The sequence below is a fragment of the Phragmites australis genome, chromosome 1 (genome assembly GCF_958298935.1).
Source record: "Phragmites australis chromosome 1, lpPhrAust1.1, whole genome shotgun sequence".
NCBI classification, from domain to species: Eukaryota; Viridiplantae; Streptophyta; class Magnoliopsida; order Poales; family Poaceae; genus Phragmites; species Phragmites australis.
This window is the reverse complement of record NC_084921.1, coordinates 33,528,278-33,600,366: the sequence shown is the minus strand read 5'-3', so window position 1 is coordinate 33,600,366 and position 72,089 is coordinate 33,528,278. Positions and strand designations below refer to the sequence as shown.

General features: G+C 42.3%; 1 protein-coding gene across 1 annotated transcript; it reads right to left on the bottom strand.

Annotated features, from left to right (window-relative positions):
* Nucleotides 1-38,310: 38,310 nt before the first annotated feature.
* Nucleotides 38,311-40,231, bottom strand: LOC133916022 (hydroquinone glucosyltransferase-like). The gene has a single exon (XM_062359488.1). It carries the CDS (start codon nt 40,136-40,138, stop codon nt 38,672-38,674), a length of 1,467 nt encoding a protein of 488 aa, XP_062215472.1. The 5' UTR covers nt 40,139-40,231; the 3' UTR covers nt 38,311-38,671.
* Nucleotides 40,232-72,089: the final 31,858 nt, after the last annotated feature.

The following is a 72,089-nucleotide window of genomic DNA, read 5'->3' as shown; positions in this document are numbered from 1 at the left end:
TTTCAGCTAGCGCTTTATCACATTGCACAATTTCAGCAGGTGTCAAAGGAAGCAAAGAGATTTTCTTTCCCTTGTGCATGAGAAAGTATTTAGTACTTCTACCATGGTGTGTAGCATCGGTATCAAATTCCCAAGGATGGCCTAACAAAAGTGAACATGCTTGCATAGGCACTACATCAAAATCAGCATAGTCATGGTAGGAACCAATAGAAAAATGTACTCTCGCAGATTGTGTTACCTTAACCTTACTGCTGTTATTGAACCACTGAATGTAGTATGGATGAGGATGTGCACATGTTGGCAAGGAAAGATTCTTCACAAGATCGGAGCTCAAGAGGTTGTTGCAACTCCCGCCATCAATTATGGTACGAACACGTGCATCTTTGACAATGAGGAATGTCTGGAATAGATTATGACGTTGTAGCTGCTCTGCTTGCCCCATTTGAGAACTCAAAACTCGCTTCACAATGAAGGTGCGTGTTGCATAACTCTCCGTGGCAGCGGTACCACTAATCTCCTCCCCCTCACTATCCATGTCATGATCGGCTGCAAGATTAGCTTCAAATGCATATTCTTCCTCGACATCACTATGACTAACATATCCACCATCTGCTGTTGTGGAGTATGCTCGCTGGCTTGGGCAATCCTTCATGATGTGACCAATACCTTGGTAGCGACGGCACACAATGCCCATTGTACGACTCGTGGTAGCTGCACTTGAAAAAGAGCTTGGCATTTGATCTTGCGAAACAGTAGATTTGCTCACCTCACGTGATGGTTGTGGTGCTCCTGCTGAACGCGCCCGAGTGTTGGAGGAGGGGGCAGCAGATCGTGTAGATGTAGAAGGGAATGTTGTTGCTTGTCCCGGTGGTACTCGTGAAGTAGATGTACTCCCAAAATTGTTCCGTAATTTCTGCACCTGTTGTTGACCCTGCAGTTCTTTTTCTGTCAAGATAGCAAAATGGAACAACTTATTGGTAGTATTGTAATCTTTATAATCAACAAGGTCCTGAATTTCACGTCTCAAACCGGAGTAAAAACGAATCATGGTATCCGCATCATCCTCTTGTATACTACAACGAAGCATAGCAATTTGAAGCTCTTGATAGTAATCATGCACAGATTTAGAACCTTGATTTATGCGCTGCAATTTCTTTTTCAATTCACATGTATAATCAGGAGGAATAAATCTATTGCGTATGGCACGCTTTAGTCTAGGCCATGATTCAGGTTCTAAGCCACTAGAAACTAAACCATTCCACCAAATAATAGCATAATTCGTGAACTCACAAGTGGCTAGTCTAACTCTATGCATTTCAGGAACCATATGAGAACTATACTTTTGATCAACCGTCATTTCCCAATTCAAATAAGCATCAGCATCATATGCACCATCAAAAGGAGGCATTGAAAACTTAATCTTAGAATAAGGATCATCGCGACCGTTGCGATTAACATTATTACCTCCGTTACCTTGACGACGTTGTTGTTGGTCACGACGTAATTGTTTAGCACGAGGACGTTGCTCAGCACGCGCATCTTGCCCAACAAAAACCTCACCATCTTCTTGGTCACCATTATTAGTATCATCATCATGTGAATGTTCATCATCCTGTGGTGGCTATCGCAACTCAAGGTCGTTGACTCGCGTGACGAGGTTAGCAATGCTTGTTCTAATGTCTGTCAATAGTCTAGTATGATCCTGCAAGGCTTTGTTGAGTTCTTCATTGGACACACAATCCTTAAAATCCGACGGAGAGCCATCACCTGACATGGTTAGTAGAAAACAAAGGACAACACAATATTACCCCTATCAACTACTAGGTGGTGGAAGGTGAAATCACACACACTCAAGCGTCTTACCACGCTCTTACAAATGTTCTTACCAACGCAGCAAGGAGGAACAACTGGTGACAAGTCTGGAAGCGTGGGATGATTGCAAGAGTGAACCTGTTCGGATCAAAGGAGGTGGAGCTTGGAAAGGCACAATATGATAGCAAGGATTAGCAATAACTGTAATCAGATGAGCAAAGCTAAATAAGTGTCCAAAGTATGAATCACAGTTGTTGGTTTATCACATGTCCCTAGTCCTAGTACAACAGCTGAAACAAAGCTAAACAGGATGATTAGAGAAAGACACAGCAAACAGCACAATTATCTGGGTGTTCTCTATGTGCTCCTCTTTTTTGTCTTTTAGCACTAGTAGGAATCACAAATTTTTTTTTTCATATTTTTCTGATATTTTTTTCTGAACTAGGAGCACACAAGAAACAACCACATAAATTTTCAGCTCAAACGGATGCAAGATGTGACCTATAGAAAATCAAGCACGTTCTCTGAAAAGAGTGCGGAAACTTCGCGGCTCGATTCCGAGTCCGTATGAGAAAGTTATGACCGTTTTACTGAACCCCTGTCGAGTTAGGGTTTTTTTCAAAGCACCTCTTGCAGAAATTGGCCTCTTTAAGGTATTGCAAGCAATAGGATCGCGAGATGAACAAGGAGGGCAGCGGTGGCAGGGCAATTGATACAAGGCGGCTTGCGACCTATCTAGGGTTGGCGTGGTGGAAAGTAACACAAGGCGGCTCACGGTGGCAAATCGAGTAATGTGGTGGCTCGACTTGTTGGTGGGGATGGTGGCGATGGGATAGCGGCGTGATCAAAACAGCACGGAGCGTTGACTAAAGACCAAGAACACGACTCTAAACCAGCAACAAGACTCGACCACGGACACAAACTCAACAACGCGCAACTGAAAACAAAAATTGCAAAGGTACAAAGGGTTCTAGGGCAGCGGAAATTGACGAAATTGTTTTTTTTGGCTTTTTCTGGACTCTAGGTAATGAAAAACAGACTAATCTAAAGGGGAAAATGAAATTACCTAACAGGCAACTTGAAAATCTGATACCAGTTGATGAGATTGTTGGCCTGATCTTCCGATAGGTAGCGATAAGTCGGTAGGTGAAGAACTCGACGTTGATGATTCAAAGGCTTCGACCCGAACAGATCATCTCCCTTGCAATCACTACACCACAGCTCCGTTGGTTATCAACCGTGTCACGCGGTTGACCTCGCCAAGAAGGTTCAATCCCTGCAAGCGTACCGAGAACACAAGCAAGAACATAGAAGATGCAATCTGAAATATTTCAAATAGAATTCAAGCACTCAAAGTCGGGGTTCCACAAACACTTGCGGCGGCCTAGTCGGTCCGGAACAAGAGCGAAAATCTCACAATCTGTGTGTAGATCAATATCTAAGCAAAATTCAATCCTAATTGGGGCGGTGGCTACTGTATATAAGAGACTAGGGTCGGCCAAGGACCCCTGGACGCGTCCCTAATGGACTCCAACACGTTACACGGCCCAACGGCCCAAAAGATGGTGGCGCAGCACCCTGACAGATTCTGGATGTCCACTTGTTTCAAAGATTCCTGTTTACTTATAAAGAATTTGGATATGGGACCAGTCCCGTTGGAAAGCCTATCTCCTTAGCTTTCCAACCATGTGTAGAACGTCGAAAACGGAGTCCGTATGCGTCTTGGGAGACAATTTTAGTGCAATATGGTCCTGGACTCCGAAACGGACTCGAACTTGATTGGACCTCCACCTTGACTTGGGCGCCCTTGCTGTTCTTCTCCCATGTTCGTAAGTAACAAAAAATCACAATTATTCAGTAGCATCCCATCCTTATCAAAATATAAAGGAACACTAAGGAACGAGCTCACCTCATGATTTAGTTGACGTGCACGAGCTCGTGTCAATGGACCTATTATTGGAGGAATACTCGGTGTGTGTGTATCCGAAAGAGTGATGTCCTCATCAGTTTAGTAACAAGCACATGATATTTCTCATTGCGCACATCCTTTGTGCCTTCATGTATTTCAATGAGACTATTCCAAATATAATGTGCATTGGTAAGAGAATAAACACGATTAAATGCATCTAATTATCTCTCCTTGTTGGATGATGTGTTGCCTCATCCCTTCCTCGATGACTCTTCAAACATCTGAGCCTCTAGCTTTCAAATAATAAGTTATTAGAATTTTTCAACATAGGAAATTTGTGTCATCGAACAGTGGAGCACTATGGGAATCCATCCCAACCCCGGAGGTCACAACTCACTAGGTGGTGAAGCCTAACTGATCACAATAAGACTAAGGTCCAAATGCCACTTGAATTGCCGAAACCTTGTGAAAAGTGTGAAGCTCTAACAAAAATTGAAGAGCTAGATGTGAGCCTTACCTCTGATACTAATTGAAGGGATCTGTGATATCCTAAGAGGGGGTGAATTATGACACTTGGAACTATTTTAGCTCCAAAAATAACACAAGATAAACTTATATCAATTTTATTTAAATGTGCTCTAGGTTTATCCAGTGTGTCTACTCTACCAATCAAAGCACTTGCAACCTATCTAAGAAGGTAAATTTTCAAGTAAGTAAATATGAAAACGTAAATAAGGTAGAGGGAGCAAACTCGGCATAAGGATTTTTCCCGTGGTATCGATGGCATGAAAGCCACCCCTAGTCCACGTTGGAGCTCCACAAAGGATATGCTCCTGGATGACACCCGATCACGGCTCTTGAGCCACCGAATCACAAAGACAAGGCCTCCACCCGGATGAGCCACCAAACCACCAAAGCAAGGTCTCACTGCTAGTCTCTCTTCTATTTCCTTGCCACCGTGATCACTTCAGAGCTTGAGTCACCAAGGCAAGGGTATCCGTGTCCTCGTACACGCTTCTCGTCGCCGCTCCACACCAAGTCAGAGGGTCAACAAGCTTGAGCAACTTCGGCTCAAGTTACCGACGAGTCACCAAGACTCTAAGGCATCGGCGTAACAAGAGGTACAAGGTTGGAACACTCCTTGATCCACTCTCTAGGCAGCAATCATCTAGCAACACACTCTCTAGGCCTCTAAGCACTAATCACTCTCTAATCTTATGCTTAATTTACCTTAGATGATCACTTTAAGCACTTTGGTTGCTTGGATGTCTTCTCATGTGTATATGAATTTCTCTAAACTCCAACACCCTCAAATGACTGAGTGGAGGGGTATTTATAGCCTCAAACTCATGCACTAGCCGTTAACCCAACAGCTCTAAAAAACTGTTAACATTGGATGATCCAGTGAGAATAATTGTACTAACAGGATCATCCGGTGAGTACACTCTCACAAACTAGCTGTTGGAACCCACTCAAGCCTCTGTGAACACCGGACACTTCGGTGTAAACTCCATCTTCATCACCAGACTTTCCAGTGAGTATACCTTAACCATCCAAGCCAACATCTTCTCTCTGTAAATTCCTCTGGTGTATTCTTCGATGCACATCACTTCATCCCTGGACCATCCGGTGCATTATCCTTAGCCAACCGAGCTAATGCAACCCTCTCTGGAAAATATGCTCTGGTGTACACATCTTCAGAGCACCGGACCTTCCGGTGAGGTCACCGCATTCTCCCCTTTCTCAACAATGCTTCGGTGCTTTCCTCCGGTGTGTTCAAATCAATGACTATACTATCCAGTGGGGTCATCTGCTTCTTCTTCATCTTTTCATTGTTCATTATCCGGTGCACTTCTCTTCATCACCGGACCTTCCGGCGTGTTGACTTTTGATCTTCACCGGCTGCAACCTTCTCTGGTGGAAATGCTCCGGTGTGTATCCTCCTCTTAGCACCAGACCATCCGGTGAGGTCAAATACCTCTGGACACAATGCTCTAGTGTGTACAACCATGTGAACACCAGATCATCCGATGAAGTCATTTTTCCTGGGGACTTCTCCAATTCAACCAAACTTTTTCCAGGCTTCGGTGGCTTCTTCATATATTGCATCCATGAGACCTACGAACATATATTATTGACAAACATGTTATTCCCTTTTACCATGTTGTCATTAATCACCAAAATCACAATCATGGCCTAATAGGGCTATTTTCATTAATGGAGTCAGAATGAGTTTGACAAGGTTCAGCACCTCCGTACTGCCCGTGAGATTTTGACTACCCTTAGTGTCTTTCATGAGGGTACCAACCAAATCAAGGCTAGGCGTCAAAGCACATACAACCAAGAATATCAATTGTTTGTGCAAGGGCCCGGTGAATCTTTATATGCTATGTTTGCTAAATTTGATGAAATTATTAGCAACCTTAGATCCACTGGTCTTTTTCCTATTCTGACCACGAGAGAGTGACCAAACTTATCTATGCTCTTGACCGTAGCATATGGGAAGTTAAGATCTCAAGCATTGAAGAGTCAACCAGTTATGACACATTGACTTGTGATGATCTTTTCAGCAAGTTTCAGTCCATCGAGATAGCCAAGGCGGCTCAGATAGGTCTCGGAAACCCCCTGTCTCAGAACATGGCGTTAATTTCTAGACCTAGTGGTGGTAATCAGGTTGGAGCTAGTTTTTCTTGTGCTAACACTTCACCGAATGGATTTGCTTTGTCTTCCTTGGTCTCTATCACAGAGGAGCAGGTGGATGTGCTTAATGATGAGGATCTTGCACTAATTGTGAAGAAGTTCATCCACTTCTACAACAACCCCCAAGACTGGAGAAGGGGTGGTTCTCGGGCCTGCTTTGAGTGTGGTGACACCACCCACTTCAACGCAGACTGCTGTAGCAAAAATGGCCCCATTAGGCCATGATTATGATTTTGGTGATTAATGATAAAATAGTTTGGTTGTGTTGTCATCAATCACTAAAAAGGGAGAGATTGTAGCAAAAATGACCCTATTAGGCCATGATTGTGATTTTGGTGATTAATGACAACATAGTCAATAGGACTAATATGTTTGTCAAGAATATATGTTAGTAGGTCTCATGGATGCAATACATGAAGAAGCCACCACAACCGGGACAAAGTTGGATTGAATTGGAGAAGTCTCAGGAAGATTTGCCTCACCGGATAGTCTGGTGCTCTGGGTGTTGAACTCACCAAAGTATATTTGTCAAATGAGAGAGAGGCCTGAAGACCTCACCAGAAGGTCCGGTGTTTGAGCAGAGTGTTCACCGGAGCAATTCTTCCAGAGAAGGTGTTGTGCTAAATAATATACCACACCGTATAGTCTGGTGGTCAGTAGGAGTTGCACCGGAGCATTTTCAGAGAAAAGAAGATAAGGCTCAACCCACCGGATAGTCTGGTGTGAATGGAATGAACACCAAACAATGAACAATGCAAAGAAGCAGAATGAAGTTCAACCCAACGGATGGTCCGGTGGTGAAGGTCGTGCACACTGGAGCATTATTTCCAGAGAGGGTTGGAAAGTCTCGGATGGCTAAAGTCAACTCACCAGATAGTCTGGTGATGAAGTGATGTGCACCGGATGCTTACACTAGAGCAATTTACACAGAGAAGAAGGAAAGGCTCGGATGGCTCAGGATAACTCACCGGATAGTCCGGTGATGGAGATGAAGTATACACCGGAGTGTCCAATGTTATAGAGGCTTGAGTGGGGTTCCAACGACTAGTTTGTGAGAGTGTACTCACCGGATCATCCGGTGTTAGTACTTTTGTTCTCACCGAATCATCTGGTGTTAACAACTTTTTAGAGTTGTTGGGTTAACGGCTAGTGCACAGGTTTGAAGTTATAAATACCCCTCCACTCAGCCATTTGAAGGTGTGGCATGCTGCTGGAGTTCAGAGAAGTTCATGTACACCTGAAAAGACATTCAAGCCACCAAAGTGCTTAAAGTGATTATCCAAGACGATTAAGCACAAGATTAGAGAGTGTTTAGTGCTTATAAGCATAGATAGAGTATTGCTAGGTGATTGCTTCCTATAGAGTGGATTAAGGAGTGATCCAACGTTGTACCAAGTGGTACGTCGGCACCTTGGAATCTTGGTGACTCGCCGGCAAGCTTGTTGACCCTCCGACTTGGTGTGGAGCGGTGGCAACGCGATTATGCGAGGATGCAGAGACCCTTGCCTTGGTGGGTCAAGCTCCGAAGTGATGACAGTGGCAATTAACTGGAAGAGAGGCTAGTGGTGAAACCTTGCCTTGGTGGCTCATTTGGGTGGAGGCCTTATCTTTGTGACATGGTGGCTCAAGAGCCATGACCGGGTACCGACTGGGATCATATCCTTTGTGGATCTCCAATGTGGACTAGGGGTGGCAATCATGCCATCGATACCACGAGAAAAAATCTCTTGTGCCGAGTTTGCTCTCTATACCTTATTTACGTTTTCGCAATTACATTCTTACAATTTACCTTCTTAGATAGATTGCAAGTGCTTTGATCGGTATAGTAGACATACTAGATAAACCTAGAGCACATTTAGATAGAATTGATATAAATTTATCTTGTATTGGTTTTGGAGCTGAAATAGTTCTAACTGTCCTAATTCATCTACTCTTGGGACGTCACCGATCCCTTTAATTGCCCAAGCTCAAGAAGAGGGAAGACCGCAACCACAACCACCACAAGCACAAGAAGTCCAAGAAACCTTTCTTCAAGAACCATGACAAGATGGCCAAGAAGGTGGCCACGACAGCTTCAAGGGCATTTTGGTAGCGCTCAGCGACATCAACACTTCCTCAAGCTCAGAGGAGAGCTTGAAGGAAGAGGAGTAGCCTATGAAGAACAAGAAAAAGGCTAAGGACTTCATCGACCTTTGCTTCATGGCAGACGACAACGACATGGACCATGAGCTTGATTCTTCTGAGGTATCACCCTCCTATGACTAGCTTTCTATTCAGGTTGTATGCTGAATGATGCACTTGTTAGCCATGATAGATTACTTAAGAAAATGGTTCATGAGGTTAAGGAACTCAAGTCTAGGCTAGAGTGTTCATCTTATGAGCTTGAGTTGCTTAAATATAGGGCCAATGATGAGGAGTATGATAGTTTCCTTGTGATCATGAGTGAGTTTGCCGAGCTTCAGATTTTACATGCTCAAGTCGCCGATCATCTTGAGACTGCCAAGAAAAGGCTTCTTGAGGAGAAGTCTAGACCTACTCTCTTAGGCATTTTCAAGAATTCCCCTTTGCTCTCAAAGGATGTTGATGTAAAATCCAAGCGCATAAAAGAGCTAGAGTCTAGATTGGAGAGTGCTGAGAGTTCTAAGGATATGCAGCCAAACTGTTCCACTTGCATCGTCCTGAATGACAAGCTCAGCTGGGTAAGAGGGCAAGTTGAGAAGCTCATGGTTGAGAATGAGTACATCCTTCCTATTGTGAAGAAGTGCTCAGAAGGCAAGGGCATAATGTATTTGATCTTGGCCAAGACCAAGATGTGTGCGGATAAGGCAGGTTTAGCCTTGGAATGGGTTTCGAGAGGGTGGCTTTCAATGGGGTTGGTAAGACTATTTTCATCTCACCTACTACTCTAAAAGCCAAGAAGTACAAAATCAATGTCACACCACAACCCATCAAGAAACTCACTCCACAACCCACAAAGAAGAAAGCCACATCACAACCCAAGAGAGCTCTACAACCCAAGATGAGAGCCCCTGTGAGAGAGTCTAGAGTGATCGATAGTCAAATTCCTAAAAGACACTACCAATGCAGATACTGCTAGAGAGAATGTCACTTTGTTAGGTTTTACTTTTGCCATAGGATGGATAAGCGGTGTGAGTGGGAGCGGAGTACTCAAGACATGTACCGCCCCTCTTTTACTCATGAGTCTCGAGCGTTCCTCAGCTTCCTTTTAGAGGTGATACCCGGCGTGGATCTTAACATGATTCATATGGTTTTGGTTCACGTTTAAGAGGCTTTGAGTTGTAGTATTTTGGCAGATCACGTTTTCCTTATCACCCTCAACGCGCTAGTATTGATTTGCATCCACCTGCTTCTACTTCTTTAGGGCAGATGACCTAATACTGGATTCCCAAGAGGTTTTTTTCTAACCCTAGTACTGAGCCATCCACCTATTATTCTTCTCATATGTAGGTGCAGACAAAGGCCTGGAGAACAAGTGGCTCATCGACTCCATATGACTAGAGATTCATCATAGTTCTCCAGCCTCACCTCGATGAAGTGGCATGAGTACATCACTTTCGAGGATGATCAGAAAGGAAGGGTGAAAGCTAAAGGTATGGTAAAGGTGAATAGAGTTTCAGTCTCAAAGATTTGGTTTTGGTGGAGCATCTGAGATACAATATGCTTTCTATATCTCAGTTGTTGAATGAGGACTTGGAAGTGCATTTCAAACGCGATACTTCTCGAGTTCTTGATTCTTCGGGCGCTTCAGTTTGTCAAATTTCTAGAGTTGGGAGAGTTTTTGGAGCCAATTTTTCTGAGTTTGTTGGTTCTTCTTGATTTTTAATTGCTCGACCCTCTTCTAAGCTTTAGATGTGGCATATGAGACTAGGGCACTTGAGTTTTAAATTGTTTTCTCGTTTGAGTGCCCTAGGCTTGATCCAAGAATTGCCATGCTCAAGTTTGAGAAGAACCTTGTTTGTGCTCCTTGCCGGCATGACAAGATAGTTGTCACATCTCAGCCACCAGTTAATCTGGTGATGATTGAATGATTGAGAGAACCTCTCTATATGGACATTCTTGGTCCTTCCTGTGTTTGTTCGGCGTGTGGGAAGTGGTATGTACTTGTCATTGTTGATGATTTCTATTGCTACTCTTGGGTCTTCTTTCTTGTGGGCAAGGATGAAGTATTGTCACACTTTCAGAGCTTGGCTTTGAGATTGTACAATGAACTCCCTGGTGTATCGAAAGCAATTTGTAGTGATAATGATATCGAGTTCAAGACTATCTCTTTGATGCTTTCTATCTTGAACATGACAGTTAACATCAATTTTCAGCCCAACGCGTTCCTCTGCAGAATGGCATGGTTGAGAGGAAGAATTGCATTTTGGTGGAGATGGCTAGGATGATGCTCGATGAGCATAGGACTCGTAGAAAGTTTTGGGCAGAGGCTATTAGCACAGCTTGATATATCTCTATCGGATTTTTTTATGCTCTATTTTGCATTTGACTTCTTATGAGTTACGCTTTGGGAGGAAGCCGAAGGTTTCACATTTGAGAGTTTTTGGCTGTCGATGCTTCATCCTAAAGCATGGCAATCTTGACAAGTTTGAGTCACATTCTTCCGATGGAATTTTTTTAGGGTATTCTCCTCATGGTCATTCTTATAGGGTTTTAAATCTTGATATTAATATCATCATGGAATCTAGATGTGACTTTTGTTGTATCAAACCCGTGTGCTAGTTTTGCTTTTGAGTGTGCAGGTGACAAAGAGATTTTTGAAAGCATTTTCGTAGATGGTGACGTTCCAGCTCTCAATGATGATGAGAATGATCACTACTTCCTTCCATCACACCTGCTCCCGAGCTAGCTCCTGCTTCTTCTACACCGACAGAGGATCCTGGAACTCTACTTCCACTTCAGCTGCTTTCGAGCCTATACCAGCAGCAATTGAGGGGGAGATCGTCTCACAGCACGAGGCTCTTCAACACATTCAGTGGAGACATCCCCCACAACTGATGATCGGTGACCTTGGTGATAGGGTAACGAGGTCCAAATCTGCTCAATATGCTCATTTCACTGATTCTACTTTTGTTGCTTCTTTTGAGCCCCATGATGTTGGACACGCTCTTTCTGATTCAAATTGGATCAATTCTATGCATGAAGAACTATAAAACTTTGAGAGAAACCAAGTTTGGGTCCTTGTAGAGCCACACCCTAATATTCATACCATAGTACCAAATGGGTCTTCAAGAACAAACAGGGGGGGATGGGTCAATTATTAGAAACAAAGCTAGACTTGTGGCATAGGGTTTCACTCAAATAGAGGTCATAGACTTTGGAGACACCTTTGCACCAGTAACTAGGCTAGAATCCATTAGGATCCTCTTAGCTTTTGCGGCATCCCAACGTTTTAAGTTGTATCGAATGGATGTCAAAAGTGCTTTCCTGAACTGTTTCATAGAAGAAGAGGTCTATGTTAAGCAACCCCTAGGTTTTGAGCACCCTAAATACCCATATAGAGTATACAAGCTTCATAAAGCTTTGTATGGACTTAAGCAGGCGCCTAGGACTTGGTATGATAGGCTTAAGTTTTTCTTGCTAGAGTAAGGGTATGTGATGGGATCGGTAGATAAAACTTTGTTTACTTTTAGGCATGACAATGATTTTCTTCTTGTTTAGATATACGTGGATGATATCATTTTTTTGGCTCTTCTCATGTACTTATGGCCAACTTTGCAGTTACTATGAGCAAGGAATTTGAAATATAGATGATGGGCAAGCTCAAGTTCTTCCTTGTACTGCAAATAAGCAATGAAAGCAAGGTACATTCATCCACTAGACAAAGTACACCAATGATTTGCTGAAAAAGTTCGGCATGAGTGATGTAAAGCCCCTAGTGACACCGATGGTTACCTCGACCATGCTTGATCTAGATGAAGATGTTGAGGAGGTAGACCAGTGGGAGTACAGGAGCATGATTGGCTCCCTCCTATACCTGACGGTGATAAGACCCGACATCCACTTTGTCGTCTGCTTGTGTGCTCGCTTCCAAGTGTCACTAAAGATATCTCACCGCCAAGCAGTGAAGTGCATATTGAGGTATCTCAAACACACCCTTGAGTATGTATGGTCTTTGGTTTTCTGCATCTTCTTCTCTCTCTTCGTGATTTTTTGGATGCAGATTTTGCTGGTTGTAGAATTGATAGGAAGAGTACCTCTGGTACTTATTATTTCTTGGTTATCTCTCTTGTGTGTTGGTCTTCTCGCAAGTAGTCTAGCGTTGCGCAGTTAACTGTTGAAGCTACATATGTTGTTGTCGCTAGTTGTTGTTCTTAGATTTTGTGGATGGTTACTACCTTGAGGAATTTTGGTTTAGATTTCAAGAGTGTGCTACTTTTGTGTGATAACACCAGTGCCATCAGCTTAGTCAATAACCCAGTCCAACACTCCAAAATCAAACACATAGATGTAAGATTCCACTTCTTAAGAGATAACAATGATAAGGGAGACATTGACTTGAGATATATTGATACCCAACACTAGCTTACCGACATTTTCACCAAACCTCTAGATGCAACAAGATTTGCTTATTTGAGGGGAGAGCTTGGAGTGTGCCATCCCTATGATATTGTGTGAGGGGGAGTTACAGTTGTATATACTCTATCCTGCTTTTGTTGTATTTGCATTGCATATCATCTTGCAAGATAATCATAGTAGTTGAGTTTTGACTTATTATGTCTTTAGTATTTTCTGTTGCTAGACTTGAATTTGGACTAAGTTGAGTAGTTGTGTGGAGCAAGCTTTTAATCTCATGCTCATCTTGATATTTTGACATCAAACATTTCAAGCAAGCTAGCTTTCCTAAAGAAGAAATTTGAAAATTTTATGAACCATGTAGACTATGAAATGCTACATTCTTGATCACCATGTTTGTAATTGCTTTGTATTAGTCAATACTTGTGTTAAGGCTAGTTTGATGAATATTTTATTCTAGGCTTCTTGGTTCAAGAGAGTGGATTGGGGAACATTGTACTATATTTTCTGTTTATGTCCAATATTTAGCTCATGATAGAACCTTGGGGGAATATGTGATCCTTGTGTCACAAAAGCACGACTTGAATTGATCATGTAAAAACTTGATAATCTGTGCAAATTTGAATAATATTGAGAAACCAAGTTACTTGTGCTAAAATATAATCCAATACGATTGTCTTGAAGCCTCAAGGTATTTGCCATACCCAGTCGCGCGATACTTCGCTTGGATAAGAGGCAACTTGAGGATACAAAGAAATGTACTTCAATGTTACATCTTCTAATCACTTGATCTAACTAAGTCTTAGTTTCATATGTGAGCGTTTCCAAAGTCTGTTATCATGAATACTTGTTTACCTAGTTTGAGATTGAAGTAAGCTAGTTCTTAATGATTGTATTGTCTTGGCACGAGTGGATGCTTATGTGGTTGTTACTTTTAACATGATTCGGCTATATGAACCTAAATGCGCCAACAATTCTTCAGGTTTAGCCTGTGTACCTTCTTGTTCTTGTGACACTGTATCTTTTTGAGCCTTTGTGCGATTGTGAGCTCTACATTCTACTCTCCATAGCCCTTTGATGCTTCTAGCTTTTGCAAATACTTTGTGGTATACTTGTGAAAGCTCATTAGGATTGCATATTCATGCATTGCATGGTGGTTTGTCCTTGATGCTTTCATTGCCAAAGGGGAAAAAATATGCATTAAGCCATAAAGAAGAATCTTGCATGATGAAAGGGGGAGAAAATATGTGAAGAATGCGCATTAATCAAGGGGGAGCATTTGTGCTTTTATTGGGCTTTTTAGGTTTTTGGTTTGTCTCTACCTCTCTTAGAACTTCTGCAATCTTCTTTATGCCAAGTGACATGTTTTTGCCCTTTCTCAAGTTTTTGGTCACTTGGATGAGCTTTTCTTGTTGAATTTCTTCAAACCAATATCTTTGTGCTTTAAGAGTTGTAAATGCATTCATCAATGGGGAGATTGAGAAACCAAATTGAAATGTACCATGGTTTATTTGTGATGAGTTATTGACAAGTGTGTTGATTTGATTTGATGATTTTTGGATTGCAAATGCACGTAGATGTACTACAATTATGATCATAACTAACCAAAGTTGCAGAGAAAATCGAGTTGACATATTTGTATTTGAGTCCAGGAAAAATGTACACGCTGGATGATCTGGTGTTCTAGATGTTGAACATGTTGGATGGTCCGACATTCTGATGGAGTACACGCCAGAGCATTTTAAGACAGAGACAAAACTTGAAGTACACGTCGGATGGTCTGGCGTTGGGGTGAACTGAACGCTGGAGCATTTCTTGCAAAAAGAGAAGATTTAGAAAGTGTTCAGAGCTATAATACACGCTGGATGGTTTGGGGTGTACACCGGAGGATCACCGGACCAATTCTTGCAGAGAGGTTGCAAAATGAGTGGTTCAATGGAATTGTACACACCAGATGGTCCAACGACTGAAGACGAACATGCCAGATGCATCACCGGAATATTTCTTGTAGAGAGGATTCCGGATGAAGGGGTCTGCTGAGGTGCACACGCCAGATGATCCAGCTGTCGAATATCTAACTATGGGGTATATGCGCATAAGGAGTACATCATACACAGACAGAGTATATACGACACATATTCGGCAGCTCCAGATATCACAGAACCGAATCAGCGGTACCTGATACACCTAGAATCAAGGAAGTACATACTAGGAAGGTTTAGGTTGGTTACCCAACTCGATACAACCAGTATTCAAAATAGATCCACCTACTTGTACGTCAAGGAAGACAACTCCCTATCGACTATGGCTAGATAGGAATTGATACCTCACCTCTATATAAGGCAAAAAAGCTGGGGGGAGAGGACACGGCGTAACAAGATGAAAGACACGATGAAACACACGAGAGAACAAGAGAGAGAGGTAAGCATTAAGACCCCAACAAAGGAGTTACTCGACAACTTTAGCCCTAGGATAGATTAGATCCAATCAACTCCTTGTAATAGTCTTAGCCAGATTGCTTGTACTCGAGGTCATCAATACACGGTAGCAATACCCCCACCGACAAATCGATTCGTGTTTATGGCTAGAGGCAAAGACCCCCCACTGGGTAACCCAATGGTGATAGATCCAAACCGTGGTCGACAACGGCCTGGAAATTCTTGGAGATCTAGTGACAATCATCGCTATTGATGGTACTGGTGCCGAGTTACCACTCGAAACATCCGCATCTAGAGCCTTCTGTGCACCCGACATGGCCCTCCACCGATGGACCACAAGAAGACAGATGCCTCCTGGCCTTTCCCGATGACTTTCGGTGGGTGTACCTACACCCATGATAGCCCACGGCTTAACGGACAAGCTCCCTCTGAACAATCATCATGAGGCTTCATCAGCTCGACCGCAACTAAGCCTTGGTAGCGACATATTCTGTACTCTGGATGCTAACATGCACGGAGCTCATCTGATTCTCAATCCCTTCCAGAATTGGGTCCGGCGAATCCACTGACTCCTATGGTCAATCAAGTCAATATCCTACTCGATGCGGCTTAGAACCAAGTCACGCGAGCAAACAACCCCTGCAACTCCAGGACCCCCAGTCAGAATTGTAACAGCTCGAGGAGCCATGGGCGGGAATGCTCTCGAGTAGAGGAATCTCAGACGTGAAGCTCAGATGGTCGAGCTCGAACACGATACTGTGGGCCAAACTGTAGCTGCCCTATCCATAGGCACAGAAATCTGGAAGATCTGAGGAACCGTATTCCTCACAACTAGCATGATCTATGTATGGTGATCGAAAAGCGCTTTGAGGAACATCGTGAAGACAATCGCCGCTACTTCCACCACAAATCTACAGGACTAGATGGTCGATATGACTCCCCTGCTTGAAGAGACAGGCGTGACAGTCATCCACCACCTCCTCCTGAAGAGTTTGATGGGGGCTGCAAGGCTTTCTCCGGTCAATTCTGTGGCCCGAGAAGTTCAAAGCGGGCCCAATCCAGAAATACGATGGGAAGATAAATCCCAATGAGTGGTTGCAGATCTACACCACTATGATTCGAGCAGCCGATGGTGACAATCGAATAATAGCCAATTACCTGTTAATCGCCCTTGATGGACCCGCAAGGTCCTAGTTGCTAAACTTGCCGCCCAACTTGATTCGTTTGTGGGCAGAACTTAAGGCTCAATTCATAGCCAATTTCTAAGGCACATTCAAGAACCCAGGAATGAAGAACGACCTCCACCAACTGCACCAACGCGACAATGAATCCCTTCGAGATTTCATCTGCCGGTTCAGTGACAAGTGTAACAGGATTCCGAGCATCTCTGATGAGTTGGTAATCATCGCCTTCAAATGAGGTGTTCAGGACACATATTTGAGTGGAAAGATGGCTACTCGGAAGATCCACGGTCAAAGAGTTTTCAAATTGGCCGACAAGTGTGCAAAACCAGCGGAAGCGCAGGTGCTCGCTTTCTTCAATCTGGGAAGGATAATCCCGAGTCTTCGAAGAGCGGAGGAAAGAAGAATAAACCCGGTGACAAGCGCAAGGGTCCCGATATGACTATAGCTGCGATCGATAGGAGCAAATCATGCAACACTGGGAACAACAAAGGCCTCAGTCAAGGTGGTGGAAAGTGGTGTCCCATCCATCGGAGCATCCAGCATGACTTCGACGAGTGCTTTGTGTTCAAAAAGAAACTTGATGAAAAGATCAAGGCAAATGCTGAGCGTGGTAATAAGCAGGTTAAGTCGAATGTTGAGGGAGACGAGCCCCAGTTCCACGAGGCTGACCATAGCTTGGCGCACATCTTTGGGGAATCCACCACATACGCGTCCAAAAGGCACTACAAGGCGGTCGAGCGAGAAGTCAACCTGGCCCTAACTGGGCCCATTCGGTATCTCAAGTGGTCGGAACAGTCGATCACTTTGATCAAACTGACCATCCAGTCACGGTACCACATCCTGGTCGATACCCGGTCGTGGTTCAGCCGACCATACACAACATCAAAGTTTTCAGAACTCTGGTTGATGGTGGTAGTTCACTCAACCTCATTTTCTCCAAAACCTTGGACAAGATGGGAATTCATATATCAGAGCTTAAGGCAGGAGTCTAGCCTTTCCACGACATAACTCCCGACTCATCGACCACGCCTCTCGGCCAGATCGAGCTGCTGGTCACATTTGGCACGCCTGACAACTTCCGTACAGAAAAGCTGACCTTTGATATCATGAACTTCGAGACGATGTACAATGTGATCCAAGGCCGCCTAATGCTGGGCAAGTTCATGGCGGTTGTTCACTATGCCTACCAAACACTCAAGATCCCGGGTCCTAATGGGGCCATTATAGTTAAAGGAGTTAGTGCGCAACGGTCAAATGCGACAAGCAAAGCCTGGATATGGTCGAACACTTCAGTCGAGTAGCTACCACTCCTACGGACGCCAATTCTAAGCGTCAACGGCACCAAGGTGTCATCGAGGACAAAGATTCCAAGCTCGTAAGTCTTGCTGGCACTTCTAAATCTGACGACGCCGAAGGCAAGACCAATGACGGCATCATCAACAAGAAGATCGGTGGTTGCATCAAGGCAGTGCCAACACTTTTAAGACTGTCTTTCCATCAAAGGCTGAGTTAATGCAGATGGTGGAATGGGGAGTTGTGCAGGCCAAATCTCAAAATACCAAGATGGTAATTGAGGAGAGGGTCGCATGTGATGAAGTAAAATATATTATGCCAAAAGTGTGGGTACAATTCAGGGGATTGACTAAGGAACTAAGGGACTTCCTAACCATCTGGGCAGTAGGCACTATTTTGGGTGCCACACAAATGGTGGATATGGTGTTCACAAGGAGACATGACATTGCTCGCATGCAAGTGTCAGTGCTTGATCCAAGTTCAATCTCTGAATATGTGTATGTAGTCATTGGTGATTATCTGTACAAACTCCAGTTTAGAGTAGAGGAGTCAGGCATGGCAGGAAATTCAGAGCCCATGGATATGGATGACAACAATATTGATGGGGAGGACAAAGGAAATGATGGTCAAAGTGATCCAAAGAATAAAGAAGTGGAGAAGTATAGCAAAGAAGATAGGAAACATGAGAAAACACCCAACATTTGTGGCACCTCCAAATCCAAAGGCAGCCGTTCTGGGCCTGCATCCTCGTCTGGCCTAGGTGCTGCTATGCCCAAACCTGTGCAGGAATTGGTCCCTTTTGGCAACATGGATGTTTCCCCTAAAGGAAGGCCCGTGGTTTGGCTGACCATCCCATCCGGGCCACTGGGTGATGGGCCATTGGCACAAGAGGTTGGGCCTATGGTGCGGGAGCTTGGCTTGGATAATCATGCCCTAGTGATTGAGCTGATGGAAGCAAGCATAGAGGCCCAACTGCATCCGATTGAGGTGGATCAGTGATTGATGAATTGCTGCTGGTGAACTGGCTACTGTTTCTCCATCGCGCAGAAGGAAACAAATAGTGGCAACAGGTGACCAGGATTCATTGGAGCATGCTGCCCACCTAAAGGCGAAAAGGGATTTGGAGGAGCCAACCACAGAAGGTAACTCTGTTGTTGATAATTCCATTTTATCTTTTTTAGATGAGTACTTTGTTAATAATTTTAATAGTATTACAATGTTAATGGGTATGAACCATGACATGATAGGTAGCTCTCTTTCGCATGTTAAACATATTCAGATGTCTAAAATTTCATTTCCAAACAAAGAGCGTAATCATGTCGAGTTAGTAGATGACGATGAGAATGATATGGAAGAGGAAGAGGAGATTGATAACCTCACGTTAAGTCACTTATGTGGTGATATAATGGATGAGGTAATGGACATGGGCAACAATCACGTGTGTGATTTTCAAGTTGTCTCAAATAAAAATAAATCCAACGGTGGAAAAAGGAAGAAAGTCAAGGTAGCTTTTACTTCAAAAATCTCCAAACAATATTCTAAATGAGAGGAGTATTTTGGAATAGTAATGGGTTTAAAGGGCCCAAAGAAACATAAATACTTGTTGGATTTATCTAAAGAACAATAGCTAGATTTTATTGCTATCTCTAAAACTGGAAGGAGTCATTTCACACTGTCGTGTCTCAAAAACCTGTGTGGAGGCAAAGAGTTCTTGTGGCAATGTAACGCACCTACCCGAAGATCAGGAGGAATTCTTTTATGGGTAAACCTTGATACTTTTGATATTGGGACCATAGTAGTCAAGGATTACTATGTAAAGTTTCATTTAGAGAATAGGTTGGATGGTTTCCAGTGGGTGCTGGTAGCTATCTATGGACCAGCACAACTAAAATTTAAATATTATTTCCTATCAGAATTGGTCCACATGTGTAGTCATTAAATAGTACTATTTTAATAAGTGGTGATTTTAATATAGTAAGAGGACCACATGAAAAAAAAAATTATGATGACAGGTGGCCATTCTTATTTAATTCAATTATCAATGGTCTAAACCTTAGAGAACTGGAGATGATAGGAAGACAATACACATGGGCAAACAATTTGGAAAACCCAACATACAAGAAACTCGATAGGATTCTAATGAGCACTGAATGGGAGTTAAAATTTCCACTCTCATCTATTCAAGCTCTAAGTAGGGAAATATCATATCATACACCATTACTAGTTAATACAGGGAAGCAACTCAGTTTACAAACTCGTCTCTGTTCAAGTTTGAACTAAGCTGGTTGTTGCGAGAGGGCTTCTTTGAGTTAGTAGCAGATGTACGGAGGAGTGAAACACATGAAAGCTCCCCAATAGAGAAATGGCAAGCAAAAATAAGTAGATTTCGATAATTCCTAAGAGGTTGGGTTAAAATATTAATGGAGCATATAAGAAAGAGAAGGAGGAGCTTTTGAGTAAGTTGGGAGAATTAGATAGGAAAGCGGAGTTAACAATTTTATCAAATGAATCCAACTTAAAGAAATGCCTAAATGAAAGGTTAACCCAATTACTTAGGGAAGAGGAAGTGTAACACCCTAATTTTTCCACCTTTAGAAATTTCTTAAAATTTGCTAAAATTTAATATGAGTTTAAATAATTAAAAAGAGTAAAATCCTATTTTATATAAACGAAAATATATTTGACATAGGATATAATTGATTATTATGCATTCATCCTGAATTAGGCAAATAGGATTTTTATTTGGCTTTTGATGGATTTTATTTGAAGAGGATTTGCTTTGAATTTGAATTTGAATTTGGATTTGAATTTTGAAAGAAAAAAAAGGAAAAGAATAAACCTTCGCTCGGGCTGCTATTTCTTTTCCCCCCCGGCCCAAACCTCCTTTCGGCCTGGTCCAGCGCGCCCAACCGATCTGCTCAGCCCCCGCCTCCCTCCCGCTTGGGAATCGCTCGTTCGCCTCGGCCCAATTCAGCGCGCGCCCGTCAGCCGCCGCGCCAAAGACGCCCCGCGCCGAGCCGCCTTCACCCGAGTCGCCGCCACGTGAGGCCCGCGTGTCGAACTCGTCTTCCACCCGGACTCCGCTGCCGTATCCTAGTCGAATCGCCGTCGCCTTTGAGAGTCCCAGCCCGCCCCGACCTTCTTTTTGCCGCCTATATAACCACTGGCCGTCCCCCTCGGATCTCCCATCGCCAAAACCGCCGAAACCCGAGCCAAATCGATGAATCCGAGCTCCCCGACGCCATTAGCACCGCCGTTTGGCTGCCCTCATCGCTGCGCCGCTCCCGTGCCGCTTAGCCTCGGTCTAGCCACCTCCGAGCTTCACAGCCGCCCGCAGGAGCTCTAGCCGTCGTCATCTTCGCCGTTTGGTCGCCGGAGCGCCCTCTCCGGTAAAGACTCGAGCCTTCCGCCGCCCCTCGTCGCCGCCAAGCTTCTCCAGTGCCGATTCGCTCTCGGTAAGCCCTCAAACGGGATGCTCTCTTCCTCCTGAAGCTAATCCGCCGCTCGTCGTTGAAGTTTGAGGCTGGCGATGACCTTTTCACTCTACTCTGATGTGTCGCCGCTGTGCCGAGCTCGACTCCACCGAGAACTCCTCCACCGACCGTCCCCTTTGAGCTCAGCTGTCGGATCTATCCTCATCGGCTCAGATTAGATCTATTCGTACCCCTTCGGCTAACCAACCAGAAGCTGCCACATGTCGCCTCTTAAACCTGTCAGCAGCCACGCCATGTCATGCAGCCACCTCAGCTGCCACCTAGCCCTCTCTGCTAATGTGTCATCCCTGTCACCGTGCCACATCAGCCAAAATAGCCCAGTCAATATTTCAAGCTTTTTCAGTATAAAAATAAATCTAATAATTCCTAGAAATTGGCAATTTTGCAGAAAGACCCCTAGACTTTTCTGTAATAACAAAAGAGCCATATCCTTATGTGTGTTAAACTTCCTAGGCACACATAAGCTGCACTTGGTTTTGTCCGTTAAAACCGGGTGTGACAAAAGTGGTATCAGAGCTATACTGACTGTAGGATCGCAAGCCTAGATAGAATGGTCGTCCTAAGGAATTACCTAGTCGTCTAAACCCATCAGAGACTTTTCATAGTTCTCATACTTATCTCTTGCTATCCAGAAGTTTATTTCTTATATCTCATCTCTTCCTTTTTAGATGGTTCACCAACTACTTACTGCCCGCAAATCAACCGGAGGACGTCCACCCATTCTTCAACGTGTACCAACTGAAGAGGAGATTGATGATCCCACTTTCCAGAGTATGGATCCCGTTCCCGACGTCTATGAAAGTGATGGCCTTCATGCTGGACACCTTCCCCGCCTACTATGGGGGATACTTTCTGGACTTGGACATACACAGAAGCCAGTCTACAGGGGAGTGAAGAAACAACACTCTGGATATGTGGAATGGAAGGTTGCAGTCACTATTTATGATTACGAGCGAAGTCAAGATGAAGGTATGGAAGTTCGAAGAGTGGTGGGCATTCACTTAGCAATGGTCCCAAGAGCAACCTTCACCGCTGGTGTTCGAGATGCAACTCGTCAAGCCATATCCCGTGTTTGTGATCAATATAATAGCAAAATGGACAACTCTCCTTCTGCATATTGTTCTCGTAGAACTCGTGGAAGTAATGAACCTTTCGTGAAGAGCACCTTTGGAGAAAACCCCAAGCTACGGGAACAAGTTGCCCTTACTGTGGCCTTGGAGGATGAACTCGATTGTGCTTTATGGGAGTTGGGAGAAGTTCGCCAACGCCTTGCCTTCATCTCCGCATTTCTTGAGGACGAACAAGATGCCAACCAAGAAGGATCTGAAGATGATGAAGAAGACTTGTCTATCCACTCGCCCCCGTGCAAGAGGATCTGCTTCAACACCCCCGCCACCTTTGAGGATGGATCAGTTGATTCTTCCCCCTCAGGGTCTCGCACTAGAGAGGAGTCCCAATAGTATGGTCTTTCCATAGGTAGTCTTATCCTTGTTAGAACCAAGCGTCGATGTAATCGTTAAGGATAATAATATTGTTAGTGTGAGTTTTGTTATGGTGCTAAGTGTGCAAGTTGGAGTTTTTGTTTGAGTGCTGATGTGAGCTGTGGAATGCTTTGGTACCTTGTCCACAGATGCATCTTTATTCCTATATAATATAATATAGATGGGTTTATTTAGTTAAATTATTCCAGACTTGCTTATCTACTTCTGTTCCCTTCTTCAACCCTAACCAGATGGTTAACATGAGGAGGAGTATTAACACTCAAGAAGAGAACAACAACAACCAGAATCCACCCCCGCCCCCTCCATCAACCTTGGAACAACAGATGGCTATGCAGACTTAGATCTTGCAAGCTTTAGCTCAAACCATGGTGCATATGCAGCAACAACAGCCAAACCATGTTTCTCAACTGCATGAACCATCAAGACTTGGAGAATTCAAAAGAACTCAACTCCTAGTCTTCAGTCATGCAGTGGAACCTATGGATGCAGATGATTGGCTGAAGGATATAGAGAGGAAGCTACATGTTGCTCAGTGCAACAATAGGGAGATGGTTCTCTACGCCTCACATCAACTCACGGGTCAAGCCCTAGACTGGTGGGAAGCATACTGCGTTGCACATGAAAATCCCGAATCTATCACATGGATAGAGTTTAAATCTAGTTTCCGCACCCATCACCTATCATCTGGAGATGTCCGTCTGACGAAGAAGGAGTTCATGAGCCTGAAGCAAGGACCAATGACTGTAAGGGAGTACCTGACCAAGTTTACTCAGCTGTCCAGATATGCACCCAACGAAGTGGACACAGAGGAAAAGAAGCAGGAATGTTTTCTGGAGGGCCTGAATGATGCCATAGAATATGCTTTGCTTCCCCAAGAGTTTCCCAATTTCCATGCAATGGTAAACAAAGCCCTAATGGTAGAGCACAAGCACCGCTAGCTGGATGAGAAGAAGAGGAAGATGTCTTTCCAAGGACAAGAAAGCAACACACGATCCCGTGGAGCAACGCAGATGTCTCCGCAAGGCCCTATGTTTCGTTCTAACATTCAGTACCAGACTCAGTCGCAAATCCCTGTTCAGAGCTCCAACTATCAGACGCCCCGATCAACCCCACCAGCTACTTCTCAAGCCAAGAACAGTCCAGCAACTCCTGGCCCAAACAAAGGATGTTTTTATTGTGGAGAGGAAGGGCACTATGTGAATAAATGCCCTAAAAAGGTGCAGGATCTGGCCAGAACCAACAACACACCAAGGACAACTCCAGCCTCAGCCCAGTCACGCAGTGGAAGTCAAAACCCCAGTCAGAACAATCGTGGACAACAGAATTATGTTCATGGGAAAGTCAACCATGTCACAGCAGAGGAAGCTATTGATGCTCAGGATGTGGTGTACGGTATGTTCCTCGTTAACTCCAGACCTGCATCTGTTTTGTTTGATTCTGGAGCTTCGCATTCCTTTATAACCATTCAGTATGTTGCAGAACATGGGTTGCCTATGGTTATGATGAAGAATAATATGTTTATTAGCTCACCTGGAGGGAAATTGAAGACAATATATATATATCTTGGGATGAGGCTTAGCATAAGGGGGGGTAGACTTCCCAGCGAATCTTATAGTCTTGGAAACCAATGGCATAGATGTTATCCTTGGAATTGATTGGTTGGCCAAGTTCAACGGAATTATAGAATGTGCCAGAAGGGCAGTTCACCTAACCAATGGAGAAGGTACCAAAGTTGAGTTCGTAGCTACCGTACCAGCAGCAGAGGATCGGTCTCTCAATTCTCTTGAAGGAACAACCAATGGTCAAATCAAGGTAGTTTGTGAGTTTCCTGGTGTCTTCCCCGATGAATTGCCAGGTATGCCACCTGATCGAGAAGTCAAGTTTGTCATTGAATTGGTACCTGGTACGGCCCCTATAGCAAAAAGGCCATATAGAATGTCAGTTAACGACCTAGTTGAGTTAAAGAAGTAAATCCAAGAGCAGTTAAGCAAAGGTTTTATTAGACCAAGTGCATCACCTTGGGGAGCCCCAGTTCTTTTCGTGGATAAGAAGGATAGTAGCCAAAGGATGTGTGTAGATTACAGAGCGCTCAATTAGGTAACCATTAAGAACAAGTACCAGTTGCCCCAGATTGAGGATTTGTTTGATCAGATGAGAGGAGCCTGAGTGTTCTCCAAGATTGATCTAAGATTTGGATACTATCAGCTAAAAATTCGACCGTTAGATGTACCAAAGACTGCCTTCAGTACCCGATATGGGCTATACGAGTATACTGTTATGTCATTCGGATTAACCAATGCCCCATCCTACTTCATGAATCTCATGTACAAGGTATTTATGGATTATCTGGACAAGTTTGTAGTGGTGTTCATTGATGATATTCTAATTTTTTCTAGAAGTGAAGAAGAACACGAAGAACATTTGAGAATTGTGCTACAGACACTCAGAGAACATCAGCTGTATGCCAAGCTTAGCAAGTGTGATTTTTTGTTAGATCAAGTCGCGTTTCTTGGCCATATCTTAACTGCTGGAGGTGTAGCAGTAGATCCCAGTAAAGTAAGGATGTATTGAATTGGTTACCACCTACCAACGTGTCAGAAATCAGGAGTTTTCTCGGACTAGCAAGATACTATCGTTGTTTTATAGAAGGGTTCTCTAGGATAGCCCGACCTCTTACATCTTTGCTTCAGAAAAATGTGGTTTTTAAGTGGAGCCCTGCTTATCAGGCAAGTTTTGAAGAATTGAAGAAGAGATTGACTACGGCCCCAGTGCTAGTTTTACCCGACATTAACAAGAACTTTGACATCTACTGTGATGCTTCGCGACAAGGACTTGGATGTGTTCTCATGCAAGAAGGTCGAGTCGTGGCCTATGCGTCAAGACAATTAAGGAAGCATGAAGAGCACTACCCTACACATGATTTAGAATTAGGAGCTGTGGTTCATGCATTGAAGATTTGGAGCCATTATCTCATCAAAAAACGATGTGAAATATACACGGATCATAAGAGTTTGAAGTATATTTTCACTCAACCGGATCTAAACCTTCGTCAGCGCAGATGGTTGGAGTTAATTAAGGATTATGATGTGGGGATTCACTATCATCCAGGAAAAGCAAATGTTGTGGCCGATGCTTTGAGCCGGAAGGGTTACAGCAATTCGATGATGGTTGAAGATAGTCAACCTGGGTTATGGAAAGAGTTTGAGAAGCTCAACCTTGGATTTGTGGTAGATATGGAAACAACCACCATGGAAATAGATTGCACCCTTGAACAAGAAATTCGGAAAAGTCAACTCGAGGACGAGAAGCTCAAAGAAATTAGATAGCTTATTAAGGAGGATAGAGCTCCAGGTTTCACGGAAGACAGTCAAGGTACTATATGGTTCAAAAAGAGAGTTTGCGTACCCAACCGGGAGGATATTATAAAGATGATTCTGAGAGAAGCTCACGAATCAGCATATTCCATTCACCCTGGAAGTACCAAGATGTATCATGATCTTAAGGATCGTTATTGGTGGTATGGAATGAAAAGAGCGGTTGCAGAATACGTAGCTCTATGTGATACTTGCCAGAAAGTCAAAGCAGAACATCAGAGACAAGCAAGTTTACTGCAACCCTTGAAGATACCTGAATGGAAATGGGAGGAGATTGGTATCGATTTCATTGTCGGATTGCCCCGTACCCAGAATGGATATGATTCTATATGGGTTGTAATTGATCGTTTAACTAAGGTCGCCCATTTTATTCCAGTAAAGACTACATATAGTGGAGCTAGACTAGCAGAGTTGTATATGTCAAGAATAGTATGTTTGCATGGAGTACCAAAGAAGATTGTTTCGGATAGAGGAACTCAGTTTACCTCCAAGTTTTGGCAGAAGCTACATGAGTCTATGGACACAAAGTCGAATTTTAGTTCTACCTATCATCCTCAAACAGATGGTCAGATAGAAAGGGTAAATCAGATACTGGAAGATATGTTGAGAGCGTGTGCTCTGAAGTATGGTAAGAGTTGGGACAAAAGTCTTCCATATGTAGAGTTCTCGTATAACAACAGTTATCAGACAAGCCTCTAAATGTCTCCATTTGAAGCCTTGTATGGAAGGAAATGTAGAACACCGTTGTTCTGGAATGAGACAGGAGAAAGTCAGGTTTTTGGCACAGAGGTTCTACGAGATGCAGAAAAGCAAGTCCAAATAATTCGAGAAAATCTGAGGATTGCACAATCCAGACAGAAAAGTTATGCTGATAACAGGCGAAGAGAATTAGTTTTCAAAATTGGAGATTTTGTCTACCTTAAGGTTTCGCCTATAAGAGATCTTCGTAGGTTTAAGGTTAAAGGAAAGTTATCACCAAGATTCATTGGACCCTTCAAGATATTGGATAAGAGGGGAGAAGTAGCTCATTAGTTGGAATTACCGCCTCAACTGTCAGATGTGCACAATGTCTTCCATGTTTCCCAGTTGAAGAAGTGTCTTCGAGTGCCGGAGGAACAATTATCAATGGAGGAACTGGATGTTCAGGAAGATCTCTCCTATACAGAGTATCCTGAGAAGATTCTTGAGAGATCGGAAAGAGTAACCAGAACCAAGGTAATACCAATGTGCAAAGTGCAATGGAGTCACCACTCGGAAGATGAAGCAACTTCGGAAAGAGAAGAAGATCTGAAGGCGGAGTTTCCTCATCTCTTTCTGCTCCATGTGAATCTCGAGGGCGAGATTCATTAAAGGGGGTAGGTTTGTAACACCCTAATTTTTCCACCTTTAGAAATTTCTTAAAATTTGCTAAAATTTAATATGAGTTTAAATAATTAAAAAGAGTAAAATCCTATTTTATATAAAAGAAAATATATTTGACATAGGATATAATTGATTATTATGCATTCATGCTGAATTAGGCAAATAGGATTTTTATTTGGCTTTTGATGGATTTTATTTGAAGAGGATTTGCTTTGAATTTGAATTTGAATTTGGATTTGAATTTAGAAAGAAAAAAAAGGAAAAGAATAAACCTTCTCTCGGGCTGCCCTTTTTCTTTTCCCCCCCGGCCCAAACCTCCTTTCAGCCTGGTCCAGCGCGCCCAACCGGCCTGCTCAGCCCCTGCCTCCCTCCCGCCTGGGCCGCGCTCGTCCGCCTCGGCCCAATTCAGCGCGCACCCGTCAGCCGCCGCACCGAAGACACCCCACGTCGAGCCGCCTTCACGCGAGTCGCAGCCACGTGGGGCCCGCGTGTCGGACTCGTCTTCCACCCGGACTCCGCCGCTGTATCCGAGTCGAATCGCCGCCGCCTTTGAGAGTCCTAGCCCCCCCCCGACCTTCTTTTTGCTGCCTATATAACCACCGGCCGTCCCCCTTGGATCTCCCATTGCCAAAACCGCCGAAACCCATGCCAAATCGACGAATCCGAGCTCCCCGACGCCATTAGCGCCGCCGCTTGGCTGCCCTCGTCGCTGCACCGCTCTCGTGCCGCTTAGCCTCGGTCTAGCCACCTCCGAGCTTCACAGCTGCCCGCCGGAGCTCTAGCCGCCGTCATCTTCGCCGTTTGGTCGCTGGAGCGCCCTCTTCGACGAAGACTCGAGCCTTCCGCCGCCCCTCGTCGCCGCCAAGCTTCTCCAGTGCCGATTCACTCTCGGTAAGCCCTCAAACAGAATGCTCTCTCCCTCCTGAAGCTAATCCGCCGCTCGTCATCGAAGTTTGAGGCCGGCGACGACCCTTTTCCCACTACTCCGGCGTGTTGCCGCCGTGCCGAGCTCGGCTCCGCCGAGAACTCCTCCACCGACCGTCCCCTTTGAGCTCAGCCGTCAGATCTATCCTCATCAGCCCAGATTAGATCTATTCGTACCCCTTTGGCTAACCAACCAAAAGCTGCCACGTGTCGCTTCTTAAACCAGTCAGCAGCCACGCCATGTCATCCAGCCACATCAGCTGCCACCTAGCCCTCTTTGCTGATGTGTCATTCCTGTCACCGTGCCATGTCAGCAAAAGCAGCCCAGTCAATATTTTAAGCTTTTTCAGTATAAAAATAAATCTAATAATTTCTGGAAATTGGTAATTTTGCAGAAAGACCCCTAGACTTTTCTGTAATAACAAAAGAGCCCTATCTTTTTACAGTTAAGTCCCTATATTTTTCCATAATTACAATTAGGTCCCCTATTTTTACAAAAAGGTCCCTGAACTTTCTGTTTAATTCAAAATAAGCCCTTTTCTTTTTCAGATTTAACCCTAGATTTGTTTTATCCCTAACTTTTTCATCGTAGCTCCGTTTTAAGCGATTCTTGCGCCGATAGATTCGTTTTTCAGTGCTCTTTCTTTCTAAACAGCTTTTATCTCATTGTTCTTTTGTTTTGTGCTCTGTTCTTAGTGTATCTTGTTTGTTTGTTTGCCGGTTATTGTGCGATTAGCCGACAACATCCCGGATCAATATGAGGAACATCAAGACCAGGAGCAAGAATACACTGAGCAGCAGCAAGGAGAAGGCAAGTGTCCTTGATCATATTGAACCTATATTTTTAAATATTTTGTTTTACAAAATTGCATACAGTGTCAATATGATGGATAGTTACCTATGTTAGGGTTTTCCCTAGATTTTCCCTTATCATCCCTTGGAATCTAGATGGTTTATGGTTAGGTTTCTTTTATGGGTAGATTACTTAGCCATGTTTTTGGGATACTAGGAAGTGTCATAATCTTGACTAATGAACTTATGCAACAAAGGTGGTTAATGTGTTAATGGTCTAGCAACATGGAACCTTAGGCCTTGAGCAAAGTAGTTTTGATGGTTGTCATGGTTATGATGTTGGTTTAGTGTTTGCTCAAGTAACCTAAGTAAGGACCGGTTCGTGGAGCGACAACCCAAGAAGTAACGTACCAACCACGAGGTTGATATGGGTAAGGCATGACATACTGATTAGAGTCTATCCAATGTATGTTGGGTCAGCACAAAAGGGGGCTTCTGGGTAGGAGCTTTGCTTGCGTAAAGCCTAGCGGTAAAACCTAGTGGGCAGACACATACTGGATTAGTCTCTGGTTAGTGGAAAGTGTCATACAGTGATTCTTGGCGGCACACCACTGGCGTGTGTTAAGTGTTTCGCGAACACGGCAACATGGAATTCACTGACTCGTGGGGAAAGCTGGACAACCTCTGCAGAGTGTAAAACTGTTATAACAGCCGTGCTCACGGATATGAGAGACTTGGATCCTCACATGATTAGTGGGTTGTGGTTATGGGTTATGGTTATGAGTCTGGTTGTGGTTATTGTTCTGGTACAGGGAGTACTAGATGGTTGTGGTTATGGTTGTGGTACAGGGAGTACTAGATGGTTTTGGTAATAGTACAGGGAGTACTAGACGGTTATGGTGTGCAAGGTGGGGAGCCTTGTATGCTAGGTGTTGGACTGTATGGGTTACATTCACTTAATAATTACTTAATGCTTTTGAGTCCAAATATGTTTTTATTACTCGCATTTACGCAAATATACCATGTGTTAGCCTATTCTTGATATAAGCCTACATATCATTACTTTCCCCCACTTATGCAACAAAAGTGTCTTGCAAACACGGCAACATGGAATTCACTGACTCGTGGGGAAAGCTGGACAACCTCTGTAGAGTGTAAAACTGTGATAACAGCCATGCTCACAGATATGAGAGACTTGGATCCTCACATGATTAGAGGGTGGATGGTTATGGTTCTGATACAGGGAGTACTAGATGGTTGTGGTTTTGGTTATGGTACAGGGAGTACTGGATGGTTATGGTGTGCAAGGTGGGGAGCCTTGTATGCTAGGTGTTGGACTGTTTGGGTTACATTCATTTAATAATTGCTTAATACTTTTGAGTCCAAATGTGTTTTCATTACTCGCATTGATATAAGCCTATATGTCATTACTTTCCCACACTTGCTGAGTACTTTATGTGCTCACCCTTGCTTTCTCCTACAAAAACATATGCTGCTCAGTGGAAGACTTTGAAGATTTCCAAGACGACGACCTGGTTTTCTAAGGAGCATGTCTTCCAATCGGTGCCTGTGGAGTGTTTGGTCGCCAATGTTTTCGTCCCGCTGCTGTCGTTTAGATGCTGTCATTTAGTTTAATATTTGAGGTTGTTTAGGTGAAGTCTTTTATTTGTAAGAAGTGAACTTTTATTTAATTAAAGTATTACTTTTGCTACTTCACCTATGACGTCCTTATGTGTGCTAAACTTCCTGGGCACACATAAGCTGCACTTGGTTTTGTTCATTAAAACCGTATGTGACAGGAAGTTAAATGGTTCCAAAGATCAAAGGTGACAGAATTCCTCGAAGGATATTCAAACACTCAATATTTTCAGCTAGTTGTAAATGGTAAATACGGTAAGATGAGAATTTTCCAGTTACAATAGGATGAGGGAACCATATGTGGGGAGGAAAATCTAAAAAAAAAAATATAACCTCGTATTATAAGGGTCTTTTTGGTCCCCCAGAGAGTAACCATTTTACAATTGATGAGACTTGAAGGGATGATATCCCACTTGTCACTGATCTAGAAAATAGAATGCTAACAGGGATTTTATTAGAAAAAGAAGTACGGGAAGCGATAATCCAGATGGAACATAATCAGGCACCAGGGCCGGATGGCCTCCCAGCCAAATTTTATCAGGCCTTTTGGGAGATAATTAAAGATGACTTGATGGCCTTATTTCATGATTTCTATAATGGCACATTACCCCTACATAACCTAAATTTTGGGACAATCATATTACTACCCAAAAGCAAGGAAGCCACAAAAAACCCAACTGTATAGATCTATCTGCTTGTTAAATATGAGCTCTAAAGTATTTACTAAAGTAGTCTTGAACAGAATTTCTAAAGTGGCTCAACAAGCAATACGTCCAACAGAAATGGATTTTAGGCCAGGAAGAAACATTATGGAAGGGGTAATAATACTTCATGAAATGATACATGAAATGCACACGAAGAAACTATATGGGGTAATACTGAAACTTGATTTTGAAAAGACTTATGACAAGATCAAATGGCCTTTTATTCAACAAACCCTGAGTATAAAAGGTTTCTCACCCAAGTGGTGCAATTGAATTGACACCATCATCTAAAGGGGGGGGGGGGTGGGAATAAAGATCAATGATCAAGTAGGTCCCAATTTTCAAATGATGAAAGGATTGAGGCAAAGAGATCCACTATCACCTATTTTATTTAACATAGTAGTGGATATGTTAGCAATACTTATAACACGAGCGAAAGACAATGGGCATATTAAGGGGGTTGTACCGCATCTTGTGAATGGGGGTTTACCTATATTACAATACACAGATGACACAATTATATTTATGGACCATGATATTGAATAGGCAAAAAACATGAAGCTTTTGTTATGTGCTTTTGAGCAATTGTTTGGGCTCAAAATTAATTTTCACAAGAGTGAATTGTTTTTGTTATGGACAGGCTAAGGAATGTGAGCAGAAATACTCTCTTTTATTTGGGTGTGGAATGGGAAATTATCCCTTTAGGTACTTAGGCATCTCTATGCATCACAGGAAGCTAAGTAACAAAGATTGGAAAACAGTAGGGGAAATGTTTGAAAAGAAGTTAAATAGTTGGAAGTGCAAGCATATTTTGTTGGTGGCAGAATGATCCTCATCAATTCAGTGTTGACTAGCCTAGTTATGTTCATGCTCTCTTTTTTTTGAGGTCCCTAGAGGTATCCTTAAAAAATTAGAGTATTACAGACCGATATTTTTTTAGCGAAGTGATGGTCACAAGAAAAAATATAGATTGGTATAATGGAGTGTTTTATGTCAACCCAAAGACCAAGGAGGGCTGGGGATTCAAAGTATAGATTTACATAATAGATGTTTGTTAAGTAAATGGTTGTTTAAGCTGATTAATGAGGAAGGAGTGGCAGGATTTACTAAGAAACAAGTATTTAAAGAACCAAACCATTTCTCAAGTTGAGTATAAACCAGGGGATTCACAATTTTGGACTGGCCATATGAAGGTTAAAGATCGATTCCTAAGTCTGGGTAAATTTATAACTAATAATGGTAATTAGATTCATTTTTGGGAGATAAGTGGCTTGGCAACTCAACTATTAGAGAGTAATACCCATCGCTTTACAATATTGTATACCGAAAAATGCATCTGGGGCTACAAATATGAGCAATGTTCCTTTGAATGTCTCTTTTCATAGAGCATTGGCAGGAAATAAGCTATTGGAATGGCGTCATTTGGTAGCCAGAGTGGCAAATGTGCAACTCAATGATAGTCATGATATATTTAGATGGAATCTACATCAGAATGGGCAATTTTCGGTGAAATCTATGTATGAAATGTTGATAAACAATGGAAATATAAATGCGAACATGGTGCTTTGGAAATTGAAGCTGCCACTTCAGATCAAAATATTCATGTGGTACCTAAAGAAAGGGGTTATTCTAACCAAAGATAACTTAGCTAGAAGGAATAATTGGAATGGTAGTGTGAAATGATGTTTTTGTAGTAGTAATGAAACTATCCAACATCTCTTTTTTATTGTCATTTTGCTAAGTTTCTTTGGAGAGCGTTTCACATTTCCTTTAATTTAGAACCACCCAGTAGCATTAATAATATGTTTGGTGATTGGCTTACCGAGGTGACGAAAAAACTAAAGGGGCATTTGTTGGTGGGAGCAGCTGCTCTTTGCTGGGTATTATAGTTTAGCAGAAATGATATAGTTTTTGATAAAACACCGCTGAAATCTTATATGCATGTACTCTACAGAGGGATGCACTGGCTCAGGTTTTGGGCACTACTGCAAAGGTGTGAGGTGGGCAAAGAAATGATGATGCGTTTGGCATGCCGTACTTTGGAGGTGACTGTCAGATTTTTGCCAACTATGGATGGAGATTTAGTAATAGGATTTGCGTCTACTAATTTCTTCTATTCGAACTATGTTGGTATTTTTGTTAACTTTGATTTATCCACATCACAGTTTGTGTGATGTTTGCAGCATTTTGCTGAAAATTTGTAATAAGCTACGGTTATATGTCCTTGTGGGGGTAGAGGTGGGGATTTTTTCATTATATAGATAAAATATAATTCCCTTATCTAAAAAAAAGGTGGTTATACACTCCTATGTTGGTCTTGTAAGCCAAAATTTTGGGGGTGCATTTTCCATATACACTCTTATGTTTGTCTTGTAAGCCAACACTCAGAACTCAGAAGTACTTGTACTTATGGGCATTTATGTACTCAAACATTTGAAAACGTTGACTGTAAATATCTTCTAATTATCTATATTGAAAATATGATAATCATATGTGTACTTTCATCTCAAGAGAATTTTTCATAATAGTTTTACTCATTTTCAGCCAACTACTCTCTATATATGATAACTCTTGACCACCCTTCAATATCTCGGGTTTGGGGGTTAGGCTAGGGTTTGGGGTTCTTTGAATGCCACCTTACAGGGATGGGCAGGGGCAGAGGCATGGCAGTGAACGAGGGTGGTGCTGATGCCACTGGAGTCACGAGCGAGGAAGACGGTGGTACATGGTGGAGTTAGTTGAGGGGCATTTTAGGAGGTGGAGAGGAAGCACAAGGGAAGTAACGCGACTGAAGATGAAGAAAGATACTAGAAATATACAACCATAACAAGATGGCAATGAACAGTAAAAATGACCCCGAGGATATGTCAATGAGACCTATAAATATCTTGGTCGATAAGCGCACCTGTTAATAATATCGTAATTTTATTGGGTTAGTATACTAAGACATAGATATTTTCAAAGACTGTGTAACACTACTACAGAATGTTTAATTCCAGATGGCTCTAAGGTACATCCCAAACGGTTTTCGTTTAGTCAATCTGCTCCTAAAAGTCGATCTGCCCCTAAAAGTGTCGGTGATGATCCCTCTAATCATAGATGGCTACGAAACCATCTTGGATGTATGTTATCACAGACAATTCTATAATAAAAAACCATCTATAATAAGTGGAGTTATCATAAACGATTCCTAAAAAAACACGTTTTGATGTTGATAAAATAAAAAAAAAGCACTAGGACCACCCCTATACTATCTACAGAGCCGAATGTCGCAAGTCACAACTCATGTGATTTTTCGCACTTATGCGGTTTCTAGGACTTGAATCAGTGACCTCTTGACTCCGTGTGAACCCCTAACCAATTCACCTAATCTAGATTGCTACCTACAATAGGATATGTATTTTGTTTAACTCTTATTGTCTGAATCTTTCGTCAATTTTGGGCACACAGATGGCTTCAAATGAGAATATTATCAACTATAAAGTTGTAGGTCTCATCTACAATTTTGATATAACGTTTTTTCTTCTAACTCCGTATGAGTATATTATGATTTTTTTAATATCTCACTGCAGACATGCAAACCCACACTTGTTTTCCTGGGTTTCATCATGAATCAACTTAAGTATTGCATATATTATTATTCCATCATGTAATTATTACTATTAGAGCTGATCCTTTATCTAACCTATTTTTGTACCATTTCATATTTCATCTAGTTCAAAACTAAGTTGGCTCACATAAAAGTTAGAGAAGACTTCAATAATTTCATTTCATCTAATTCAGAACTAAGTTGGTGTGTGCGCGCACATATATACACTACTGTATAAACCCCCTTCACTGTCGGCTCCAAAACCACCTTCACTGCCGGTTTTGGAGCCGGCAGTGAACAACAGGCAGTGATAGTCCCTGACTATCATTGCCGGTCCGGGGACCGACAGTAAAGGGGTTATCACTACCACCTGAAAGTTTCAGTCGGTAGTGATAGTCGACTATCAGTGATAGTCGGGCGCTAAACCAATGTTTCTTGGGCTGGAAAAATTGAAAAAAAAATTTGCACCCGAGGAACCCCACGCGTGCGAAGTCACAAGTCACGTGATTTTTCAAGCGAAATATGCGCGCGTGCGGTTTATGGCACTCGAACCCGGAACCTCTCAGCTCAAGCGATATGTTCTTACCATCTCACCATAGAAGTACTAATGATACCATTAGCAAATGCAATCCTTTTGATATCTTCTGTCTAAAACTTCAAATGATTATTTGGGTATCTAAATGACATCAAATGAAAAAGTTTTCAACTACAAAGTTGTAGATCTCGTCGAGGGCTATAGTTTTAATATAAAGTTTGTTTCCATCCAATTTAGTATGAAAAAGTTATAAATTTTTTAAAAGAAGCTATCATCCACTATCACTGTCGGCTCTAGACTGCCGGCTCGTGGCTAGAGCCGGCAGTGAAACCTTGACTATCACTGCCGGCTCTAGCCACCAACCGGCAATGATACTTGACGACTATCACTACCGGCTCTAGCCACCAACCGGCAGTGATAGTGAAGGTTTCACTGTTACTACCGGCTCGTGGCTAGAGCCGACAGTGATAATCAAGTTTCATTGCCGATTCTTTTCGAATGGCTTTTTAGTGTCGGTCTTTAATACAAATCAGCAGTGATACTCCATCACTACCAACTCGTAAGGAATCAGCAGTGATTGACCGACATATAAATCTAGTTCTGCAGTAGTGATATACACACAATCAGCCTTCAGCTTAGAATGACGCACACTATCACTGGATGCACACACGAACACCTAGAAACTTAGATAATACGATGGCACTAGAGACAATTTTTGTGATGTTTAAAATTTTATTTGGCAGAGCTTTAATTTCAAGTTTTAGGTCTAAGAATTCTTAGAACTGGATATGTGCCAAACAAATTCTAACTTCTGACAGCTTTTCAGGTTTTTTTCTTTCTCTTATTAACAACCAGAATACATTCATGGAGCTAACAAACAAACTGATCCTAACACCACGACCGGATACACTCACACCATCAACAGAACGAGCAGTCTGCATGCAAACAAACGTGCAAGCGCATGCAACTCTACACGACTAAAACATGCAAATACGACGAGATAAAACAAATAACATGTGACATGCTTAAACTAACAGCAGAAGCGACGAGCAAAAGAGACCTCGACACTGTCGGCTATGCCCAGGAACGCACACACACAAACGAACGCGAGGTAGAAGAAGCAAGCGAACGCGAGGTAGAAGAAGCATAGTAGATTTTCTGGCGACGAACTCGCCTGTCTCTTAGCTAGATTATTCTCTGGACTTAGCCCCAGGAAACGATGGAGTACAAGGGCTATTTAACAGCCAGGGGATGCACACCTCGGAGCCACGAACTCCCTGCCCGACCAGCTCGCCATGATCCGCACGATTCGGTCTTCAACGTCCCGAGCACCACACGCTCATTCCCGGATGACTCGGACTCACCGACGTGAACGCACCGCGCTCTCCGCGCTCTCCACGACACACGCGCACTGACCAGAACATATCTCGGTCAGGTTTATTTTCCTAACAATCACCCCCCTAAACCTGACATCACCATACGCGCCAACTCACAGCAAGCATGGCTCCTCGTCGGCATCCGCGAGGAGGGCCCTCTCCTTCTTCGGCTCCCGGCAGTCCCTGGCGAGGTGGCCACGAACGCCGCAGTTGAAGCACCTCCCTCGGTTGCGGCGCTCCGAACGCCCGCTGGTCCCCGAGCACGTGCTATTGCCGCCGTCGTCGTCGACGTGGCTGCCACTGCCCTTGTCGCCGCCGCCTCCGCGCCGCGCATTTCCGCCGTGCCTCGCATCGCCGCCGTGCGCACGCTCCTTGCCGCTGTGCCGGCGAGCTTCCCACTGCTCCTCAGTGAGCAGCAGACGCCCAGCACCCCCCGTCTCCTCATCGACGTCGCGAGGCTGCTCCGCCACGCGCAGCCATCCGACGAGCTCCTCCACGGACATGGTGTTGAGGTCCATAAGAATCTCAATCGTCACCGCGACCTGCTTCATCTTCTTCGGGACCACACGCAGGATCTTCTTCACCACACGGCTGTCCTCCATTGCCTCGCCAAGCTCGCGCAAGCTGGCGACAAGCCCGTTGATGCGCATCGCGAAGTTGTCGACGGACTCCCCGTCGTGGAACGTGACGTTCTCGAACTCCTTCAAGAGACATTGCACGTTCGCGGACTTCACGCGATCATCGCCGACCCTCATCATCTTCACCGCCTCCCACGCTTCTTTCGTCGACTTCTTCACGGCGAGCCCGGCCTTCATCTCCGGCGGCACCGCGCGCAAGATGGCGGCCAGCGCCCGTCGATCCTTGGCGCGCTCGGCGCTGATGGCCTCCACAGCATCCCAGAGCTCCAACGCCTCTAGGCTCACCTGCATGACCAATGACCACTCATGATAGTTGGTCTTGGTCAGTAGCGGCAGCTCAACTGCGCCGATGTTGGGGATGACGTGCTTCGCCGCGACGCCGGGCTTCTGCGGAGTGCCGGACATCTTCGTTCCTTGCTCTGGTACCAATTGTCGGCTATGCCCAGGAACGCACACACATAAGCGAACGCGAGGTAGAAGAAGCAAGTGAACGCGAGGTAGAACAAGCACAGTAGATTTTCCGGCGACGAACTCGCCTGTCTCTTAGCTAGATTATTCTCTGGACTTAGCCCCAGGAAATGATGGAGTACAAGGGCTATTTAATAGCCAGGGGACGCACACCTCGGAGCCATGAACTCCCTGCCCGGCCAGCTCGCCATGAACTCCCTGCCCGGCCAGCTCGCCATGATCCGCATGATTCGGTCTTCAACGTCCCGAGCACCACACGCTAGTTCCCGGATGACTCGGACTCACCGACGCGAACGCACCGCACTCTCCACGACACACGCGCACTGACCAGAACATATCTCGGTCAGGTTTATTTTCCTAACAGACACGTCGCCACCATATGACACGTATAAAATGACGTAAGGATCAGCCCGCGCGCTCAGCCTGCTTCCACTTGCCGGCGACGGCATCGAACGCCCTGCGCGACGGCCCGTCCTGCGCCCACGCCTTCGCCGCCGTCTCCCGGAGCTCGCGCGCCTTCTCCCGCGCTGCGGCGCCCTTCTTCCCGGCCATCAGCTCCCTCACCACCGCCGCCACCTCCTCCCGCGGCACCACCTCGTCCTCCCCGCAGCTGTCGGCCCTCGGCCGCAGCGCCAGCCCCGCCCGCTCCGACAGCATCACTGCGTTCATCCGCTGCTCGGCGTACAACGGCCACGCCAGCGTCGGCACGCCCGCGGCCACGGCCTCCAGCGTCGAGTTCCAGCCGCAGTGCGACAGGAACCCTCCCACGGCGCGGTGGTTCAGGATCTCCACCTGCGGGGCCCATTCCGGCACAGTGAGCCCCGTGGCTGTGGTTCTCTCGACGAACCCTTCGGGCAGGTAGTTTATCGGGCTGTTGGCCTCGCCGCGGCTGCGGCCAAAGAAGCTCGCACTGCGGTCCTTGTCGCTGGGGAACCGCACCACCCACAGGAACCTCCGCCCGCTCGCCTCTAGTCCGGCGGCAAGCTCGGCCGTCTGCTCGTTGGACAGCGTGCCGCCGCTGCCGAAGCACACGTACAAGACCGACCCGTCCGGCTGCTCGTCCAGCCACCGCAGGCAGCTGTGCTTGTCGGCCTCACCGCCGGAGGACGACCGGACGAACGGGCCGACCGCGTAGGCCGGAGGGTACAGACCCTTGTCCGAAAGCTCTTTGAAGGCCACCAGAGTCTCGTGCTCCATGGCGTCGAAGGTGTTGACGATGAAGCCGTCGGCGAGAAGTTGATTCTTCCCAAGCTCGACCATGAGGCGGTACGCGGGGTCGCTGCGGTCCTGGATGGGGTCGAGGAGTTCTACTCCGCGCAGCGGCACGCACCCCGGCAGGCGGACGGGCTCCGGTAGGTCACGGAACTCGCAGGTGGTGGTCCTGTCGAGCTCGGGGACGTGAAGTATGCAGGAAAGCGCCATGAGGTTCGTCGTGCAGAATAGGTAACCCGGGACGCTGAGCTCCATGGAGACCTCGAACGCCCACGGACAGAGAAGGTCCGGGATGAACGCCGCGACGCCGGGGCCAGGGGGCTCGAGCAGGGAGAGGAGGAGGTCGCGGAGCTGCGGTAGCGCGCGCTTGACGACGGTAAAGATGCGGGTCTCGATGCGGGCCTCGGCGGGGAGGTCGTCGAGCGGCACCTCTGGGAGCACGGCGGTGGAGACGGACGGTGGGAGGGAGGCCAGCGTGGAGGAGTGGTCTGCCGAGGAGAAGTTGGTGTAGGTGACAAGCGTGGCCGTGACGCCGGCGCCGCGCGCGACGACGCGCCGCGCGAGCTCGGCCACGGGCAGGATGTGGCCCGCGCCGGGGCTAGCGAGCAGCACGACGTGCACGGCCGATTCGGCTGGCGCCTGTGTGGACTCCGTCCCCATTGAAGCGTTCAGTGTGGTGTGCAGTATTGCGACAGTTCACTCAGTGGTCTGCTGCAGCCGACACTAAACGTGCATGCACAGGGCAAGCTGCAGCCTGCAGCGGTGGGGTGTATAAGTAGTGTGTGAGGTAGCAATGCAACAAGGATTACTTGCTGGTTTAGGTGAGGTAGCAGTGGGGTGTATAAGTAAATCGGATTTACTATGTTTTAATCCACTAAAACAAGAGCTTTATTTCACTCGACGCGTTGTTCATCCGATCGTCTGATCGTATGTCTGTCTTTTGATCTATATCCAATCAAAAATTTTACTGAATCAGTTTTTTTTTTGTCATCATGAGATCTTCATCGGTTGTTGTTATCAAGTGAAATATATACTTATTTTCACTCGATTGAAAATTAGCAACTCCTGTATATTAGGTACTGACGTGCCACTTGAACCTAGCTACTATCGTATTTTGAAGGTGCTCCAACCGGTGACGTAATTTAATTTGTATGACCCAACTTTTGTGAAGTTTTTTTGGTATTTTTTTTATATACTCGGTGAATGCAGCTCTGCCAGTTGTGCAAGCGGGTGCACTGTATTATCGCAGCCACTAGTTTGGTGCACGTGATTGAGTCGTGTGGTCCGGTGGAAAGAGACAGTTTTTTTCTTTCTCATGTGACTTTGGCACGAATTAATTTGGACATGGTGCCAACGGAATACATGGTGACTGATATGATTGTATGCCATGCAAAAAATGGCCTTGTATTTTTCGTTACATATCCATTGCACGGAGATTACCAAGCGAAATTTCGACAAAAGGAAAAGGAAGGGTTAAAAGGAAACACAGTGACTTACATATATATAACGTAAATTCGATTTGCCGACCTTGTTCTGTGTTGGCAATGCCGATCACGTCATTCTGCAATCTGCACTGGCTATGCCCAATTGGGACTGCACCGTTCCACATAACTGGATATCATTATCCACGCACGCACGGCCCAGATTATTATGCTCTAGTGGTTCAACATAGTGACTTACATATATAACATAAATTTTCATTTTAAACACTTACCAAGTTCAAATGGACTATGGTTCTTGAGATATTCACACTTCAATTGGTGTATGCCAGGAAATGCTAGTGCGAATTAGGATTTTAGAGTGATATGTCAGAAGCATACAATATCCTCCGTTGTAGCGAATATGCCATTAGAAAGATGGCAGTGGAATATTTTTAAAGTATGTATATGATTTTAGTGATTAATGATAATCTAGTCAATTAGACTAATATATTTATCAAATATATGCTTTAGTGGTCTCATGGATGTAACAAAAGAGAAGTCATTGAAGCCAGAACAAAGAGAGAAATAAATTAGACTTGTTCTATTAATTTTTATGTGATCAAATAGGATGGATTTCTATATAATCTTGTAGATCTCTTCACAAGTTTTTCATAGAGCCCAAGATTATCAAAATCGGAGTTCAGATCGAAAAGTTATGCTCAAAATACATAACGCTATTATGTTGAAATTTGTCTGACCGGATAATCCGGTGCTCACATCAAAATTAGTCTGGTGCTACACCGGATAATCAGGTAAGAACAAAAAAAAATAGTCTGGTGTTCACAAAAAATTTGAAGCGGAGTCTTTTACCTCACCAGATGATACGATGCTCATAAAATGAACACACCGGATTATTATTTATAGACAGCTTCAAAATGACTGTATGCACATAGAATGATCCAGTGCATATGTCCGGTGTTCAGTAAGTCATCACAAGATGATCCGGTGTTAAAAAATGAACACAGTGGACTATTGTTTGCAGAGGACTTTAAAATAAACATATGCACATAGGATGATCCGGTACATTTGTTTGGTATTCAGTGAGTCATCACAGGATAATTCGGTGTTCACAGATGAGTCTGAATGGGTTATAACGGCTAGTTTCTTCTGCTATACTCATCGAATGATCCGATGTTAGTACTACGGTTGTCACCGGATCATCCGGTGTTCACAGTTTTTCTGAGTCGTTGTGGCAACGGCTAATTGGCAGGTTTGAGGCTATAAATACTCCTTCACTCAGTCATTTGAAGGTGTGGTATGCTGCTGGGGTCCAGGGAACCTCATATACAATTGACAAAACATCCAAGCCACCAAAGTGTTTAAAGTGATATCCAAATCGATTAAGCACAAGATTAGAGAGTGATTAGTGATTATAGACCTACAGAAAGTTGTAGCTAAGTGCTGTAACTTTGAGAGGGCACCAAGGGGTGATCTTAACTTGTACCAAGAGGTATGCCAGCACCTTAGAGTCTTGGTGACTCACCATCAAGTTTGTTGACCCTCCGACTTGGTGTGGAGCGACGACAAGACATGTGTACAGAGACATGGAGACCCTTGCCTTGGTGGCTCAAGCTCTGAAGTGATCACAACGGCAAGTGACCAGAAGAGATGCTAGTGGTGAGACCTTACCCTGGTGGCTTAGTGACTCATCGTGCTTAAGACCTTGTCTTTGTGACTTGGTAGCTCAAGAGCCGTGACCGGAAGAGACTTGGCCACAGAGAGCATATCCTTTGTGCAGCTCCAACGTGGACTAGGGGTGGCATTCATGCCATCAATACCATAGGATAAAAATCCTTTGTGCCGAGTTTGTCTCTCTACCTTATTTATATTTTCGCATTTACATACTTGCAATTTACCTTGCTAGAGTAGGTCACAATCCTCTTGAGCGGTAGAGTAGATATACTAGATAAACTTAGAGCATATTTAGATAGAAATTGAGATATATTTATCTTGTGAAGTTTTTGAAGTCAATTTAGTTTAGGTTTTTAAGTGTCCTAATCCCGTCTCTTAGGGCATCACCGTTCCTCACATCCGCGAGATATCAATCTCTTTTGAAACAAACAGGCATGAGAGCTTCATATTATATTAAAAAGAAGAAGTTCACCCAGATTGGGCAGTACACCACCCCCGAAGGGGAGGATAAGAATAGAAACACCAATACACAACTAAGCAACCACAACCGGTTAGAGAGAGCACAACACGCGCTGCATAGCAACACCGGTGAGAATCGCAGGCCACCGATACACCCCTATAAGCAAAACAACGACCAGGTCACACCCACACCAAATTGGCCATCGCCATGCGAGACCAACTGCCACATAGAGGAACCTGACCACCAACGTGCCGCACCAACCACCTCCAAGACCACCTCATCGCCTTAGAGGACACGCTGCCATTGCACTGATCTGGCTGCCGCTAAGTGGGGCCGACCGTCACAGGGTCGAGCTAGGCCGCCGCTCGTTGCCTTGCCACCTCAGTGACTTTGGCCGCCGCACTGAGCTAACCGCTGCCATGTAGGGCTAGCCGCCATGGCTCGCCACTCGCCGGCTTGCCACCATGCTGAACTAGCCGCTACAAAGTAGGACTAGCCGCCACATCAATCACCCACTGTCTTGCCGCCGTCCCACTATTGGCCGTCACATCAAACTAGTCACTGCCATGCAAGGCTAGCCACTGCCTGTCTCCCCACAACGCCGCCGCATGCGGACGCCAACACAACTCATGGGTCACTACCCAACCTCACGTGGCCGCATCACACAAACTGTCTGAAACCTGGTGACACGCCGATCAACTATGTACAAATGAATTGCTATTATACACACTAACTATGTAAAAGTGAATTATGGTTCTTGAGATATCCACTCAAAATGGCGCAGATTTTAATTTGTACTGATGCAAGGCTATAATAGCTCATACAATCGCTCATATCTCCGGACTAAGTAACCCACAAAAATGTATGTGATGACGACTTGTAAATCTAATTAACGGGTCTTAAGTTTTTTCTATAGGGGGGCACAAACCCCACTAGAATTTTTATTCATTATCAAAAAGCAGGAGTCTGCAAGTACAAGAAGTTATGGTACACATAATTCAGAGAAGGGAGACACTTTTATAGTGATAAAGATAGAGTTGGAATTTGTTCCAGGAACAACGACACTAACCATATTGCACCATAAAACTCGAATATCATTCCAAAATTTTGGTTCCTGTAGACACAACTAGATGGAAATGCGTGAAACCGGATTCTGGAGAATCAATGCCCGGGCTAAAAAGATGCACCACCAACATGCATACGAATAGCATAAAAGTTGGACTTACATAGCAGAAGAACTGACAAAAATGTTCACTACTACATAAATAATTTAGTAGGATGCTCCTGTATAGATGGTTTTTCAGAGCTATCTATGAAAAGATTATTACAAACAGCTCCAAACTAGACCTGTATGAGAAAATGATGATAAGCATCCCCACGGTCACTACTACCAAACCTATTTTCCGAGACACCTAGGATTTATTTCTACAGGCGGTTCGTAGGAAGAACCGCTTGAGAAAGTGGCTGCGGCCCCGTGCGACCGAGGACCGCCTGTGAAAAGTAATTTTCACAGGCGGTTCCTTACGTGGACCGCCTGTGGAAATGGATCTCATTTGCACTGGCGGTCCACTTAAGGAACCGCCTGTGGAAATTAGTTTCCACAGGCGGTTCCTTAAGTCGACCGCCTGTGCAAATACTCCATAAACACTCCTTCTTCTCGGCCAGCTCCATTCAGACAGACTTACTGTTCGAAACAGTAAGCATTTACTGTGGCGGCCGATTTGGAAAATAGATGGGGAAGGTTTTGTTTTTGATTTCCTTGGAGGAGCCAAATAAGGTATGTATATCTCATCCCTAGCTTGCATTTTTTTGAAGTTTAGATTTAGATTTAAGGCTAAATTAGAGTTTCAATGTGATCTAGAGATGCTCATGGTTCTTGCCATTTAGACCATCAAATTAGCTCAAATTTGTTGCAATATTGATTTAATTGTGTAGATTCACATGATTCTAGTATTATATTTTAAAAATGTAGCTAGAATGTGATGTTTAGCCTTAGGAGGTTTCATCATGAATGGGGATATTTTCTCTAGATCTAGATCTAGATCTAGGGAGAGGGAGAGGGAGAGGGAGAGAGAGAGAGTAATGAATTCATATTATTTTGAGTCATAAATTTACATTAATGTAGATTCAATTGCGTAGACATATTATAATCATAATAAGCCCGTATTTTCCTTTTAAAAATAATCTTTTTAATTCTGGTTTTCAAATTAATTAATTAATTAATTAATGTATCTAATTTTGTGGTTGAAGTTCAAGATGGACAGAGCATGGATGTATGATGCGCCAAGACATGGAGAAATATACATCAAAGGACTCTCTGTTTTTATTGAAGCCGCAGAGAAGGACGCTTTAACTAAGAAGACAAAGGAAATATACTGTCCATGTTCTAACTGCAAGAACCAGAAATTGTGGGACAAATCAAGTATAATCAAATCACACTTGATCTTGAGAGGTTTTGTTGAGGATTATAAATGTTGGTCCAATCATGGCGAACAACGTACAAGCAAACCAAACCAGGACATCGCTGCTGATCAAGTAGATGGTGATGATGAGGGAGCAGTCGAAGGCAACACTGATGTTATGATGGATGATGATGCCGATTTTGATCTGGATGATGATGCTAACTTTGATCTGGAGGAAATGCTGCGCCACGCAGAACCGCATGTTTTAAGGGACACAAGAGGTTTAGATAATTTCGAGGCATTAAAAAAGGCATCGAAGGAACTTTTGTATGAGTAATCGAAGGGCTGTGATAAGGAGTTTACGGTGTTGCATTCGGTGCTTGAACTTCTAAGGTTGAAGGCCAGCAATGGATGGTCCGACAAGAGTTTCTCGGATCTATTGAGTCTCTTGGCAAACATGCTTCCGAAGCCTAACTCCTTGCCCACCACCACTTATCTGGCGAAAAAGCTTATCTGCCCGTTGTCATTGGATGTGCAAAAAATACATGCGTGTCCGAACCACTGTATCCTCTACCGTAAAGAGTACGAAGCCTTGGATAGATGTCCAGTGTGCAATGCGAGTCAGTACAAGAGGAATGATGATTGTGAGGACGAAGATGCTTCTGCTAACACGAAGAAGAAGAAAAGTAATTCTGGTCGTGACGAAGAAAACACTTCTTCCAACGCGGAGAAGAAGAGAAGAAGTCCTGCGATGGTGATGTGGTACCTACCAGTGATACCCCGCTTGCAGCGCCTGTACTCGAACCCTAGGGACTCTGAACTAATGCGTTGGCATTTCGATAAGCGCAAGAAGGATGGAACTAAGCTTTGACACCCCTCTGATGCTAGGAAATGGAGAAAGTTCGATGCCATGTATCCAGAGTTCGCTGAAGAACCAAGGAATATAAGGTTCGCTTTGAGTACCGACGGAATGAATCCTTTCGGTGACATGAGCACCTCACATAGCACTTGGCCAGTGGTCCTGGCCATGTACAACCTTCCTCCATGGCTATGCATGAAGCGGAAGTACCTTATGCTGTCCATTCTTATCCAAGGACCGAAACAACCAGGCAATGATATAGATGTGTTTCTGGAACCATTGATGGAAGATATGGTGAAACTGTGGAACGAGGGGGTCCGGGTGTGGGATGAATTTCGGCGACAGTACTTCATGCTAAAAGCAATGATTTTCGTTACCATCAATGATTATCCCGCCCTTTTTAACCTATCGGGACAGGTTAAAGGGAAGCAAGGATGTGTAGTGTGCTTGGATAAAACCGCGTCTGTGTACCTTCCGTACTCATAGAAGGTAGTGTACACGCGACACCGACGGTTCTTACTCAGAACTCACAGATATCGCAATATGAAGAAATATTTTGACAACATGGTTGAGGAAGATACTGGCCCGAAACCTCGCAGCGAGGCACGAGTGTTTGAAATGGTCAGTAGCATCAAGGTTGTTTTTGGAAGCCACCGAAGGGTAAAAAGAGGAAGAAAAGTGAGACACCGACCAGCACGCTGTGGAAGAAGATGCCAATTTTCTTTAAGTATTTGCCCTACTGGAAGGACTTGGACATCCGTCACAGCATCGATGTCATGCACGTTGAGAAGAATGTGTGTGATAGCATCATTGGCCTCTTACTGGACATACCAGGCAAGACAAAAGATGGAATCAAGTCACGTAAGGACTTGGTGTATTTTGAAATTAGGCCAGAGCTACACCCTGAAGACAGACCAAATGGGAAACATTATCTTCCGCCGGCTAGCTACTCTCTGACACTTGAGGAGCAAAAGGCACTGTGCAAGTACTTACGTGGGGTGAGAGTCCCGACTGACTACTCATCCAACATTAAGAACCTAGTCTCGATGAAAGATTTGAAGCTAATCGGCATGAAGTCTCACGATTGTAGGGAAAACAGTTCAAGGCAAATAGTGCAATGTTATGCGAATTATTTTCCAATGTGATAGAACCCTGAAATTTGTATACAATTAGGATAAGCTTTAATTTGTATTAAGGACTTGTATGCATTTAAGATGCTTTAGTATGTAATAGAATATTTAAGATGCTTTAATATGTAATAGAATATTTAAGATGCTTTAATATGTAATAGAATATTTAAGATGCTTTAATATGTATTAGAATATTATTTCCCAAACAAGCAAAAAAAGCTTCTTGAGGAGTCTAGACCTACTCTCTTAGATGCTTGCAAGAATTGTCATTTACTCTCAAAGAATGTTGATATGAAAGACAAGTGCATAAAGGAGCTAGAGTCTAGATTAAAGAGTGCTAAGAGTTCTACGGTTGTGCAGCCAAAGCATCCCACTGCATGATCCTTAAGGATAAGCTTAGCTGGGTTAGAGGGCAAGTTGAAAAGCTCATGGCTGAGAATGAGTACATCCTTTCTCTTATCGAGAAGTGCTCCGAAGGCAAGGGCAAAATGGATTTGATCTTGGCCAAGGCCAAGATGTGTGCTGATAAGGCTGAGTTAGCTTTGGGTTTGAGCTTTGAGAGAGTTGCTTATTCCAGTTCTAGCAAGACTGTTTTTACCTCAATCACTACCCTAGAGTCCGAGAAAGCGAAGAACATTGCCTGACAATCTATGCTCGAAAAGAATAAGCTTACACCTCAACCTACAAAGAAGAAACCCACACCCAAGACAGCTCTATAGCCTAAGATGAGGGCACCTGTGAGAGAGCCTAGAGTGACCAGCAGTCAAGCTCCTGAGAGACTACTATTGCACTTACTGTCAGGGGAAAGGTCACTTAGTTGGGTTTTGCTTTACCGTAGGAGAGAGGCACAACATGAGTGGGAGTGCAGTACCCAATGACATGTACTCTATTGGTGTACATGAGCTTTTTCCTTGCTCCTACCCACGAGTATCTATCCCTTTTTAGCCTTTCCCTAGAGGTGTTTCCCGGTGTGGATTTTACCATGACTCATATGGTTTTGGTTCACATGTAAGAGGTTTTTAGTCCCAGTGCTTTAGTGGACCACGTTTTTCTCATCATGGTAGTTGCCCCTAGCATGTTGGTATTGAGTTGCATACACATACTGTTTCTGCTTCAGGGCGGATGACCTAATACTGGATTCTCATGAGGTTTTTGACTAACCCCTGCACTGAGCCATCCACCTTCTATTCTTCTTGTATGTAGGTGGCAGACGGAGGTCTAGAGAACAAGTGGCTCATCGACTCCGGTTGTTCACGCCACATGATCAGAGATTCATCATGGTTTTCCAGCCTCACCCCAATGAAGCATCACGAGTATATCACTTTTGGGAATGATTAGAAAGAAAGGGTGAAAGCCAAATGTATGGTAAGGGTGAATGAGAGTTTTACACTCAAGGATGTGGAGCATATGGGATACAATTTGCTTTTTGTATCTCAGTTGATGAGGACTTGGAAGTGCGTTTCAAACGCGATACTTCTTGAGTTTTTTATTCTTCTGGAGCTTTGATTTGCAAGATTTCTCGAGTTGGGAGAGTTTTTTGAGCCGATTTTTATGAGTTCTCTGGTTCTTCTCAGTGTTTACATGCTCAACATTCTTCTGAGCTTTGGATGTGGCATAGGAGACTAGGGCACGTGAGCTGTGATTTTCTTACTCGTTTTAGTGCCTTAGACTTGGTCTGAGGATTGCCCAAGCTCAAGTTTGATAAGAACCTTGTTTGTGCTCCTTGTTGTCATGGCAAGATGGTTGTCGCTCCTCACCCACCATTCAATCTGGTGATGACTGAACGACTGGGAGAACTTCTGCATAAGGATGTTGTTGGTCCTTCCCGAGTTCGTTCGGTAGGTGGAAAGTGGTATATGCTTGTTATTGTTGATGATTACTCTCTCTACTCTTGGATCTTCTTTGTTGTAAGCAAAGATGAAGTGTTCTCATACTTTCGGAACTTAACTTTGAGATTTTTTAAAGAACTCTCAGGTGTATTGAAAGCAATTCGCAGTAATAATAGCACCGAGTTCAAGAACTATCTCTTTGATGCTTTCTGCCTCAAACATGACATTGAATATCAATTTTCTATCCCACGCGTTCCTCAATAGAATGACGTGATTGAAAGAAATAATAGGACTTTGGTGGAGATGGCTAAGACTATGCTTGATGAGCATAAGACTCCTAGGAAGTTTTGGGCTGAGACCATTAGCACAGCGTGCTACATCTCAAATCGGATTTTCTTATGCTCAATCTTGAATTTTAGTTCTTATGAGTTGTGCTTTAGGAGGAAGCCAAATGTTTCATATTTGAGAGTTTTCAGTTGTCGGTGCTTCATCTAAAGTATGACAATCTTGACAAGTCCGAGCCGTGTTCTTCCAATGGCATTTTCTTAGGGTATTCTCTTCATAGTCATGCTTACAGGGTTTACAATCTTAACACTAACACTATCATAGAATCCTATGATGTGATTTTTGATGAATCAAACCCCTGTGCTAGTTCTATCTTTGAGTGTGTAGGTGATCAAGAGATAAGCGAGAACATCTTTGCAGATAGTGACCATCTAGTTCTTGGGGATGACAAGGATGATCCACTACTTCCCTTGACCACACCTGCTTCAGAGTTGGCTCCTGCTTCTTCTACTCCAGCAGAGGGTCCTGTAGCCTCTACTTCAACTTCAGCTGCTCTCGAGCTTGCACCAGCTGTGTTTGAGGGGGAGGTTCTCTAAAGGAGTGAGGCTCCTCAACACATTCAGTTGTGATACCCTCCACACATGATGATCGACAATCTCAATGAGAGGGTAACTAGGTCTAAGTCCACTTAGCATGCTTATTTTACCAATTCTGCATTCATTGCTTCCTTTGAGCCACATGATGTTGGACATGCTTTATCTGGTTTAAATTGGATCAATGCCATGCATGAACAGCTTGAAAATTTTGAGAGAAATCAAGTTTGGGTCTTGTAGAGCCACCCACTAATGTTCACACCATAGGCATAAAATTGGTTTTAAAAAACAAATAGGGGGGATGGGTCTGTAGTGAGAACAAAGGCTACACTAGTGGCTTAGTGTTCCACTCAATAGAGGAGATAGACATTGGAGAGACCTTTGCATTGATAGCAAGGCTAGAAGCCATTAGGATCCTTCTTACTTTTGTGGCATCCCAGGGTTTCAAACTGTATCAAATGGATGTCAAGAGTATGTTCCTAAATAGTTTCATGCAGGAAGAGGTCTATGTCAAGCAACCCCTAGGCTTTTAACCCACACAATACCCACGTAGAGTATACAAGTTTTAGAAAGCTTTGTATAGGCTTAAGCAAGCACCTAGGGCTTGGTATGATAGGCTTAGGTCTTTCATGTTAGAGCATGGGTATGTCATGGGGTTGGATGATAAAATTTTATTCACTCTCAGGTATGGCAAATATTTTCTACTTGTTCAGATTTACGTGGATGATATTATTTTTTGTGGCTCTTCTCATGCATTTGTGGCCAAGTTTGCAGAAACTATGAGCAGAGAGTTTGAGATGTCTATGATAGGTGAGCTCTACTTCTTCCTTGGACTTCAAATTAAGCAATGCAAGTAGAGTACATTCGTCCACCAAACGAAGTACACTAAAGAGTTACTGAAGAAGTTCGACATGAGCGACGCGAAGCTCTAGGCAACACCGATGTCTACCTCGACTATGCTTTATCCGGATGAAGATGGCGAAGCGGTGGACTAGTGGGAGTTCAGGAGCATGATTGGCTCCCTCTTGTACCTACTGGTGATAAGACTGGACATCCACTTCGTCATTTACCTCTGCACTCTCTTCCAAGCTTCACCGAGGATGTATCACTGCCAAGTGGTGAAACACATTATGAGGTACCTTAAGCACACTCTCGAGTATGGACTCTAGTTTTCTGCTTCCTCTTCACTTTCTCTTCGAGGTATTTCCGATGCAGATTTGCTGGCTGTAGAATTGATAGGAAGAGTACTTTTCGTACGTGTTATTTCTTGGGTACTTCTCTTATGTGTTAGTCTTCTTGCAAGCAGTCTAGCGTTGCACAGTCTACTACTGAAGCTGAATATATAGCTATCACTGGCTGTTGCTCACAGATTTTATGGATGGTTACTATCTTGAGAGACTTTGGGCTAGATTTCAGGAGTGTGCCACTTTTGTGTGACAACAACAGTGTCATAAGCTTAGCCAATAATCTAGTCTAGAACTCCATAACTAAACACATAGATGTGAGATTCCACTTTCTGAGAGACCATAATAAGAAGGGGGATATAAACTTGAAATACATTGGTACCCAACACCAGCTAGCCAACATCTTCACCAAGCCTCTAGATGCTCTAAATTTGTCTATCTAAGGGGAGAGCTTAGTGTGTGTCATCCCTATGATATTGTGTGAGCGAGAGTTGCCTTTGTATATACTTTATCTTACTTTTGTTACATTTGCATTGCATCGCATCATGTAAGATAATCATTGTAGTTGAGCTTTGACTTGTATGTCTTTAGCGTTTTTGATTGCTAGACTTGAATTTGGACTAAGTTGAGTAGTTGTGTGGAGCAAGTTTTTAATCTTAGGCTCCTTATGATGCTTTGACATGAAATATTTCAAGCAAGCTAGCTTTTCTTAAGATGAAATTTGGTAATTTTATGAATTATGTAGACTATGAAATGCTACATTCTTCATCACCATATCCGTAATTGCTTTGGCTTAGTCAATACTTGTGTTAAGGCTAGTTTGATGAATATCTTGCTCTAGGTTTCTTGGTTCAAGTTGGTGAATTGAGGAACATTGCACTATGTTTTCTATTTTTTGTCAAATGTTTAGCTCATTATAGAATCTTGGAGGAACATGTGTTCTTGTGTCACATTCTTGTGTCACAAAGACACTACTTGACTTGATCATATGAAAACTTGATTCTTTGTGAAAATTTGAATAATCTAGTGAAATCTAGTGTCTTGTGCTAAAATGTGATCCAATACGGTTGTCTTGAAGTCTCAAGGTGTTTGTCGTACCCAGTCGCATGACATTTTGCTTGGATAAGAGGCAACTTGAGGATAAAAATGAAAGGAATGTGCCTAATTGCTCAATTTTATTTTAAATCACTTAATCTAACTAAGTCTTGGTTTCATATGTGAGCGTTTGCAAAGCCTATTGTCATGAATATTTTGTCTAGTTTGAGATTAAAGTTGGCTAGTTCTTAATGCTTGTATTGCCTCGACATGAGTGGGTGCTTATGTGGTGGTCATTTTGAATATGATTTGACTATGTGAAATTAAATGCGCCAACTAATTCTTCAGGTTTAGCTTGTACAGCTTCATGTTCTTGTGTCACTGTTTCTTTTTGAGACTTTGTGCATTTGTGTGCTCCATCTTATATTTTCTATAGCCCTTTGACGTTTCTAGCTTTTGCAAATATTTTATGGTATACTTGTGAAAGCTCATAAGAATTGCATGTTCATGCATTGCATAATATTTTATCTTGATGTTTGCATTGCCAAAGGAGGATAAATAAATGAAAAAGGGGATAAATGAAAATTTTACACCAAATAAAAGAAAAATCTTGCATAAATGAAAAATGTGCATTCATCAAGGGGGAGCATTTGATTTTGTGTTTTTGAGCTGTTATTCCTCTTTTGAGATTTTTAGATTGTCTTTGCCTCCCTTAAGCCTTATGCAACATTTATTATGCCAAGTGACATATTTTTGTTTTCTCTTGAGTTTTTGGCCACTTGGATGAGCCTATCTTCTTGAAACCAAAATCTTTGTGCTTTGAGGTGTTATCAATGCACTCATCAAGGGGGAGATTGAGAAACCATGTTGAAATGTACCTTGGTTTATATGTGATGAATGATTGATAAGGTTGTCAAGTTGGTTTGTCGAGTTTTAAATTACTTGAGCTTGGTTTGAGCATTTTTATTATGGACTAACTGGAGGTAGAGTTGGAGAAATGTGTTTTCTTGTCTCATGGTGTGCAGGTGACGGATGCAACTTGGCGGTCGATGGTGGGTGATCGGGGCTAATTGGGTACTTGGTGTCAAATAATTAAGGAGGTCGGGCAGAGTTAAGGATGATCATAACTGTATACGTGGAGGTTAAGCAAAGCATGAAACGGAGGATGACGACGGCATGCTGATGAAGTCAAGCAAAAGGGATGCTTATACAAGTGATAAGGCAGCCCGAGGGATGGAGAGCATGAGAGACTTGCCGGCGATCATGAAAGTGCATCTAGCCCTTATGTGTGGTTTTGGTAACTAATGACAATACCTATGGACTAACAATATTGTTCAGAATTGTTAGTAGGTTGTTCCATAGGTGATGCATGGAAGATTGAGTATGGACTCTTTATGGAATACCACGTGGTGGATACATATAAATCAAGATGAGTGAGCTCTAAGTGTTGCTCGGGAGATGCATAAATGATGAAGCATGGATTCATTGAGAATTGCCATGAGTTCAAAGAATTGCATTAAAGTCATTGAGATCTCAGTGATGCTCATAAGAGGAAAGGAAAACACATATAAGATTGGCGATAAACGTGAATGCTAAGTTACTTGTAGAGATCAAGTAACTAAAGGTATGCCATTGTCAATAGAGTTTTATGAACTAACATGTGTGCTTTATGCTTAAAAGGGAGTTGGGGTTAGAATACATAAGAAGCTAGGCATAAGCTGAATTGAAATCCAATATGCCAAGAGTGAAGAACAAGATTAGACTCCATATATGATAAAGTGAATTTATTGAAGATGTCGGATACAAAATAGTTTTCTATGGCAAGATAGTGAAAGGCAAGCAAGACTTGGCTGCGGACCATCCGGTGGTGAAGGGCAAGCAAATGGCTTGGCGCTGAAGGACTAAGGCAATGGTGAATAGCAAGTGAAGACTTCGCGCCAATGGACCGTTTGAGACTATGGGAAGCTATGAGTGATTCACATCAATCATATGAAGAATCAAGAAGAGATGAAGTGAAGATTGTATGGAAGTTGACAACCCTCAAGGTTTCAAAGACAGAAGCGGTACTAAGTATTCAAAGGCTCAAATTGATTCAAACATGTTTTATCTTTTAATTTGAGTATAGGTATGCCGCACTATTAAGAGGGATGCAACGTGAGCTAATTGTTGTGTCTTAGTGCTCAAGAGTTTTCTAACCAACCCAAAGTGAGAATTAGCTTAAGGAGCTCGGTGCAAAAAGTGTGGAAGTGTCTGAATTGGGTTTCAGAGTATTCCTAGTTTGATCAAATGTGTTTGGGATCATGAATTCAGTTGTGTGTAGCCTTCTGAATATGCTTTCGTAGAGTCTAAAATGATCAAAAGTTTTCGCCATTTTCAGAGGGTCAGCTTTGCTGAACTCGGACATTCCAAGTTGACTCGGATACTCTAGGTTGGTCAGAGTCTCCGGGTTTAGCTCCGAGCCAAGTGGTTTGTTAGGTCCTAAGTGTTTCACCCGAATACTCTAAGTTGATCCGGATACTTCGGGTTCTGGTGTTCTGTCCGGAGTCTCCAGGATGAGCTCTGGCCAGGGTTCTCGGTTATGCGTTCTAGTACCAACCCGGAGACTCCAGGTTAACCCTGATACTCCAGGTCAGTAAAAAAGCTATGTAACAGCTAGTTTTGTGGGGAATGGTATAAATATAAATAACCCCTCACCTCCATCCTTGTTTGCTGCTACTTGGGCATGAAAGAAAAAACTTCTAGAGCCAAAAAAACTCCCTACCACTCCTATCTAGTGTGTGATTTGAGAAGAAAAGTGAGTTGGGTTGAGAAAGATTGAGTGCAAGTGAGCTAAACTCTATTTTTGAGCAATTGAGTTCATTGGCCAGAAGTTCGCAAAATGTTTGTTACTCTTACAGCTTAGAGCTCCTAGGTGGCTAGGCATCGTCGGCGAGCACCCAAAGTTATGGTGTGTCGTGGAAGTTTGTGAAGGCTTCGATTTTGCCTTCGCAACGGAAGAAATCAAGAGTTGAAGCCAAGGTCAAGTGAGACCAAGCTTGAAGAGAAAAAGGGTTGAGAGAGACCCGGCTCAAGTGTGATCGAGCCCCTTAACGGAGACGTAGTAACCTCTAGAGGAGGTGTTCGAACTTCGGGAAACAAATATTGTGTATCATCTCTTGTTTTCATTTTCTTGCTCAATATTTGTGCATATTGCTCGATCTACTTGCTCGTGTGAAATTGGTTGTAAGTTCTCCATAGATCTACTTGGAATCATCACTTGGAACAGACAACTTCACTTGGTTTGAGCTAGAACCCTTTAGGCACTATTTAATTTCAATTTTGAGTTCATTCTCTGCTGAACCTAGAAGTTCCAGGTTTAACCCGGATATTCCGGATTTCGTATATTCAGATCTGAACCCAGAGTATCCAGGTCCCGGAGTCTCAAGTGAACAGTGTTTTTCATGATTTTCAACTATAGTTTTCTTGTATATATTTTGCTAGTTTTAAATAATCTTTGTCACCCTAGGATTATAACTTTCACACTTATTTAGGGTGATTGTGCACTAGTTGAGCCTAGCATATTTAGGATTTTCACTTGTGAAAAATCCATTAGGTCATTTTTCGCTGTAAGTTTTGGCCAACAGTAAAAGGGGATAAAATTTTATAAAAACACATATTCACTCTCCCTCTAGGCAATACTATTCTCATTTCAATTGGTATCAGAGCCAAGTCCTTCTTTTCAAGCTTTACCGCCTAGAGAGTAAAGATGTCGACTAGCAGATAACTACACATAGAGCCACTCCTATTAGATGGTTCTAATTACTTTGAGTGGAGTACTCGCATGCTTAATATTTTTAGGGTCATAGGTCCTCAGATAGAGTGAGTTGTAGATATAATCATTTTTGCTCCTAGTTACACCTTGCTAATACCCGAAGAGGAAGATAAATGGATACATCTCAATACTCAAGCTACTAATGTCTTATTTGATGCTATGAGTATAGATATGATTGAATATATCATGCCGCTTGAAAACGTTCATCTCATTTGGACTACTCTCAAAGAAAGATATGACAAGCCTAAATGTGATGGAGAAGAACTCCTTTTGGAGGCATCATTTGAGGAGTGCTCTATTTCATCAACACATCATGAAAAGCCTCAAATGATTTCCTCCATCGACCACACTGGTCTTACCATGCAAACCACCTCACCAACATACCACTCCGAGCAAGGTAATGAAATGGTGAGTGAGTTTAGTAAGTGTCCAATTCTCTCTTTGGAATTTAACAACACTTGCAATGAAATTTCTAAATGTATTAGTGTTGTTAACTCTTGCATATCATCTAGTGCAACTTTGCCTATTTATCATGATGATATGGTTAATTTTTCTCATTGTAATGAATCTATTTCCATTAGTATTTGTGAGACTAATATTTTGAAGGAAATAGAAGCTTACTTGAGACAAAGCTTAGGTGCAAAGACTTCAAGAAAAATAAAGAAGAGAAATCCACCTAAAAGAAGATAAAAAAGGACGTGCTATACATGTCATCAATATGGATATTATAGCATGGATTGTCCTCAACTTGGAAGTGAAGCATGCACCTCTCCAAGGTGCTCATCCCTTCACACCGATTCTCCATTGTGCCTCATAGCAAAAGGTAAAAAGAAAACGGTAAGTGATAAGTTCGGGTTTGATCATTTGAGCAAAAAGGATATGTCTAAAATGATCAAACTCATGCGCATAATAGAAGGACATGAGGAAAACCTCGAGAGGCAAGATGGATTCCTCATTGAGAAAATTAAAGAGCTTAAGGCCTTAAATATAAAATATGAAAAACTTCAAGAATCCTATAGTTCTTTATTTAATATTTATGGGGATGTTAAAGTTAAGCATATTTATTTTCTTGACAAATTAGATGCTATGCCTCTAGTAGATTTAGAAAAATCATGTCCTAATTGTAATATTTTATCTAAGGACAAATCCACTATTTCTCCTATTGATGATGCTTGTGCTACTAACTCTAATTCTTGTGTGGCATCTTTGGAGAAAGAAAATGTAACACCCTAATTTTCAAATTTGCAAGTTTCTAAAATTGGCTAGACTTTAATTTGAGTTTGAATTAAATAGCCTAGGTTTAAAATCTAATTTATAAAATTAAATTCCAAATGAACATAGGCTATATTTGATTTATATACACTCATGCTAAGTATACGCATGTAGGGTTTTTTTTAGTTTATTTGGCTTCATTTGAGTTGATTTTGCTTTGAATTTGAATTTCAAATGAATTTACAAAGGAAATGAAATAGAAAAAAATAAAACTCTTTCCGGGCTGCTTTCTCTCCCTTTAGGCCCGCCCAGCCAGCCGGCCCGACCTGCTCAGCTCGCTCTTCCCCTTTATCCCCAGCACAGCCGAGCCGATGTCCTCCTCGCCATTTCCCGCTTGGGCCTCGACTTCATCCTGAGCCAATGCCGCAGGCCACACCGAAGACGCCTTGGCCCTGAGCCGCCGCCATGTGGGACCCACCGGTCAGACTCATCATCTCCGAGTTGAACTCGGCCGGCCACCGTGTTCGACAGGGATTTCCGTCACCACCTTGGAGTCCTAGCGCGACCCGAGCCTCCCTAGCGGCCTATATATAGCAAGCCTCGCGCCCTCATCTTGATTCCACCGCAAACTCCCATCCACTAACTCGCTGAGTCACCGCAAAACCTAGCGCCCCTGCTGCCATAGCCGCCACCTTGGCTGAGCTTGTTGCCGCGTTGCTCTAGCGCTGCTTTGCACAGTCTAAGCCGCCCAAAAGGTCTGCCGCCACCCACCAAAGCTCTTTCTACCGTCGATTTGGTTCCCCAGCTGCTGGATCTACCCCACCGATGAGATCTCGTGCACCACCGCCTCCTTCTTCGTCACCAACCGCCTTACCATGCCGTGCCACCACTGGTAAGTCCTAAAATAGAGTCACCATCGTCCTCTCTCTATTTTCCGCCCCTCGCCATCGCGAGCCGAGGCCAGCGATGAGGTTTGTGCCGTCCTCCAGCAAGGTTACTACCGTGTCGACCTCGGCTCCGCCATGCGGATCCCCTCTAGCCGCCCCCTTCTCCCTCAGTCGTTAGATCCAAACCGTGTGGCCGAGATTAGATCAGATGCATACCCTTTCACCTGCCAATCCCAAGACTAACGTGTCAAACTTAACCTAGTCAGCACCTAAAGCCACGTCATCAAGCCATGTCATCACCACGTCAATAGATCCACTGATGTATTAGCCCAGTCAGCAACTTAGGGTTTTCCAATAAAAAATAATTCCAAAAAAATCCAGAAAATAGCTCTTTTGCAGAAAAGCCCCTGCCTTTTTATAGATTAATCCCTAAGATTTTCTATATATGCAAATAAGTCCCTGTGTTTTTAAAAAAGGCCCCTAATCTTATTATTTCAATTTAGTTCTTTTCTTTTTTTTACATTAATCCCTAAAGTTGTTTTAGCCATAACTTCTTCATTTTAGCTCTGATTTGAGTGATTCCTGCGCTCAAATTTTTATGAAATCATGATCTATCCAACCATACCAATTTTAAGTATCAATTCACATATCTTTTTAGTATTTATCCTTCATTAATATCTAGATTCCTATAACATGAAGATATTATTTTGATTAGTAAATTTATAGTTGTCATAATGATGTATAAGTCCAAGCCAGATCTACATGTCATTGTACACAAACATGAGTTTATGATATTAAAATATATAATATATTAATTTTGTAGGTCGCACATGTTAATGTTTTAGTCAATCTTTTATATCATTTCATGTGAAACCTAATCTGTTCTCCTTGTCCAGCCCAATCAAAGACCCTAGTCTCTCATTCTATTCCTATTGTTTTTGTAATTTGGAGTTTATTAGATGTTGCTTTTGTTTGTCGATAGAATTCGCGATTAGTCGATAACACTTCGGATCTGTTCGAGGGATTTCAAGACCAAGATTTCGATAGCACTCAGCAGCATTGGATAAAAGGCAAGTGTCCTTGATCATCTTGAACCTATGTTTTAAATGTTTTTTTACAAAATTGCATGAAATGTCTGCCAACTTGATGGGTAGCCACCTATGTTAAGGTTTACCTAGTTTTTCCTTTACATTCCTTGAAGACTAAGTGGTAGTTGATATGAATCTCTTGGGTAGAATTGCTTAGCCATGATTTTGGAATGTTGGGAAGTGTCATATACATCTTTGGTGGACATATGCAATGGTGATGATGAACTTGTTTTAGTAACATGGAACCTTAGGACTTAGGCAAGGAGTTGATTTGATAATGGTGGTTCATGTGGTGGGCTTATGGATACACTCCAAGAAAAGGTATTAGGTGTTGTTGGTTATTTCCGTGTTGGATCGTCTTTGCCCAAGTGTCACATATAAGGACTGGTTCGTAGAGTGATAACCCAAGAAATACCATTCAAATATGAGGCTGATATGGGTAAGGCTTAGCATATCAATTAGATATTTGGCTAGCATTCGTTTTTGTACTAGGACCAATTGGTGGACCATGCTTCGTAGTGATCTCCTGGCAGCACACCACTGACGTACGTTAAGTGTCTTGCAAACACGGCAACATGGGTATCATGACTCATGGCTAAAAGTTGGACAACCTCTACAGAGTGTAAAACCGTTATAACAGTTGTACTCTTGGTTATGGGAGAATTGGATCCTCACATGATTAGTTGGTTATGGATGTGGGTTTGTTATGGTTTTGGTGATAGTGGATGGTTATGATTAGTAGGGTAGCTGACCCGGTTTTGGTAAATAGTTGGAATAATTGGGTTACTTATACTTAATAATTGTTTAATGTTTTAAGTCTAAATATCTTTTCTTTACTCGCACTTACACAGATATAGCCTATTCTTTTTGTAAGCCTACATATCATTATCTTTCCCACACTTTCTGAGCGTGTCATATGCTCACACTTGCTATTTTTTGTATGTCATGCGACATGTGTGGTGATGCTTAGTGAGTGAAGATATTGAAGACTATCAAGAAGAGGTTGTGATGTTCTAGGAGCATGTCTCTCGGTCGCTTGCCTGCTGTGTTGTTGGCACCAATGATTTTGTTCCGCTGCAGATATTTACATAGAAGACAATATATGTAAATTGTTATAATACTTTAACGTTTATTCTATAAAAGTATTTCTTTTGTTACTTCACCTATGACGTTCTTATGTGTGAACATCCTGGGTACACATAAGTCGTATCTGATTTTGTCTGTTAAAACCGGGTGTGACAGAAAATGTTGAGTTAAGGGTTCAGCTTGAAAAGCTTACTAGCAAGCATGTGAGCCTACAAGAAAGTCATAACAAGCTTTTGTGCACTCATGAGAATCTACATGAGAATCTTGTAGATTCACATGCCATGCTAGAAATAGCTCATGAGGTAATGGTCATCACGGTAAAATCCTATGAACCACATGTGAACATTAGCACATTTTCTTTGCCGAATGTAAATTTTACATATGATAGTTCTAGCAATTCATTTGATGTCAATTCTATATCTAATGATGAATTACCTACTAATCCTTGTTGCTCTAAAGCTAATGTTTTCTCTAGTGTTACTTGTGATATTGATAGTAAAGGAAAAAGCAAGAAGCTTAAGGATCAAGTGCAGTCAAGAAATAAAAGTGGACTTAGACTCAATTCCAATAAGAAGAACAAGTCCAACAATGTCAAGATCAAGGGGCAAAATCAAAAGAAGATCAATGCTCTCATCACTTTCTTTAAGTGCAAGAAGGAGGGTCACCATGTGAGAGATTGCTCCTTAAAGAAGAAAGAGAAGGACATAAGCAAGAGCCAAGATAAGATGAAGGCTCATGTCAAGTGTTTCAAGTGCTCAAATACAGGACACTATGCCTCTATGTGTTCCAACAAGATTGATGAAAATACCACACTTCCAAAGAAGAAAACAAGAAGAAGTAAGAGGAAGTGCTATGGATGCAATGAAAAGGGACATGAAGTTGCCTCATGCCCCTACATAAAAAATGAAGGCCTTATGTCATAAAAAAAGAAGCTCACTAGCAAGGAAGCAAGCAAGAAACAAGATGAGAAGACATCTTGAAAGGATATGTATCACATTTGCTACACTTGCTGGGCCAAGGAACATATTGGTAAAAATTATCCCAAGAGTAACATTCCTAAGCCTAACTCTTTTAATAATGATCAATACTTGCTTAGGAAGGATAAGAATGGTGCTTTGTGTTGCTAAGGTGATTAGTTCACCTCATGTCAATGTAAAGGCTATTTAGGTGCCTAAGTCTCTAGTGACTAACCTTAAAGAACCAAACATGGTTTGGGTACCAGCTAAATAGGTACTTGGAGATGCATTGAAGACTTGTCTCACTTGAGAAAAATTTTCTTGTATATCTCATATCAAGTTTCCTTTCAAGTCATATTTCTCATCATTTGTGGAAAGAGCACCAGGTATAAAGATTATTGTTCCATCATCAAAAATCAATGACATCTCGGCAACAATTGGCTAGGCAATGAATGCTTGGTGGAAGTTATCAAGAAAAGTATCAAGAAAGATCAAGACCTCATCAAGTGTCTAAGAGACCATTTCATCAATGATGTTCAAAGAGACATTTGAACGAGGGATGATAATTGATAAAATCTCTAGTTACAATTTCTTGTGAATTTTACCTTTTTGTGTCTTTGTGAGATATAAGGTAAAATAAGTACTAGAGGATTTGGACTTGATGATGGCTATGGAAGATGAATTTAATCTATATTATCTCATAGTTGTAAGTTCATTCTTGGCATAAGTATTTCCATTGTAAATTTCTTTTGTGCCTTAACTCAAAATATAGGGTTAACTCATCTAGATTCTTGAATGAACTAAATACATGTTACAAGTAATTCAAGTACTTGGATGCACATATATATGGGGAGCTCATCCTATGTTTTTTAGATTGAGATTAATATTTCTTCAAGTAAAATTTATGTTTATTCTCTTTGTGAAATGAATATCCGAGTGCTCCAGAACTCGGAAATTTCGGGTTGTATCCGGAAATACCGGATTTTGGAAGTTTCTAGCTCTTTGCATATATAGGTTTTGTATCTATGCTTGTTTTAGAGCGTGTGCTTACCCTAGCATGTTTATACTTTATTGCAATCTTGTCATGCCTATATTTCATATCTATACATGTCTTGATTGCTTAATAAGTATGCTATGAATTTGCTTCTAGTGCATCTAGCTTTCCTTGCTAACTAGTATGTGTAAATTATATAACTAGTATGTGTATGATGCATTGCACATTCATATGTTGATTGTGGTTTTGAAGCTTTATTTAATCTTATCCGCCTTATTGAATTCTATTTTAGCTCTTTTAAAGAAATTAATGGATTATCACATTATGGGGGAGTATTATGCTTTGTGCATCTTAAAAACCCATAAAGTGTGAACATTTGAGCAATACCATTTGGAATTGATATAATTGTTTATCTAGCATCTATGTGGTGTGTCAAGCTTATATAAATCTTATCTTTGCAAGAATCCATTTTTGGTTTGAATTGAAACTTGAGATTCATGATACTTATCTAGTGATCTATTTAATCACGGGATTTTTAATTTGAAATATTTCTCATTCGAATCAAGTCAACTATGATCTTTATGTGTTTACTTGTAATAATTGACTTTGTGAAGAATGTATTTGAAGCATGATGCTTAAATTTCTAAAATCCTTCTTCTCATGCTTCTTGAAAGAAAGTTGATCTATGCCTTATAGCAATTACAACTTGTAAATCTCCATATACCATTGTTTTCTTACGATTGGTAGTAATACAAGTAGTAATCCTTGTCAATCATTTTCCTTTCAAATTTTGCTTCTAAGTGATTTCTCTCTTTGTGAAAGATTTTATTTACCTCCTATGATAGGAATATTGGTTTCTTTAAGAAAACTTTCCTCTTGGAGTTCATAGAACCTTTTTATCTTAATTATTGTACTATGTTTAATATACTCGCTTGAGATAAGTTTTTTAGCATGTTTAGAACTTACTCATTTCTCTATATGCTCAATACATTCACTTGGTTCTTTAGTTGAACTTTGTGAGTAATCACTTGTTGATCTTTTGCCTTAGATGTAATTTGGATAACTTTTTTATATTTGTCTTTCATTTGATATCTTCTTGTCTTATATGCTATTTTTGTCTAAATTATATCTTTATCGGATCTTGAAAGTGACGAGCATGCTTGTTTGACTTAAATGTTAAAATTTATAGCATGCTTGCTTTCTTTGATCCTACATTTAGAGTAAGCCTCTCACAAGTGCTTTAATTGTCTATAAGTTGCATATAGCTTTCATCTGATTTTAATTGGTATATACCTTAATTCGATATATATTTTCAATTGGTATGAACTTAATTTGTTATTATTTCTATATCATATCAATATGCATCAATTATTGGAGAGTTCGGTAGGTTACACTAACCTTTTCGGACCTAATTAATTTGAGGATCAAATTGTACTTAAAAGAGTTTTAGGTACAATTGAGATACATTGGAAGCTTGGATTAATCATAATTAATATCCTTCCAAATAGAAGACCATTTCAATTGAATTTTTTATGAAGAAGATATTTATCTTTCAATTGGATTATCTTTCAAATGTTAGCTACAAAGAAGACCATCTCCTTCAACTTCAATTGGAATAAAAAAAAGGGAATATATCAAAGCGAGTCTCCGGGTTTATCTTCGAGCCGAGTGGTTTATTAGGGCCTAAGTGTTTCACCCGAATACTCCGGGTTGACCCTAATACTCTAGATTCTGGTGTTCTGTCCGGAGTCTCCAGGATGAGCTCCGGCCAAGGCTCTCAGTTATGCATTCTAGTGCCAACCCGAAGACTACGGGATGACCTGGATACTCCAGATCAGTATAAAAAGCTGTGTAACGGCTAGTTTTTTGGGGAAGGATATAAATAACCCATCACCCCCACCCTTGTTTGCTGCTGCTTGGGCACGAAAGAAAAACCTTCTAGAGCCAAAAGAACTCCCTCCCACTCCGATCTAGTGTGTGACTTGAGAAGAGAAGTAAATTTGGTTGAGAGATTGAAAGATTAAGTGCAAGTGAGTTAAACTCTATTCTTGAGCACTTGATTTCATCGGCGAAAAGTTCACGAAGCGTTTGTTACTCTTGGAGCTTAGAGCTCTTAGGTGGCTAGGCGTGGCCGGTAAGCACCTAAGGTTGTGGTGTGTCACGGAAGTTTGTGAAGGCTTCGATTTCGCCTCCATGAAGGAAGAATTCAAGAGTGGAAGCAAAGCTCAAGTGTGATCGAGCTTGGAGAGAAAAAAGGTTAAGAGAGATCCGGCTTAAGTGTGACCGAGCCCCTCAACAAAGACATAGGAATCTTTAGAGGAGGTGTCTGAACTTCGAAAAACAAATATTGTGTCTCCTCTCTTGTTTTCATATTTGTGTGTTCTTTCTCAATATTTGTGCATGTTGTTCGATCTACTTGCTCGTGTGAAATTCATTGTAGGTTTTTCATAGATCTACTTGGAATCATCACTTGAAACATACCACTTCACTTGATTGGAGCTAGAACCCTTTAGACGTTGTTTAATTTCAATTTCGAGTTCATTCTCTACTAAACCTAGAAGTTCCGGATTTAACCCGGATATTCCGGATTCTATATAATCAGATCTGAACTCGGAGTATCTGGTTCAACCCGGAGTCTCCGGTAAACAGTATTTTCAAGATTTTCAACTAGAGTTTTCTTGCATATCTTTTGCTAGTTTTAAATAATCTTGTCACCCTAGGATTGTAACTTTCACACTTATTTAAGATGATATTGCACTAGTTGAGCCTAGCATATAAATAGAGAGGTAGGGCTATGAGAAAGTTTGAACCAACCACTTGAGCCCATTATGCCACATATTTTAGAGCCTAGTGCTAGGGTTTTAGAGGAGAGTAAGATGAGTGTTTAGCCTGTGTAATAAGTGAGTTTTTGAAAGAAAAATTCTTGTAATCCGTCTAAAATAAGGTTGATCTTTTCGAGTAATGCAGTTTATATTTTTGCATATGATTGAATTCCCCTCCTTCTAGTCTCTCTATTAGTTTCCTTGCAAGTTTACAAGTTTTTTTTTCGGTTGTGATTTTCTTATTAATTTTCATTTTTGCCTTTGAGCTGCGATTTTTTAACTTTAGGGAGTCATTCTTCTTGTTGCTAGAGGCACAAGCACTCATATACTTATGTATTTGTTGCTAGACCATTAACTTGGAGAGTTACTTCTTTCGATGACTGTCTTTTTGTTTTGTTATTCATTCAAGTTTCAAATTTTTATGCATAAAGACATATATAATAGTCTTGAATAGAGCATATGGTTCATATTTCATCCGTAAAGTCATATTATCTTAGAACTTTCTTTATGAATTTATCTCTCTAAAATTTATACTTCTATTTATATATTTTTAAACGATCTTGAATAAAAAAATAAATAAACCATCTATTTTATATATTTATAAAATGTCTATTCAACTCCTATAGACGCCTAACTCGATCCTACCCAATTTTAGTACCGTTTGATCCCTACCAAATAAAACCCACCGCAACAAGGAGTCATGTTATCTGGAACATTGGAACGAATCCCCTTCTTACTCAAGCTAGCGCTCGCCCTCGAGTTCGCTGATGATATCATTAGACAAGTGCAACTTCCCAAGCCAACCCGATGCCAAGATCACATCAACCATGTTTCGATTAAAAAACGAGTTCCTATTGATAACTCATCTCGCTTAAAAAGCGATCTCGGCAATCTAATTTGTTGAAACAAGCAAAACGATGAGCCGCAACAAATATTTAGTACTTCTGCAACAAATCTTCAAATCAATGCAACAAACATGTACAATTTCCATATAGTTGCAACAAACTAAATCATCAATTGCAACAACAAATTGCAAGTGTGCGAAATTTCATAATAGCATTTGCAACAAAATTGAAACCAAACAAAATGTATTGTTCTCTTGCGGCAATAAATGAAAAAGACTATTGTAACAAAAAAAAAAAGGCTCTCGTTGTAGCATCGCTCTGAAGGACGAGGCACATAACATCCGGAAATGTCATTGCAACAAACAAACTTACTTGTTGCATCAAATCAAGGAACCTAATGCAACATTAGCATGACCTCGGAGGAGAGGTCATCGCGCTCAGACCACATCTCATTGCTGGAAGCCATGGCTAGATCCGTGCGGGGGAGGAATGAGAGGAAGAGCGTGTCGTTGCGCGCTGCGTGGTTCATCGGAGATCTGCCTTATCGAAGAAAAAACGGAGGAGGAAGGAGTAAAGAGTAGGCTCGGATGGAGTTTTTGGAGCTCAGAGAGGGAAAGGGAGAGGGAGCCCAATCGCGGGCCGTCGAGCTCCGGGCGCCGGGGAGCCAACGGGGCTGGGGTTGAGGGGGAGGTGGTGGAGATTGGTGGTTGGAGGCTTGGAGCTCGTCGAGGGTGTTCATCAGAACCGAACAGATGGCGCTCCCATCTGCTATGTCATATTGATCAATTTTGCCGTGCCTTTACGGCTGTTTGTGCTGCGTGGATTCAAGCTTCAAGTCCTGAAGTCGCGCGCTGGTTCTCCTCTTGGATTTCCCTTCTTTTGATCCTGCCCTACTGTAGGCCACAGGTGAAAGAACTTCCTGGATTAAATTGCATGATTGCATCTAGACCGATACTGCAGTCTGATCTCTCTTTCAATTTCTTGCTGCTCAATATTTGTCGATTTGATCTATTCCTACCAAGATATCACTTTGTTGTTAATTATTGGCTTTTGAAGTGAGTCGGTGAATCTGGTTAGCTTTGCCTGCTGAGACTGCACTGCATGCTTTATACTTATTCCATGCACACCCTTTTTTAAGTAAAAAAAATGTTTGAAAATAAGCATTTTATTTCAGTTTTAGATTTTTTCATCTAAACTTACAAAACTTATCTGTAACATATTTCAATGTGTGGTAAAAAAAAATAGAGAAATCATTTGATAAAAATCTATCTATTCGTCTGCTCTTAAACGTAGTTATGTAAGTAACTTTGTAAAAATCGTCAGTAAATTAGAATGGATCTGTGAGTAATAGAAACAGGCTAAGTTGATTCAGATCGGGTGTTCAATAAATTTTATGATCAAATTAGAATAATTCAAACCCAATATCAAATTTAGCTGCTATATATTTTCAATAAAAAATGAGAAAATTTTGTTACAAGCAAATTTAAAAAACAAATTGGTTCAAACTCGTAAGTAATTTAATATACTTTTAAGAGTAAATAGGTACGCATACTATAAAAATAAAGTATACACATCTAATTTTTAGATTTTTATCGTTATTTAATAGTGAATTTAGACCAGAATATTTGTGGTATTCATCACGGTCGACGTCTGTGAAAAAGAGGGTCAAACTTGGGCATCGATGTCCGTATTCATCAGACCATCTCTAGTCATATTTCCTTTATTTTGTTCTCTTTTAATTTCTCTTTTCGTTCTTATTCTTTTTATTTCCATCATCTCCAACAATTTTACTTCGAAGGGATTCGCGAATAAAAATGAGAAAGAATCTTAGAGTGAAAGAAATGACTTTAGAAATTTCTTCATAAAGGAACATGTAGAGGAAACCATTGTAGTACTAACTGAAATAAAAATCTCTTTATAAAGATATCAGAATCGTGAAAAAAAAAATTGTTAGAGATAGTGTAGTTCGACCATCTCGTGACACGCGAGGAGCAGAATCCGAAGTCGCTCCTGGACGGCAGCTCCGTGGGCTGTGTGAGCTTGTCTCCGTTGGGCAATAGCTCTCTTTCCGTGTCAGCAAGCAAGAAAAATACAGGACATATGTTTGGTGTGAGCAGCGGCTTTAATTTCGTGACAGAATCAACAGGCCGGATGAGAGAAACGGAGGGAGAAGTAGATTACTGGCATCCAAGCCAAAAAAATAAAATCAACGCCATATATGCACCCCTTTTGGGTCAAATTGGTGCACCACCGTCAGGCCCTGCCGGAGGCCCAGCAAGCAACACAGTTACACAGACCAGCAAGCAGCCTGGTTCAGCAAGCAACGCAGAGCCCATCAAGCAGCCCAAGGCATGTTTCTAGCCTGAGTGCCTGGCTGAGCTTGATCTGGCCCAAGTAGCGGCTGCCGACCAGCTGACTCCTGACGGAAGACGAGTTTTTTTTATTTTTATATTTTTTAACTTAAAAAATTAAATAAATAGCTCCTAAATGAAAAAGTTTACGGGAATAGATGTCTACCACCCTTTCAAAGGGCTGCAACCCTTTCAAAGGACGGTAAAAATACCACAATGGCAAACACAGGCCTTACCATCCTCTCAAATGGCGGTTAGACCTTGCAGCCAACTGAAAGTACCCGCAGCGCTCAATTTTCTTTTTCCATCTCCTCTATTCAAAATAGTGGTCTTCTGTTGCTCCAAAAATCTTAAAAGTTTTTGTACAAATTCCATAATCCATGTAAAACCCATTTTAATTGGATTCACTTAAAAATCATGTGTATAATTTAAACTAAAATTCTCTAAAAAAAGGTACTTTTATAAATTCTATAAATTGTTAGTGCATCAAATAAATTCCTAAAAATCTAAAACAAATTCACTAATATTCTTCTTATATGATGGAATAATTTCTAAAATTATTTTTAGCCCTAGGTTTTTATATGTTTGAATTCAAATAGAGTTAAAAGAAGAATATCACATGAAATTATAAAAATACATATAAATAGAGCATTACAAAGTAACTCGCTTTTTCACCATATAACCTAGGACTGAAAATAATTTTATAAATTAGTACATTATATAAGAAGAATATTAGTGATTTTTTCTAGATTTTTGAAAATTTATTTGATGCCGCTAACAATTTCTAAATTTATAAAAGTACCCTTTTTTAAGAGAATTTTAGTTTAAATTATACACATGATTTTTAAGTGAATCCAATTAAAATGGGTTGCACATGGATTATGAAATATGTACAAAATATTTTAAGATTTTTGTAGCAACAGAAGACCACTATTTTAAATAGAGGAGATGAAAAGAAAAAATTAAGCGCTAAGTACTGTTCAAGGGCTAACCACCCGTTGAGAGGGTGGTAAGGCCTGTGCTTGTCACTGTGATATTTTTATCGTCCTCTGAAAGTGTTGTAGCTTTTGAAGGACGGTAGGCGTCTATTTCTATAAATTTTTTCATGCGAGGACTATTTATTTAATTTTTTAAGTTAGAAAATGTAAAAAAAAAAAAAAAAAACTCGACGGAAGACGACCACGCCGCCACGCCGGCCTCCTTCATCTTGTTCCTCAAGCCCACGCGACATCCGGCGGCCCCTCCGCGCTCCAGCACGCTCGCCTCCGGAGCTCAACACCATCTGCAGTGCTTTCCAGGAATGATGCCTCAGTCTTACTGTCCCTGAAAGTTCAGAAAAAAATAGTAGTATATTGCAAGCGTGTTATGAGATCAGATCGCCAGCTTAGTGCAGAAAAAAAAAAAGATCATTTTGGCCACTGGTGTCACCTGTAAATAAATACCTACAGGACATGAGGACAATTATCACAGTAGGAAATGATTGAGTGCTTCAAGGTCTGGGATTTCCTAATGACAATGCTTTTTGCAGGCAGTTAATCTGAGAAGCACAGAAGTTTCAAGCGTTCCACGCATCAGGGTAAGCAGCAAAAAAAATTAATACTCATATTGTTTCACAGCTCTGAGTTTTGGCAAATATCATGATAATGAATTATTGTTAGAGTCTAAGTCACCGAACAACAAAAAAATCCTTTGTTTAAGAGAAAAAGGCGATTGTAGTGCGACACGTATTCGTGGGGTGGAGTCATCTTAATTCATCCATCACCTCAGTTACAGTGACAACCTATTTATAGCCCATACTCAACCACTCCACGCTATAACTTACATCATTACTCCCTAACTGCCAACATCCTGAGCAGGAAAGCTTCCAACTCATTGGTTAAGATTGTTCAAAGAACTCTCTGTTGCATTGAAAGCAATTTGCAGTAATAATGGTAACGAGTTTAAGAACTATCTCTTTGATATTTTCTATCTTGAGCATGGTATTGAGCATCAATTTTCTAACCCATAGATTTCTTAGCAGAATGGTGTGGTTGAGAGGAAGAATCACACTTTGGTGGAGATGGCTAGGACGATGCTCGATGAGCATATGACTCCTAGTTAGTTTTGGACTGAGGTCATTAGCATGGCGTGCTACATCTCCAATTAAATTTTCATGCGTCCGATCTTGAATTTGACTTCTTATGAGTTGCGTTTTGGAAGGAAGCCGAAGGCTTCGCATTTGAGAGTTTTTGGGTGTCGGTGCTTCATCCTAAAATATGACAATCTTAACAGGTTCGAGTCGCATTCTTCCTATAGTATTTTCTTAGGGTATTCTCTTCATGGTCATTCTTACAGGGTCTTTAATCTTGACACTAACACCATCATAGAGTCTTGTGATATGACATTTGATGAATCAACCCCTTGTGCTAACCCAGTCTTTAAGTGTGCAGGTGACCAGGAGATAAGCGAAAGCGTCTTTGTAGATGTCAACCTTCTAGCTTTCGGGGATGACGAGGATGATCCACTACCTCTTACTATCACACTTGCTCCTGAGCTGGTTCTTGCCTCTTCTACACCGGTAGAGGGTCATATAGCCTGTACTTCCATTTCAGCTGCTTTTGAGCCTACACCAGCAGTGTTTGAGGGGGAGATCATCTCGCAGTGCGAAGCTCCTCAACACATTCAGTGGTAACGCCCTCCATAGATGATGATCGATGACATAAATGAAAGGGTAACGAGATTCAAATATGCTCATTATGCTCATTTCACTGATTCTGTATTTGTTGCTTCCTTTGAGCCCCATGATATTGGATATATTTTATCTAATTCAAGTTAGGTCAATGTGATGCATGAAGAGCTAGAAAACTTTGAGAGAAACCAAGTTTGGATCCTTATAGAGCTACCCCAAATGTTCACACCATAGGCACCAAATAGATTTTCAAAAACAAACAGGGGGATGATAGGTTTGTAGTAAGAAACAAGACTAGACTAGTAGCTCAGAGTTTCACTCAGGTAGAGGGGATAGACTTTGGAGAGACCTTTGCACTAGTAGCTAGGCTAGAAGCTATTAGAATCTTTTTTGCATTTGAGGCATCCTGAGGTTTCAAGTTGTATCAAATGGATGTCAAGAGTGTTTTCCTAAATGATTTCATAGAGAAAGAGGTCTATGTTAAGCAATCCTTAGGTTTTGAGCATCCCAAATAACCTCATAGAATATATAAGCTTCAGAAAGCTTTATATAAGCTTAAGCAGACACCTAGGGCTTGTTATGATAAGCTTAGGTTTTTTTGCTAGGGTATGGGTATTTGATGGGGTCAGCTGATAAAACTTTGTTCACTCTCAGACATGGCAATAATTTCTTACTTGTTCAGATTTACGTGGATGATATCATTTTTGGTGGTTCTTCTCATGCACTTATGGCTAAGTTTGCAGAAACTATGAGCAGGGAGTTCGAGATGTTGATGATGGGTGAGCTCAACTTTTTCTTTGAACTTTAAATCAAGCAGTGCAAGCAAGACACCTTTATCCACCAAGCGAAGTACACCAAGGATCTGCTGAAGAAGTTCGACATGAGTGATGCAAAGCTATTGGTAACATAGATGGCTACCTCGACCTTACTTGATCCAGATGAAGATGGCAAGGAGGTGGACCAGCGGGAGTACATGAGCATGATCGGCTCCCTTCTGTACC

Bases quoted from the DNA above. Each gene is read 5' to 3' on its own strand.
- LOC133916022 (XM_062359488.1), bottom strand. From the start codon at position 40,138: ATGGGGACGGAGTCCACACAGGCGCCAGCCGAATCGGCCGTGCACGTC.